Below are 70,296 nucleotides of genomic sequence, written 5' to 3'. Positions count from 1 at the left end.
TCTTCTCTGCCCCCTCCAGCTAAATTAAGCTCCTGAACTCCATAACATTACTTTAGGACATTAGGATGAACACAGAGACATCTCACTGGAGAGATATCAATAGGCTTTATGAAGAAAGTTACCTAAGGTCCCCATTTTCTTTTCTTGTAATTCACTATGTAGTCTCAATCTGGTCTTGAACTCACAACGATCTTCCTACGTCTGCCTTCCAAGTGCTGGGATTAAAGATGTGTACCACTACGCCCGGCTGAAGGGTTTCGTCCTAGCCCAGAGGTGACCTGGAATTCACTATGTAGTCTCAGGGTAGCCTCGACTCATGTTGATCCTCCTAAGTGCTGGGATTAAAGGCTTTCTTTTTTAAATATATTTATTTATTTAAGAGAAAGAAGCCAGATGCACAAAATGGCACATTTCCTCTGGAGTTTCTTTGCAGGGGCTAGAGGCCTTGGCACGCCCATTCTCTTCCTGTCTTTCTCTCTGTCTCTCTCTCTCTCTTTTTCTCTCTCTCTCCCTGTCTCTCTCTCTCTCTCTCTCTCTCTCTCAAATAAACAAATAAAATATTTAAAAAGAGAAAGAGAGGTTGGAGAGATGGCTTAGCAGTTCAGGTGCTTGCCTGCAAAGCCAAAGGGTCCCAGTTTAATTCTTGACCAACATAAGCCAAGCCAGATGCACAAGGTGGCACATGCATCTGAAGTTCGTTTGCAGTGGCTGGAAGCCCTGGTGTGCCCATTCTCTCCCTCTTTCTTTCCCTCAAATAAATAAAATATATTTTAAAAAGAGAGAGAGAGAATGGGTGTACCAGGGCCTCTAGCTACTGCAAATGAACTTCAGATGCATGTGCCACCATGTGCATATGGCTTATGTGGGTCCTGGGGAATCAAACCTGGGTCCTGGGGCTTCACAGGCAAGCACCTTAACTGATAAGCCATCTCTCCAGCCAAGGTCCCCATTTTCTAAGCAACATCTTGTAGCAATAGGCCAGGCAAGGAAGGGAAGGGAAAGCAATCTGGAAGAATTTATGCAAAACAAGAAGAAATGTGCAACATTCCATGACAAGCATGTTGATACGATTAGAGTTAGAATTTGAGGGAAAGATGTGAAGTTAAGTCTAAAAAAGTAATCATTACACCTGACATTTATGAACACTTATCATATGCCAGTCATTGTCATAATTTCACATAATATTTTGTTTTGATTTTTTTTTGACATAGCCCTGGCTGACCTGGAATTCACTATGTCATCTCAGGCTGCCTCGAACTCACAGTGATCCTACACCTCTGCCTTCTGAGTGCTGGGATTAAAGGCATGCATCACCACCACCAGCTACCATAATGGTTTTAATTCTCACAATAACTTTCTGAAGGAGTTGGAATTACTTCCATTTTACAGATAAAGAAAATGAGACAGAGCAAAGTTATCAGTTAACCATCTTGCTTTAAGTGATGTACCTACAAAGCAGCAGAAATATCTCCAGATCTGGTACTCTTCTGTTGTTTTGTTTTGGGCCAGGATCTTACTCTCACCTACACTGATCTGGAACTCACTCTTTAACCAATGCTGGCCTCAAACTCATGATGACCATCCTATCTCAGCTTCCCAATGCTGAAATTAAAGGGTTATTCCATCATTCCTGGCTAATACTCTTTTAAAAACCATTTTTAGAACTGAAGAGATGGCTTAGTGGTTAAGGCACTTGCCTGTGAAGCCTAAGGACCCAGGTTCACCCAGTACCCACATAAGCCACATGCACGAGGTGGCACATGTGTCTGGAGTTTGTTTGCAGTGGCTGGAGGCCTGGGTGTGCCCATTCACCATATCTGCTTCTTCCCCTGTCTACCTCTCCTGTCAAATAAATAAATAAAAATTTTTTGAGGCAAGCCCAACAGACTGGCCTTTTTTTTTTTTTTAAATGAGAGAGGGAGAGAAGATTGGGGTGCCAGGGCCTCCAGCAACTGCAATCAAATTTCAGACACATACGCCACTTTGTGCGCATGTATGACCTTGCATCACCTTGTATGTCTGGCTTACATGGAATCTGGAAAGTTGAACAAAGGTCCCTAGGCTTCACAGACAAGCGCCTTAACTGCTAAGCCATCTCTCCAACCCTAAATAAATATTTTTAATTTTTTTTTAGCCATGTATGGTGGTGCATGCCTTTAATTCCAGCACTTGGGAGGCTAAGGTAAGAAGATCGCTGTAAGTTCCAGGCCAGCCTGAGCCTACACAGTGCATTCCAGGTCAATCTGGGGTTGAGCCAGACCCTACCTCAACAAACCAAGGAGCCAGGTGTGGTGGCGCATGCCTTTAATCCCAGCACTCGGGAGGCAGAGGTAGGAAGATTGCCATGAGTTCAAGACCACCCGAGACTACATAATGAATTCCAGGTCAGAGTGACACTCTACCTCAAAAAAACAAAAACAAAAGAGTAGGGGAGGGGATCAGGAGATGGTTCAGCAGTTAGGCACTTGTCTGCAAAACCCAACAACCCAAGTTTGATTCCCCAGTACCCAGGTGAAGCCAGATGCACAAGGTGGCACATGCATCTCGAGTTCCTTTGTGACAGCTAGAGGCCCTGGTGTGCCCATTCCCCCCCCTTCTCTCTCCTGAAAAATAAAAAGTTTTATTTATTCATTTGCACATGTGTGTGAATATGTGTGTATGGGTGTGTGTTGCAGTCTGGTTCACATTGCTGGTAGAAATTGCCCAACCCAGAGCAGCTTCTGGGAAAAAGAGATTTATTTTGGCTTATAGGCTTGAGGGGAAGCTCCACGATGGCAGGGGAAAACGATGGCATGAGCAGAGGGTGGACATCACCCCCTGGCCAACATAGGTGGACAATAGCAACAGGAGAGTGTGCCAAACACTGGCATGGGGAAACTGGCTATAACACCCATAAGCCCACCCCCAACAATACACTCCCTCTAGGAGGCATTAATTCCCAAATATCCATCAGCTGGGAACCTAGTATTCAGAACACCTAAGTTTATGGAGGATACCTAATCAAACCACCACAGTGTACAAGAGTCTCTTACCACAATAAACAAGTGCTGATCAGGGTTTATGTGGGTGGCTGAGCAATTGAAGCTGGGATGACAGGCTTTGCAAGCAAGCACTTTTAACCACTGAGCCTCCCCAGGCCCTAAGCATTTTTTTTTTTTTTTGTCTGTGGTATGTGTACAATGTGTGACAGTGTTGACAGCCCTCACTTTCCATACATTAAAAAAAAAAAAAAAAATTAGCCAGGCATGGTGGTGCATGCCTTTAATCCCAGCATTTGGGAGGCAAAGGTATGTGGATCTCCATGAGTTTAAGGCCACCCTGAGACTACATAGTGAATTCCAGGTCAGCCTGAGCTAGAGTGAGACCCTACCTCAAAAACAAAAACAAAAAAAATTAGAGAGAGGAGAGATAGAGAATTGGTATGCCAGCTGGGCATGGTGGCACACACCTTTAATCCCAGCACTTGGGAGCGAGAGGTAAGAGGATTGCCATGAGTTTGAGGCCACCCTGATATTACATGGTGAATTCCACGTCAGCCTGAGCTAGAGTGAGACTCTACCTCAAAAACCATAAAGGGCTGGAGAGAGAGCTTAGCAGGTAAGGCACTTGCCTGTGAAGCCTAAGGACCCATATTCTACTCTCTGGATCCCACATTAGCCAGATGCACAAAGGTGAGGCACATGCCCACTAGGTGGCGCAAGCATCTGGAATTCAATTGCACTGACTGAGGCCCTGGGCCAGTGCTCTCTTTTTCTTTCTTTCTTTTTTATTTTTAATATATTTAATCTAAACTGGGTGTGGTGGCACACGCCTTTAATCCCAGCACTAGGAAGGCAGAGGTAGGGGGATCATCATGAGTTCAAGGCCACCCTGACACTCCATAGTGAATTCCAGGTCAGCCTGGTCCAGAGTGAGACCCTACCTCGAAAAAAAAAAAATAATAATCTATTTATTTGAGATAGAGAAAGAAAGAGAGAGAGAGAGAATGGGCGCGCCAGAGCCACCAGCCACTCCAGACGCATGCGCCTCTGTGTATCTGGCTTAAGTAGGTACTGGAGAGTCAACTGGGATTCTTTGGCTTTGCAGGCCAACGCCTTAACCGCTAAGCCATGTCTCCAGCTCTTTTATTATTATTATTTTTTGTTTATTCTTATTTATTTGAGAGCAACAGAGAGAGAATGAGGGAGAGGGGGAGAGAGAGAGAGGGAGAGGGGAGAAAGGACACGCCCCAGGGCCTCCAGCCACTACAAACGAACTCCAGACGCACGCGCCCTCTTGTGCATCTGGCTAACTTGGCTCCTGGAGAATCGAGCCTTGAACCAGGGTCCTTAGGCTTCACAGGCAAGCCCTTAACAGCTAAGGCATCTCTCCAGCCATCCGAGAGAGAGAGAGAGAGAGAGAGAGAGAGAGAGAGAGAGAGAGAAAGATTGGTGTGACAGGATCTCAGCCACTGCAATTGCCACCTAGTGGGTATGTGCAACCTCGTGCTTGCCTCACCTTTGTGCATCTAACCTGGGATCCAAACAGTAGCACATGAGTCCTTAGGCTTCGCAGGCAAGCACCTTACCTACATCTCTCCAGCACCCTCCCCTTTTTTTTCAAGGTAGGGTTTCACTCTACCCCAGGCTGACCTGAAATTCATTATGTAGTCTCAGGGTGGCCTCAAACTCACAGCGATCCTCCTACCTCTGCCTCCTGAGTGCTGGGATTAAAGGTGTGTGCCAACATGCCTGGCTAGGAAGAGTCTTTTTAAAACATTTATTTCTAAAAAAAAAAAATTTTGCCAAGAAATCAATCAGTGGGGTGATTGATCTCAGCCAGATTGCCCTCACATCCTAAAAATGGTGACTAGAGGGCTGAGGAGATGGCTCAGAGGTTAAAGGTACTTGCTTGCAAACCTGCCACCCTGGGTTCAATTCCCGGCAGCCCACATACAGCTGGTGGAGCGGTGGCAAGAGACCCTAACGAACTCACACACACACACACACACACACACACACACACACACGCCTATGTGCACAAATAAATAATGTGGTTTGTTTTTAACTAGTGACTTGACCCGGATGTGGTGGCACACGCCTTTAATCCCAATCCTCAGAAAGCTGAGGTAGGAGAATTACTGTGAGGTCGAGGACCCTGTGAAACTACATAGTGAGCTCCAGGTCAGCCTGTGCTAGAGTGAGACCCTACCACAAAAAAAAAAAAAAAAAAAAAGTGACTTGAGAGGGTTTAAAGTGCTAAATGCTGAGTGATAAATGGGAAAGAGCCAGGAGACAGGTAACGACTAACGGGAAAAAAAAATTCTTCATGCCTGGGAATTAAACCCTCTCAGATGGACCAAGATTTCTCCAAGAAAGGTTCTACGACCTATCTCCCTGCCTGCCATGCTGGTCTCATTCCCCAGGCACCTTGACAAAGTAATCTGCGTGGTGCCACCTAGTGGACGAAGCGAGTACTGACTGTATTCCTCTTAACACCTTCATGAGGGCTCCGTGTTGGACTCTTCTCCTGACCACTCCGGATTATTTCACTCTTCTGTCCATTGCTGGCCATTTTAGGAGGTCCGATGTTACTGCGAAAACTTATTTTCTTCCTCGACCCCCGGTGCTTTACCGTCACTGTGGATCTCTGGGCCACTCTACTGACAAGTAGAGGGGAGGAAGGGACAAGAAAAGGTCACGCTACCTACCCACCATCAGGTGACCTGAAGCTTACTGAGCACAAGATGCATGTTTCTTGGATATTTAGGTTCCTGAGGTCTGCCGAGCTTGAACTGTGAGCTCTGGAGTCAGAAGGATGGAAATCACATCCTTACTAGCTGTGAGACGCAGGGCTGGGAACTTGGCCTATCTTTGCCTCTGCTAAGAAATCTCTCCAGGGGCTGAAGAGCTGTCTTAGCAATTAAGGCACTTGCCTGCAAAGCCAAAGGACCCAGGTTCGATTCCCCAGTACCCTTGTAAAGCCAGATACACAAGGTGGCGCATGCATCTGCAGTTCATTTGTAGTGGCTAGATGCCCCGGTGCACCCATTTTCTCTCTCTCTCTCTTTAAAATAAATAAATAAAATATTTTTAAAAAGAAAAGAAGTCTCTCCAGGAGGACTGTAATCCTAACACTTGGGAAGTAGAGGCAGGAGGATCAAAGTACAAGGTCATCCTTGGCTATATAGTGAGTTCAAGGCTAGCCTGGCTTTCCTAAGGCCTTGTCTCCCTCCCTACAAAAACAAAAACAACAACAACAACAAAAAACTCTGAAGACCTCAATTTTTATAACTTTTTATTGACAATCTTCTATATATACATAATGTATTTTTTGGTTGATTTTTTTCAAGGTAGGGTCTCACATTAGCCCAGGCTGACCTGGAACTCAACTCATGGTGATCCTTCTACCTTTGCCTCTCTAGGATTAAAGGCGTGTGCCACTATGCCCAGTTTGCTACTACTTTTTAAAATAGTTTTTACCCCTGCTGGGTGTGATGGTACACACCGTTAATCCCAGCACTCAGGAGACAGAGACAGAGAGAGGAGAGATGGAGAATTAGTGAGCTTCAGCCACTGCAATCAAATTCCAGATGCTTGCACCACCTAGTGGGCATGTGCAACCTTGTGGTGCCTCACATTTGTGTGTCTGGCTTACATGGGATCTGGAGAGTGGAACATGGGCCCTTAGGTTTTGCAAGCAGGAGCCTTAACTACTAAGCCATCTTCCCAGGCCCCAAAAGAATAGTTTTAACTTATTTACTTGCATGTGTGTGTGTATGAGTGTGCCAGGGTCTCTTGCTGCTACAAAAGAATGCATCACTTTTTGCATCTGGTCTGCCTTTATGTGGGTATTGGAGAATTGAAACCTGGCCAAAAGGCTTTGGGGAGAGGCCAATGCCTCCAACTAGTAAGTCATCTCTACAGCCCTCATTCTACATTTTGTTGGGTTTTGTTTGTTTGTTTGTTTTGTTTTGCAGTAGCTTTGTTTTAGTTTTTGTTTTTGTTTTCCAAGGTAGGGTTTCACTTTAGTCCAGGCTGACCTGGAATTCACTATGTAGTCTCAGGGTGGCCTCGAACTCACAGTGATCCTCCTTCCTCTGCCTCCCAAGGGCTAGGATTAAAGGCGTGTGCCACTATGCCCACCTGAGGTAGGGTATTTATTATTTCTTTGCAAGCAGTGACAGACAGAGAGAAAAGAGACAGAGAAAATGGGCTCACCAGGGCCCTCAGCCACTGCAAGCAAACTTCAAATGCATGTGCTACTTTGTGCATCTTGCTTTATGTGGGTCCTGGGGAATTGAATCCAGATCATTAGGTTTTGCAGGCAAACACCTTAACTGCTGAGTCATCTCTCCAACCCTATGTAGACAATATACCATGATCATAATCCCTCCCATAACCCTCCCTTTTCCCCTCTCCTATAACCCCTTTACTGAATCTCTTCTTTCAAAATTTTTTGTTACTTTTATTTACTTTTATCTATTTATGAGAAAGAAAGAAAGAAGAAAGAACTCCAGTCACATGTGCCACCTTGTGCATCTGATTTATGTGGGTTCTGGGCAACTGAACTTGGGTCCTTAGGCTTTGCAGGCAAGCACCTTATCCTTATCCTCTAAGCCATCTCCCCAGCCCTGAATTCCTTCTTTTTCTTTTATTTCTTCCTTCTTCTTCCTTCCTTCCTTTCTTTCTTTTTGTTGTTGCTGTTTTGTCTTTTGTTTTTTTGAAGTATGGTCTCATTCTAGCCCAGGTTGACCTAGAATTCTTTATGTAATCTCAGGGTGGCCTTGAATTCAAGGCAATCCTCCTACCTCTGCCTCCCAAGTGCTGGGATTAAAGGCATGTACCACCATACCCGGCTCCCTTCTTTTTTTCTTTTTAAAAATTTATTTATTTATTTGAGAGAGAGAATGGATGTGCCAGGGCCTCCAGCAGCTGCAAGCGAACTCCAGATGCATGTGCCTCCTTGTGCATCTGGCTTACATGGGTCCTGGGGAATCAAACCTGGGTCTCATGGCTTTACAAGCAGGAGCCTTAACCACTAAGCCATCTCTCCAGGAACCTGTTCTTTTTCCCAACTAGTCTTCTTTTATTTTGATGTCATCAGTTTTTAAAATTTATTCATTTTAACATATTATTTATTTTTTTGTTTATTTTTATTTATTTATTTGAGAGCGACAGACAGAGAGAGAGGGGAAAAAAAAAAAGGAAGAGAAATAGAGGGAATGGGCAAGCCAGGGCCTCCAGGCACTGCAAACAAACTCCAGATGCATATGCCACCTTGTGCATCTGGCTTACATGGGTCCTGGGGAATCAAGCCTCGAACCGGAGTCCTTGGGCTTCACAGGCAAGCACTTAACTGTTAAGCCATCTCTCCAGCCCTATTTTATTTAGTAATTTAAGAAAGAAGGGGGAAGATAAAGAGAGAGAATGAGCACGCCAGGGCATACTGCCACTGTGAACTCCAGATGCTTGTGGCACCTTGTGCATCTGGCTTTACATGGGTACTGGGAAATCGAGCCTGGGTCCTTTGGGTTCACAGGCAAGCACCTTAACCATAAAGCTCTCTCTCTCCAGCCTTGATGTCATCATTTTTTCCCTCCTATTATGTATTAGCCACTATGAGGTCATGAATATCAAGGCCACTTTGTGTCTGGAAGACAGTATTACAAAGCACTCCTCCCTTCCTCTGGCGCTGACATTCTTTCTGTGACTTCCTCTACACTGGTCCCTAAGCCTTGAGGGGGTGTGATAGAGATGTCTCTCTTAGGCTGAACAGTCCACTGTCACTCCTTCTTAGCACTTTGGTGAGTTTTGAGTCTTCCTCAGTGGTCACCACCACCTGAAAAGAGAAGCTTCTCTAACCAAAAGTGAGAGAAGCATTAATATACGGGCATAAACATAAGCATTGGAGGGGGCTTAATGGGCATAACATATCTGTTTAGCCAAACCCCAGTAGTAGTTTCCTCCCTAGAGTTTATGGTTTTCCCTGCCATAGGCTTTTGACTTAGTTTGCAGCACCAAGCATGATGAGTTCCCTCCCATGAAGCAGGTCTCAACTCCAATCAGAGAGCAGTTGGTTTTCCCCATAACAGACGTGACACTACTGCACACCAGTTGTCCCATTGGGCCTGGCTGGCCAACCACAAACTTGCAGGGTCCACTGCTGGTTAAGCCTGTTGATGACTTTTATCCCCTGATTGGCTGCACAGCTCTTTCCACCATCCTGACAGCTAATGAGCTTCCAGCTCAGCTCCAGCTTGATTTCTTAGTGACCTGCAGCCCAAGCATGTGGTGTCTTTAGCAATAGGGTCTTAACATTTAGTTCTGGTGGGCAACCAAGAGCCTTCCCAATAGCCTGTAACATTTTGGTGGCATCAGAGACCTCCCTGACCAGTGACTCACTGAAAGGTATCCCAGCCCTGGCACTGAAATTTTCTTGTAATTATCAACGACTTATGGGCACAGCATTATCCATCTTCATGGTGTAATTCAGTTGTTGGCCAGGGAGGTCCCTGATGCCTCTAAAACATTGCAAGCTATTGCCAAGGGCTTTGGCTTCCAACCAGGAATAGATGGTAAGACCCTATTGCTGAAGACTGCACATACTTGGGCTGCAAGGTCACTGAGAAATCTTATTGGAGGTGAGCTAAAAACCTCCTCCATGTAGACCAGCTGATAGACAGCAGGAAAAAAAAAATAAAAAAACACTGCATACAGTTCAATGGGACAGAGAGAAATTACCAGTGAAGATACTCAACAGTGGACACTGCAAGCCTTAATTTGGCCAGCAAGGTCAAGTGAGCCAACAGGTGCAGAAGTGGCACATCTGTTATGGGGGAAAACAACCACCCTCTAATTGGACTGGAGCCCTACTCCATGGGAAGGAAAACATCCCTGATACTGAAAACCTACAACAGGGGTAGTCATGAGCCCTAGGGGTGTAATGTCTGCTGCTGTCTGGCTAAATGTATATACTATGCTCACCAAACTGCCAAGTAAACACTTCTCTTAACGTTCATACCCATATATTAATGCTTCTCTCACTTTTGGTAGAGAACCTTCTCTTTTCAGATGGCAGTGACCTTGGGGTGACTCAGAAAGCACCATGGTGCTGGGAAGAAGTAACAGGAGTGCTCAGCACTGCAATATCTCTATCCCACCTTCCAAGGCTCAGGGTCCATTGCAGAAGAGGTGGCAGAAAGAATGTAAGAGCCAAAGGAAGGGTAGGACTCCTTACAACACACTCTCCCAGACATAAAATGGCCTAGATATCCAAAATGGCCTGACACTACCTACACAGACCATGATTAAGAGGAGGAAAAGATGATGACATCAAAATAAAAGAGAGACTGATTGAGAGGGGGAGGGGAAATGATGGAGAATGGAGCTGTGAAGGGGGAAGTGGGGGAGAGGGAATTATCATGGTTTATTGTCTATAATTATGGAAGTTATCAATAATTTTAAAAAAGCATAAAAAAAAACAAAAACCTAACAAACTAAGTTCAGTTCCAGTACCCATGTAAAGCCAGATGCACATAGTGGCGCATGCAGCTGGAGTTCATTTGCAGTGGCCGAAAGCCCCAGTGTGCCCATTCTTTCTTTCTCTCTCTCTCTCTCTCTGTTTGCAAATAAATAAAAAGTTGAATCCTCAAAAATATGTAACAAACTGGGCATGGTGGCACATGCCTTTAATCCCAGCACTCGGGAGGCAGAGGTAGGAGGATTGCCATGAGTTCGAGGCCACTTTAAGATTACAGAGTCAATTCCAGGCCAGCCTGAGCTAGAGTGAAACCCTACCTCAAAAAACATAACACACACACACACACACACACACACAAAATAAAAATTAAAAAATCATATGTGTGTGTGTGTACAAGGGGCTCAAGAGATGGTTCAGTGGTTAAGATGCTGCTTGTGTGCATGTAAAACCCAGATGCACAAAGTGGCACATGTATCTGGAATTTTTTTTTTTTTTTTGAGGTAGGGTCTCACTGTAGCCCAGGCTGGCCTGGAATTCACTAGTCTCAGGGTGGCCTCGAACTCATGGTGATCTTCCTACCTCTGCCTCCCGAATGCTGGGATTAAACAGGTGTGAGCAACCATGCCCGGCTTCATCTGGAATTTGTTTGCAGTTGCTTGGAGGCTCTGGCATGCCCATTCTTTTCTCTTTCTCTCTATCTCTATCTCTCTCTTTCTCTACTTGCAAATAAGTAAAATATTAAAAAGAAAAGAAAAAAGAATTTACCCTGCTTTGGGGCCTGGAGTCATTACTTTAAAGAAATTGTCTCTTGTTTCCTGAGTCCCCATTTCCAGACATAGTGTATCTCCTTGGCTAATTCCTAGAGCACGTATGATCTTACATCTTCTACTCTTAAAAAAAAAAAAAAAAATGAGGGGCCAGGCATGGTGGTGCACACCTTTAATCCCAGCATTCAGGAGGCAGAGGTAAGAGAATTGTCATGAGTTTGAGGCCACCCTGAGACTACATAGTGAATTCCAGGTCAGCCTGGGCTAGAGTGAGACCTGACCTCGAAAAAACAAAAAAACAAACAATAAAAAGAGGAGCTAGGGAAATGGCTTAGCAGTTAAGGCGTTTGCCTGTGAAGCCTAAGGACCCCATTTCAATTTCCCAGGACCCACGTAAGCCAGATGCACAAGGGGGCGCATGCATCTGGAGTTCATTTCCAGTGGCTAGACCCTCTGCTGTGCCCATTCTCTTTTTCTCTATCTGCCTCTTTCTCTCCATCTCTCAAAAAAATAAATAATTAAAATATTTAAGAAATGAAATGTTTAGCCTGGTGCAGTGGCGCACGCCTTTAATCCCAGCATTTGGGTGGCAGAGGTAGGAGGATTGCCGTGAGTTCAAGGCCACCCTGAAACTCCATAGTGAGTTCCAGATCAGCCTGGGCTAGAGTGAGACACTACCTTGAAAAACAAAACGGAAAAAAAAAAAAGAAATGTTTAGCCAGGCGTGGCAGCACACGCCTTTAATCCCAGCACTTGAGAGGTGGAGGTAAGAGGATCGCAGTGAGTTTGAGGCCAGCCTGAGACTACATAGTGAATTATAGGTCAGCCTGGGCTAGAGTGAGACCCTACCTTGAAAAACCAAAACAAAAGTAAAATGTTTTTTATTGATAATTTAAATATTTATTTTATTTATTTACTTGTTTTGAGAGAGACAGACAGACAGACACAGAGAGAAAATGAGCACACCAGGGACTCCAGCCATTGCAAACAAACTCCAGACATACAGGCTACTTTGTTCATCTGTGTGGTAACTGGGGAATCAAACCCAGGTCCTTAGATTTCCCAGGCAAGTGCTTTATCCGCTAAGCCATCTCTTCAGCCCCTCCTGCTCTTTTTTAAAAATTAAAAAATAGGGCTGGAGAGATGGCTTAGCGGTTAAGCGCTTGCCTGTGAAGCCTAAGGACCCCGGTTCGAGGCTCGGTTCCCCAGGTCCCACGTTAGCCAGATGCACAAGGGGGCGCACGCGTCTGGAGTTCGTTTGCAGAGGCTGGAAGCCCTGGTGCGCCCATTCTCTCTCTCTCCCTCTATCTGCCTTTCTCTCTGTGTCTGTCGCTCTCAAATAAATAAAAAATTAAAAAAAATTAAAAAATATATATTTATTTGAGAATGAAAAAGAGGCAGATAGAATGGGCACATTAGGGCTTCTAGCCACTGCAGATTAACTCCAGACGCATGTGTCACTTTGTGCACCTGGCTTACGTGGGTACCGGGGAATTGAACCTGGGTCCTTCGGTTTTGCAGGTAAATGCCTTAACTGCTAAGCCATTTCTCCAGTCCTAAATTTTATTTATTTATTTGCAAGCAGAGAGAGAGAGAATGGGTGCACCAGGGCCTCTTGCCACTGCCAACCAACTCCAGATGCATGTGCCACTTTGTGCATCTGGTTTTATGTGGGTACTAGGGAATTAAATAATTGAATTCACATCATTTTGTTTTGTTTTTGATTTTTCAAGCTAGGGTATTCACCATAGCTCAGGCTGATCTGGAACTCACTATGTAGTCCCAAGGAGCCTTGAACTCATGGTGATCCTCCTACCTCTGCCTCCCCAGTGCTGGGGTTAAAGGCGTGTGTCACCATGCCCAGCTCAGGTCATTAGGTTTTGCAGGAATGCCCATTAACCACTGAGCAGGCAAGTGCCTTCACTGCTGAGCCATCTCTCCAGCCCCCATCTTTTCCTGCTCTATGGCTTCTATTATAACCAACCTAGTTAATGCATTCAGCAAATACATATTGTCTTCTCTCAGGCTGCCGTAGGTACTGGATGTGAATAAGACGGACTCGTGGAGCTGACCTTGGTTCTGATGTGGGAGGCAAATGCTGAGCAGAAATACACACAGAAGTGTAAGTGGCGTCTGGGGTGGAGCGCCTTGAGGAGAACACAGGAGGCTGGGGTGGCACAATGAGAGGTGAGGTAGGCACAGTGGTCAGGTAGGCATGGCTCAGGAGGCAGCAAAGACAAAACGCTTGAAACAAAAACGGCTACATGTTTCAGAGACAGAAAAGTAGTCAGGGTAACTGGAATGGAATGAAGGAGAGGAGAGGGCGCGGGAGGGTGGTCCGGACAAAGGGGCTTGATTACTGTTTTCAGTGCTGGCGATTGAGCTCAGGGACTTCCTGTGCTAAGCAAGTGCTCTACCTCCCCACCTCAGGATTTCTGGATTTTTTAACTTTTTATTTATATATTTTTTTTCAAGATAGAGTTTCACTCCAACCCAGGCTAATTTGGAACTCACTCTAGTTCCAGGCTGGCCTCAAACTCACAGCAGTTCTCCTACCTCTGCCTCCCCAGTGCTGGGATTAAAGGCGTGCACTGCTATTTCTAGCAGGTACAGAGAATGGGCCCACCAGAGCCTCCACTGCCAAAAAACTCCAGACGCATGTACCACCTTGTGTGTCTGGCTTTACATGAGTACTGGAGAATCAAACTCTGATTGTTAGGCTTTGCAGGAAAACACCTTAACCACGAAGCCATCTCTCTAGCCCATATATATATGTGTGTGTGTGTGTGTGTGTGTGTGTATATATACACATATATATATATTATTAACAACTTCCATGAAAGATTTTTAAAATTTTTTTTTAACAACTTCCATGATTATAAACAATATCCCATGGTAATGCCCCCCCCCACACACTTTCCCCTTTGAAACTACATTCTCCATCATATCCCCTCCTCCTCTCAATCAGTCTCTCTTTTATTCTGATGTCATGATCTTTTCCTCCTATTATGAGGATCTTGTGTAGGTAGTGTCAGGCACTGTGAGGTCATGGATATCCAGGCCATTTTGTGTCTGGAGGAGCACGTTGTTAGGAGTCCTACCCTTCCTTTGGCTCTTACATTCTTTCTGCCACCTCTTCCACAATAGACCCTGAGCCTTGGAAGGTGTGATAGAGATGTTTCAGTGCTGAGCACTCCTGTCACTTCGTCCCAGCACCATGATGCTATGGTGAGAGTATGTTCCTATCTTGGCAGGCCTGGTAACTCTTTTTGGTGTAGTCTCTGAGGTCCAGGCTGACCTGGAATTCACTACATAGTCTCAGGGTGGCCTCGAGCTCTCACCGATCTTCCTACCTCTGCCTCCCGAGTACTGGGATTAAAAGCATGAGCCACCACGCCCGGCTCTTTTTCTTTTAATCTTTATTTATTTATTTAACACACACACACACACACACACACACACACACACACACACACACGCAGACAGACAGAGAGAATGAGTGTGCCAGGGCCCTCAGCTGCATGTGCCCCCTTGTGTATCTGGCTTATGTGGGTCTTGGGGAATCAAACCTGGGTCCTTTGTCTTTGCAGGCAAGAACATTAACTGCTAAGCCATCTCTCTAGCCCATACACAGCTTTCTTTCTTTCTTCTTTTTTTTTTTGGTTTTTTGAGGTAGGGTCTCACTCTAGCTCAGGCTGACCTGGAATTCATTATGTAGCCTCAGGGTGGCCTCGAATTGATGGTGATCCTCCTACCAACAGCTTTCTTCTTTTCTTTTAAAATTATTATTATTATTTTTTGATGCTGTTGTTTTTGAGGGTCTTGAATGCATGACTTTGTTGCATCCAGCTTTACATGAGTATTGGAGAATCAAACCTGGGTCCTTTGACTTTGCTGGCAAGTACCTTAACCACTAAACTATCTCTCTAGGACTCCCCCCCTCCCATATTTTAAAAACTATTTGCAAGCAGAAAGAAAGACGAGAGAGAATGGGTATGCCAGGGCCTCTAGCCTCTGCAAACAAACTCCAGATGCATGTGCCCCCTTGTGCATCTGGATTTACATGCGTACTAGGGAATCCAGCCCAGGTTGCTAGGCTTTGCAGTTAAGTGTCCTAACCTCTGAGCCATCTCTCCAGCCCCTTTTCTATTTTTTTTTTTTTGTTTGTTTTATTTATGTCTTGCCGAGTCTCACTCTGTGGCCCAGTCTATCCTAAAACACATTATGTAGGTTAGGCTGGCCTCAAATTTACTGTGATTCTTCTTCCTCAGCATCCTCAGTGGTATGATTTAGGTATGAATCCCTGGGTCCAGCTGTCTTTTCTCTTTTTCTTTTCTTCCTTTTGCAACACCGGGAATTAAACCCAGGTCTTTCTACACACTGTGCAAATGCATTACCACTGAGCATACCTCCAGCCTCTCTGGAACTTACTATGCAGCCTAGGCTGGACTCAAACTCACAGCAATACTTCTTCTTCAGACTCTCAAGTGCTGTCCAGTTTCATCATGAATAAAACATCTATGATTACCTGAGTGTAGTGACCTGTAGCTGTAATCCTGACACTCGGGAGGTGGAAGCAAAAGGGTTGAAAGTTCAAGGTCAGCTTGGGCTACATAGCAAACTCTATCTTGGAAAAAAAGGTAAAACTTCTCATGATTATTGTTATATCTATCTTTAATATTTCTCTTGGGTGTACCATTAGTCATGGAAGTGATGGGTCATGGTACCAGTTTTCCAAAGCAGTGACACAATTTTATATTCCCATCAGCAACATACAATAGTTCCAATTATTGGCTGGTCATAGTGGCGCTCACCTTTAAATCCAGCACTTTGGAGGCTGAGGTAGAAGGATCACTGTGAATTTGAGGCCAGTCTGAGAATACATAGTGAATCTCAGGTCAGCCTCGTCTACAGGGAGAACCTGCCTCAAAACACACACACACACACACACACACACACACACACACACACACACAATGGGGATGCTGGAGAGATGGCTTAGCAGTTAAGGCACTTGCCTGCAAAGTCTAAGGACCCGGGTTTGATCAATTCCTCAAAACCCACGTAAGCCAGATGCACCAGGTGGCACAAGTGTCTGGAGTTTGTTTGCAATGGCTAGAGGCCCTGGCATGCACATTCTCTCTCACTCTCAAATAAATAAAATTTTTTTTTTTTGGTTTTACGAGGTAGGGTCTCACTCTGGTCCAGGCTGACCTGGAATTAACTCTGTCATCTCAGGGTGGCCTCAAACTCACGGTGATCCTCCTACCTCTGCCTCCCGAGTGCTGGGATTAAAGGCGTGCGCCACCACGCCCGGCGCTCAAATAAATAAAATATTAAAAGAAAAAGGCTTCTAAACTGGGACAAGTGGCTCACACCTTTAATCCCAGCACTCGCGGGAGGCAGAGGTAGGAGGACTGCTGTGAGTTCAAAGTTACCCTGAGACTACAGAGTGAATTCCAGAATGAGACACTATCATGAAAATAAATGAATGAATGAATGAATAAATAAAACAAAACAAAAATTCCAGCCCAGCATGATGGATCATATCTTTTAATCTCAGCGCTCTAGAGGGTAAGGTTGGAAGATCATCCTGAGTTTGAGGCCAGCCTAGACTACAGTGTGTTCCACTTTAGTCTGGGCTACAGTGAGACTCTACCTCAAAAAAGCATAAACAGCCAGACGTGGTGGTGCACGCCTTTAATCCCAGCACTCAGGAGGCAGAGGTAGGAGGATCATCTTGACTTTGAGGCCACCCTGAGACTACATTGTGAATTCCAGGTCAGCTTGGACTAGAGTGGAACAACCCTATCTCAAAAAAAAAAAAAAAAAAAAAATTCCAGGCAGACGGAGGAAGGACCATTTTCTGAGATGAAGACTGAGGGAGGATGAATCAAGCTCAAGGACTCCCAGGGAGCTATTTGAATATGCAAATATGCAGTGTCTGCAGAAGCTCAGGCTAAGGTGAGAGCTAATATGGGCTCAGTGTGTTCCTATCTTGGCAGGCCTGGTAACTCTTTTTTTATTTATTTATTTATTTATTTATTTATTTATTTATTTATTTATTTATTTATTTATTTGAGAGTAATGGACAGAGAGAAGAAGAGAGAGAGAGAGTGAGAGAGAATGGGTGCGCCAGGGCCCCCAGCCACTACAAACAAACTCCAGACGCGTGCGCCTCCTTGTGCATCTGGCTAACGTGGGTCCTGGGGAATCGAGCCTCGACCTGGGGTCCTTAGGCTTCATAAGCAAGCGCTTAACCACTAAGCCATCTCTCCAGCCCCTGGTAACTCTTTTTGTTGTAGTTTCTGAGGTAGAATTTCACTCTAGTCCAGGCTGACCTGGAATTCATTATGTAGTCTCAGGATGGCCTTGAACTCTCTGTGATCTTCCTGAGTGCTGGTATTAAAGGCATGCCTACCACTCTTGGCTCTTTTTTTTGTTTTTGTTTGTTTTTGTTTTTCGAGGTAGGGTCTCACCCTGGTCCAGGTTGACCTGGAATTAACTCTGTCATCTCAGGGTGGCCTTGAACTCATGGCAATCCTCCTACCTCTGCCTCCCGAGTGCTGGGATTAAAGGCGTGCGCCACCACGCCTGGCTTTGGCTCTTTTTTTTTTTTAAGATTTAATAATCAATTAAAATATTTTTTATTTGTAAGCAGAGAGAGAGATAGAAGACAGACAGAATGAGAATTCACACACATCAGGGTTTCCTACCACTGGAAACAAACTCCAGATATATGTGCCACCTTGCACACTTAGCTTATGTGAGTATTGGGGAATTGAACCATGGTCCTTAAGTTAAGGCAAGTGCCTTAACTGCTAAACCATCTCTCCAGCCCTTATTTTATCAATTTACTAGAGAGATGGAGAGTGAGAATGAGTGCGCCAGGGTCTCTAGCCACTGCAAACAAACTCCAGATGCATGCATCACCATGTGCATCTGGCTTACATGGGACCTGGAGAATAAAACCTGGGTCCTTAGGCTTCACAGGCAAGTTCCTTAACCACTAAGCCATCTCTCTTGCCTTTTTTTCGAAGTAGGGTCTCACCCTAACCCTGGGCTGATTTGGTATTCACTATGTAGTCTCAGGGTGGCCTCACACTCTTGGCGATCCTCTTACCTAGGCCACCCAAGTGCTGGGGTTAAAGGCATGAGTCACCATGCCCAGCTTTTTTTTTTTTTTTAATTGTATTTATTTATTTAGAGAGAGAAGAGGCAGATAGAGAATGAATGAGTGAGCCAGGGCCTCCAGCCACTGCAGATGAACTCCAGATGCATGTGCCACCTTGTACATCTGGTTTACGTGGATATTGGGGGCTCAAACCAGGGTCCGTAGGCTTCGCAGGCAAATGCCTTAACTGCTGAGCCATCTCTCCAGTCCAGGCCTGGTAACTCTTGGCTGCATGAAGAGCTCATGCTATCTCCAAAAGAGTTAAGGTAGCAGGCCTGTGCATCTTGCCCTGTAAACTGACTTCCTTTACCTGAGGACCTCACAGGGGTATAAGTAAGTGTGACCTAGGGACACCACCTAGAACACACGTCAGAACAAAAACTGTGGGTCTGAGCTCCAGACACACAGGTGCAAGGTCTTGTGAGCCTGGCACCTTTTCCTCTCACCTACATTATCCAGGTCACCCCAGATAAACTTCCGAGAGGCCTTGAGGAGTCTTGCACCTCAGCCCTCCCCCAGCTTCAAGGAAACAGCATAGAGAACAGCAGGAGGCGGAGTCATAGGCTTTAGTGGGTTTCTGCAGTGGCAATTGAGCCTGTACGATGCACATGGTTCACTCAGTTGAAAGTTTCCGGGTGTGAATGGAGACCGGGGACCCCTGGGAAGCAGCGGAACAAGGGTCAAGGCCAGAGGCAAGCAGCAGCTAAGAAGGGGCCAGGGGTGGCAGTGTTCGAGAAGGACAGGGGGGGCTGGAATTGGAGGGGGTCTTGAGGCAGGGCAGGAAGTCTGGGCAGCAGGGGGCAGAGCCAGCTTAGGCCCTTGCAGGGAAGAGGCAGGAAGCAGGAGGGATCGCGGGCACTGTTAGAGGTGTGGGGGACAAGGGCCACGCCAAGTCCATGGACATTTTTTGGGGAGGGGCAGGAACCAGACAGACTGCTGTATAAAAGGGACTGTACAACATAACTATGATACAATGTGTACATATGATACAAGGTTCTTTCCCTCTTCGAGTTTTTAAAAAATAAATGTACAATTCCAGAGTTTTGGGTAAAAAAAAGAAAAAAAAAACACATCTATATACACTCCCCGAGCCGATGGGGAGCAGCAGCTGAGTTTGCCGCTTCAGCCCCTCACTGCTTCCGTCAGAAGGGAAAGAGGTGCCAGGAGGAGAGGGAGGCTGCTCCGGGAGCCTCAGCACCCCTCAGCCCTTGAGCCCAGTATGGGAGGGGGATGGGCGACCGAGAGGTAATAAAAGGCCAAAGTCCAGTTTCATCTTCACAGCCCCTGCGGTCCCCCTGCCTGCTCTAGGTAGAGATCTATGTGGCCCAGGCTCTACAGGAGGACAAAGGGGCGTCGAGACAGGGAGAGGGACGCGGTGTGGTTGATGTCACACAGAGTCAGACGGATGACAACTCCCCCTCAGGAGTGTGGGGAGCAGACACCCCTAGCTCCCCGATACCGCTGTGCTTCACCCAGTACGAGGCAGAGGGGGAGGGTCCCTTAGGCAGCTTAGGCCTGTTCTTCCCTGAGCATCTTTTAGCCTCTCACTGGAGCCAACCCAAGGGTCTTGGGGAGGGTAGGATGGGGGCTGCTTGCAGGAGCTGAGGAGTACCCCTCCTGCCTGCTGCTGCTGTCTGCCCTAGGCTGCAGGTTGGCCCCCACAAGTCTAGGTGTGCAGGGCAGCAGGAAGCTGAACAGGGAGTGTCGGGGAACAGAGCAGACAAGGGTAGCGCCAAACAGAAGAGTCCTCTCCACAACACTCATGCTAGCTGCCCCTCCATTGTCAGATGTGCTCTTGCTCCCTAAAAGGAGACAGACAGACAGACAGACACACACACACACACGTTATACATTCAGTCCTGATGGAGGAAGCTGGACAGGTGGCAGAAAAGAAGGGTGTCCTTCTCTCCCCCTCAGGATGCAATTCTGAGCCGAGCAGGGAAAGGGGAGCACTTTCTTCCTACTTGGGAGCCGGCCTCAGTGGGTGGTGAGGCACTGAGACTGTCTGTCCTCTTTCGCGGAGAGGGCAGGAACCAGCAAAGGGTGGTTTGGGCTTGAGCGCAGCAAGAGGACTTGGGCAGGATAAGCCGGCTGAGGCATCCCTGTAGCCCTACGCAGCGCGTCCCTCTGGGCCGGAACTTGCTCCAGGGAGCAGGTATCCGACGTGGGTTGGTCAGAGTATTGTGCAAAGTGCTTGAGTGCCAGGTGCCAAGGACCCTAGTGGGGGCGGCCGGGCCCCTCCGCTGTCACTGACTGTTCGCCTCCAACTTATAGGAGAGTTCAAAGAGGAGATTCTGGTTGTCGATGACCTGGAATTGGCGCACATAGGCCTTGGTCTGCAGGTGATGGGGCGAAGCCTCCATGTCCAGGCCTGGGGGACAGGGAGAGAAGGGGGGGGGGTCAGGTTCCTAGTCTTCCCTCATGATCTACACACATACCGGAGAAAGCAGGGCAAAAGGGCAGAACCCAAACTGGTGTTGGCAAGAGGCCCAAGGAGAGAATGAAGAACTGACTAGTGTAAGAAAATACACATTTGAGCAGGGTCTCCTCCCCAAACTCTCCCACTCCACAAGAGTTCTAGCCAAAATGTCCTCTGGGCCCCGGGTACTCACAGAGGGGTCGGCTCCGGTATTTGCGAATTGTCCTCACTTTCTCTGCCACTGAATGCTGGGAGATGATAAGGGATTAGGGCACACACAGACAGGCCTCCCCCCTCCAGGCTCCACCTCTCGGTGGGTTTCACTGTCTCCAGTATTCAGTAACCTGGCTGGGGGCAGGGAGCCTCTTGAAGGGCCAAAAGAGGGAGTATAGCAAAGTGCCAAGAGAGGGAGCTAGAGTTGCCCTCCAAAATGACTGTCAGCCTCGCCACCTGTGGGGTTGGTTACCACAGCGATGGCACCAGGGAGACAGTCGAGAGTCTGTCAGGCAAGCTGGGCACCATGGAAGAAAGATGCTATTTTGGGGAGGTGACAGGAGAGAGGGGGAGGACCCAGCCTCTCACTCACTGGACAGGGGCTGGCAGTGCCACTTACCAGCTTCTCAATGTTCACCAAACCATCCACAAGGGTCTTACTCCCCTCATGCAGGAAGGTCAGGTCTAGGGATGGAGAGAGGTAGATGTGAGGACAGGGTAGGAGAGGATCCAAAGAGCCACTGCACAAGGACCCTTCACCTGCCCCCAGATCCCACTCAGGCTGGGGGGGCTCTTTCATAAGTGAGCACTCACTGCTGGGTTGGTAGGGGAACTGCGAGTCAGAGCTGGAACATGGGAAAGTGGCCAGGAAAGCTACGCTGGGGTGGGAGCGACTCACCTTTGAGGATGAGAGGCACGAAAGGAATCACAGGGGGCTTCATTTTGGAAATCACTTCTCGGTAGCTTTTATGGTTCCTGCAGGGGTCCTAGCATTCCACAGAAGAGGGATCAGAGATAGACAGTCCCAGTGTACCCCAAAGATGTCTCTCACTCTCCAAGGGCAGATGAAAGCCAAACCCACTCACCGTCAGGTTCTCGAATTTGCGGAACAAGTTCTTGAATTTCCCTGGCAGCTTCTACAGTTTGAAGGAAGAAGAAACGTCAGTGTGGAAGCTCCTAGAGTTCAACGGGAGCGTCTGACTAATCTTCCTTAGAGGGTGAAGGGCTGCCATGTCTTTCCGGGCCTGGGAAGCTAGTGGGTAGGGAAGTAAGTCAGCCCTAAGGCTAGGCCAGGGAGCCCAGAACAACTCAAGGGATGAATTGTTTTGGGGGAAAGTGAGACCTCGGCTTACTGTAGTTGTCACAAGCAAAAATGCTCCCACGGAGTGTGGGCTGAAACTCAGCAGAGACTCTGCTCTGGTAGCCATGGCCACTCACACTAGGCTGGGGAGTCTGGCTTTTTCCTTTTTGGCTTTTCGAGGTAGGGTCTCACTGTAGCCCAGGCTGACCCGGAATTCACTATGTAGTCTCAGGGTGGCCCTGAACTCACGGTGATCCTCCTATGTCTGATTCTCGAGTGCTGGGATTACAGGTGTGCACCACCACACCCGGCTATTTCTTAATTTTTATTTTATTTGGGGTATGTGTGAGAGAAAAAGAGAACAAAGAGAAGGCCTGGAGAGATGGCTTAGCAGTTTAGGCACTTGCCTGCAAAACCTAAGGACCCGGGTTCAATTCCCCAGTACCCACATAAGACCAGATGCACACAATGGCACATGCATCTGGAGTTTGCTTGCAGTGGCTACAGGCCCTGGCATGTCCATTCTCTTTCGTCTTTCTCTCCCCCCCTATATATATATGTTTATATACGTATGTATGTATATATGTATGTATGTATGATATGTACGTACGTATCAAATAAAAAAAATCGGGGGGGTGCTGAAGAGATGGCTTAGTGGTTAAGGCGGTTGCCTGTGAAGCCAAAGGTTTGATTTTTCCAGGATCCACATAAGCCAGATGCACAAGGGGCACATCTGGGTTCTGGAGTCCGTTTGCAGGGCCCATTCTCTGTCTGTCTGTCTTCTATCTCTCTTTCTCTCTGCTTGCAAATAAATAAATAAGTTTAAAAAATAAATAAAATTGGTTAATTAAAAGAGAAAGAGAGAAGGCTGGAGGGATGGCTTAGCGGTTAAGGCATTTGCCTGAAAAGCCAAAGGACCCAGGTTCGATTCCCCAGGACCCACGTTAGCCAGATGAACAAGGGGGCATGGGCGTTTGAAGTTCGTTTGCAGTGGCTGGAGGCCCTGGTGTGCCCATTCTTTCTCTCTCTCTCCCCCTTTCTCTCTGTGTCAAATAAATAAAAAATATTAAAAAAACAAAAAGAGAAAGAGAGAATGCGTGCATGCGATGTGTCACAGAGCACCTGGAGGTCAGAGGGCAACTTTCAGGTCAGTCCTTGCCTTCCACCTCATTTGTGGCAGAGTTTCTTGTTCACGGCTTCACTGGTAAACTTCCAGGAAATTTCCCTGTCTCACCTCCCTTTCTGCCCCAGGCTCACTGGAATTTCGGGAGCCTGCCACAGCCTCCAGGCTTCCTATGCCAAGTTTGGAGATTTGAAGTCAGGTACTCAAGAGTTGCATGGCAAAGCGCTTAAACCACCGAGCCATCTTCCTGGCCCCCTGGATACCGACTTTTTACTAATCTGCACAAAGACAGCAGCCAAACGCGTCGTTGCCCTGGGAGCTGTAGCGGCCAGAAGAGGGCAGTTGCTTCCAACTGAAATAGATTGCCAGCAGCAGCCCTTGAAGGCCACGCTGTGGCTGTGGGGGACACCAGCATGTCCACCTCCGGAGGCGGGACGGCTAACCTCGGCACTTTGGCAGGAGGAGGACTGAGAAGGATCTCCTCACCTCCCAGGTGAGCCGCAGGCGACTGACGGCAGCGTTATCCAGCCCCATGACCACAGCGTAGAAGGACAAGAGGTCCTGGTTCTGCTTGCATCTGCAAGAGGGGGAGCTGGGGTCAAGGGGGGGGGCCCCGGGGCGTGGGGACTGGCCGCGGCCGCCCCGCCTCCCGCCGACCCTGGCACGCACATGGCCGCGATCTTGATGAATTTCTTGAGCAGCTGCGCGCGCTTGCCCGGAGCCTCACAGAGCAGCACCTCGGTGGCCACCCAGTGGGTGACCTCGCTGCAGCGCTGCAGCAGCAGCTCCAGGTTGGCCGTCTCCCGGCGACCGCGCTCTCCGTGGAACACGTAGTCTACGAACTCCAGCTGCACCCGCCGCCGCAGGGCCGCAGGGGCGCGGGAAGGGAGCGCGGGTGGGGGTTAGGACAAGCGGGACAGGATGAGCTCACAGAGACTAGACAGCCGCATCTCCCACTGCCAGGTGAGCCACTGGGAGGGGCCAGGCACTTGCTAAAGTCTGACTTATCCTCAAGATCCACCACCTGAGAGACACTGTTGTCACTACCTTTTTGTTTCCTTCCTTCCTTCCTTCCTTCCTTCCTTCCTTCCTTCCTTCCTTCCTTCCTTCCTTCCTTCCTTCCTTCCTTCCTTCCTTCCTTCCTTCCTTCCTCCCTCCCTCCCTCCCTCCCTCCCTCCCTCCCTCCCTCTCTCCCTTCTTTCTTTCTTTCTTTTTTTTTTTCGAGGTAGGGTCTCTAGCCTAGGCTGACCTGGAATCCACTATGTAGTCTCAGGGTGGCCTCGAATTCACTGTGATCCTCCTACCTCTGCCTCCCCAGTGCTGGGATTAAAGGCGTGCACCACCACACCGGTCATGATGTTTTATTTTGAGACAGGGTCTCATGGATCCTAAGCTGGTCAGGAACTCACTATGTAGCTGAGGATGCCCTTGAACTTCTGATCCTCCTGAATGCTGGGATTACAGGCATGAGCTACCAAGTCCATGGGGTGCTATGGGTAAAACCCAGGATTTGGTGACTGCTAGGCAAGCACGCTACCAACTGAACTACATCCCCAATCCAATAGTCAGCATTAAAAAAATACTAACCCTAAAAAAATGAAAAAATAAAATAAAATAAAATAAAATAAAATAAAATAAAATAAAATAAAATAAAATAAAATAAAATACTAACCCTATTGGGCATGGTGACGCACGCCTTTAATCCCAGCACTCGGGAGGCAGAGGTAGGAGGATCACCATGAGTTCAAGGCCGCCCTGAGACTACATGGTGAATTCCAGGTCAGCCTGAGCTAGCGTGGGACCCTACCTCAAAAAAAACAAACAAACAAAATACTAACCCTGAGTCAGATTCTGTGTAAGGAGCATTTAGGACTTGAACCATTATGTTCCAGAAGCTTTCTCTGTGTGCCAGATTTTCAGGGTTTTTTTTTTTTTTGTTGTTTTGTTTTTTCAAGGTTGGGCCTCTGTGGGCTGACCTGGAATTCACTATATAGCCTCAGGGTGGCCTCAAACTCACAGGGATCCTCCTACCTCTACCTCCTGAGTGCTGGTATTAAAGGCATGTGTGTGCCATCGTGCCCAGCTATCTGCCTATCCCCTTTTTTTTTTCAGATTAGAGGACAAAGGCTTACAGTGGTTACTGCTGTACACTATCTAGTCCCCTTCTAACCAGAACTTTCTGCTGCCAACACCGACTCCCGGCGGCACGCTCATCCCTGCAGCCGCAGCCTCAGACCTACCTCATGCACGCATCTGAACAGCTCCCAGTGGAAGGCGGTGAGGTGGTTGGCAACATCCTCGGGTTCTACTCGGTGGATCTCTGTGTCTCCAGGAGAGACCTGGATCTCCTCAGGAAGGGGCACCTGGTGGCAGGGAGGGTAAGAGGGTCTGGGCTTCTGGCAAAAGGGCAAGGGGCTGCTCCCAGTGCCCCCTTAGCCCTCATTCCCAACCAAGGCCTTTGGAAGGAGTTCTTACCAAAGCCTCATAGCTGTCCCGGGTACAGGCAAACAGGTGGCTGTTGATGCCCAGTGTGGTAAAAACACAGTCCTCTGTTGGCTGCAGAAGGACCTTCTCTGCAGGAGAATGGGTTGCTCAGCCTCAGCCACCAGTATCCACAAACACCCAGTACCCTCACACAACCAGCACCCTCTCATACCCAGTACCCTCACTATTTCCATCAAGAAACCCCTAATTCCCGCGCCGAAACATTCTAGACTAGTGGGACTCTGTTATCAGTCTACACTGTATTTACCTGAAACTTGTCAAATTATTTATTTTGCATTTACTTGTCCTCCATGCATACAATATTCATCATACAATATTCTTTTGTGTTCACCGCACATTTTTTCATCCCTGTGTCATTCCCCCCCCCCCCCAAGGCAAGGGTCTCACTGAAGCTCAGGCTGACCTGGAATTCACTATGGAGTCTCAGGGTGTCTTGAACTCACAGTGATCCTCCTACCTCTGCCTCCAAAGTGCTGAGATTCAAAGGTGTGTGCCACCATGCCTGGCAGGAGTTTTTATTCTTAAGAGAAAATAAGGCTGAGGATGGTAGAGCATGCCTGAAATCCAGCACTGGGGAGGCTGAGGCAAGAAGGATCAGGAATTCCAAGCCAGCCTGGGGTTTATAGAGAAAGAGACTGACTTACTATGCTAAAGTGCTGGCTCTGCCCTCCCATAGGACTGTGTCTTCAGCACCAAAAAAAAAAAAAAAAAAAGCAACAATGGGGCTAGAGAGATGGCTCAGCAGTTAAGGCACTCGACTGCAAAGCCTAAGGACCCGGGTTTGATTTCCCAGTACCCACATAAAGCTAGATGTACAATGTGATGTATGCATCTGGAGTTTGTTTGCAATGGCTAGAAGCCCTAGTGCACCCATTTTCTCTTTCTGCCTCTCTTTCTCTGTAATAATTTGTTTTGGTTTTTCGAGATAGGGTTTTTTAAAAATGATTTTAGAGAGAGCAAGAGAGACAGAGAGGAGATAGGGAATTGACGCACCAGGGCCACTGCAATCAAATTCCAGATGCTTGCGCCACCTAGTGGGCATGTGCAACTTTGCTTTTGCCTCACCTTTGTGCAACTGGCTTACATGGGATCTGGAAAGTAGAACATGGGTCTTAGGCTTTGCAGGCAAGCCATCTCTCCAGCCTGTGGTAAGGTTTTACTCTAGCCCAGGCTGACTTGGAACTCACTCTGTAATTTCAGGGTGGCCAGAACACAATCTCCAGGTGGATCATAGGTGGCATCCAGGTGAGTTCTGGACCACTGAGTCTCAAATTTAAGTGGGCCTAGGAATCACCTGAGGGTTTTCTTCAAATTTAGGTTCTGATGTGGCAATCTTGGGGTAGGCTTTGGCATGCTGTATTTTTTTGTGTGTATACCCTAGGATCTCTTGCTGCTCCAATTGAATGCCAAATGCATGCATTACTTTGTGTCTAGACTTACGTGGGTGTTAGGGAATCAAACCCAGGCTGGAAGGCTTTGCAAGCAGGTGCCTTTAACCACTGAGCCATCTGCCCACCATGGATGCTGTATTTCTTTAACAACCTCCCAGTTGAGGTACATGGTCATAGGACAACATATTAAGGAGCAAGGGGCCCAGAATTCAGTCTTTACCCTTGCCCAGGGCGCTGAGCCTCACCTCCTGAGGAGGCCACAGCCACCAGGATGAGGGAGTCCTCCCGCCCCGCAGGCTCCTCGGAGTACTGCAGCTTCTCTGTCACAGAGCCCAAAATGTCCTGCACAGATGCTGAGAGGCGGCTGCGTATGGTCACGTAAGAGTGGTCAGGCATGTAGACCCGGCAGAAGACTGCAGGCAGACAGGAGAGTGGCTCTTCAAAAGATGGCAGAGGGGCAGCTTGGGCATAGGTCCCTCCAGGCTGCCTCTGCACCATATCAGAGGCCAGGCTCTGAAGATACCCAGAGGCCCCCACATGTCCCTCCGACCTACTTGGGAAGGCTTGTCCATCTTAGTAGCCACACTCACTCTCATCTGATCCCCGGAAGGCCACTCGGGTCTGCAGACAGGAATCTATCCGGCGGAAGTGGCGGAAGAGGGGCTTAACCTGCTTGCTGGGTGGCTGGCTCTCCTCTGGAATCCTGGTAGGAACACAGCTGGGCATCAGTAGGCCCTGCCAGGAGCATGGATGGAGCACCAGGCAGGGGCATTAGGCATGGGTACTAGAAGAGGGTCAAGGGAGCACCAGCTCATTTCAGGTGTGTTTAAGGGGGTCTGAAGAGAGGCCAAGGATCAACATGGGATAGCTGTCCAAGTGACTCGAGTCAAATGCCACCTCTCTCAGGGGTCCTTCTCAGACCCACACACTCATGAGCAAAGATCATTTTTAACTGCTGTAAACCGCCAGAACAATATTGTTTATGTTCATGTCATCTCTTACCACATGCACACACTCAGAGGTTTTTTGTTTTGTTTTGTTTTGTTTTTGAGATAGGGTCTCACGCTAGTGCAGGCTGACTTGGAACTCACTATATAGTCTCAGGGTGGCCTCAAACTCTCAGTGATCCTCCTATCTCTGCCTCCCGAGTGCTGGGTTTAAAGGTGTGCGCCACCACGCCCGGCCACACTCAGAGTTCTTGAGGACTGAATGGAATTAGTTCTTTCTGAATTTCTCTTTTCTTTCTTTCTTTCTTTTTATGGGGGTGGGGGGTTGAGGTAAGGTCTCACTCTAGCCCAATTTGACCTGAAATTCACTCTGTTAGTCTCAGGCTGGCCTAGAACTCACAGTGATCCTCCTACTTCTGCCTTCCGAGTGCTGGAATTAGAGGTGTGTGCCACTACGCCCAGCTGGAATCTTTGTCTTGGAGGCAGTGGGGAACAAGGATGCTTTAGGGACAGGAGAGTGATGGCATCATCTCTGCGAGTTTGAAAGATCGCTCTGGTGTCAGCATGGAGAAGGGAGAAAGGCGCGTGGCCGGAGCTGAAGCCCTGGATAGGAGGCTGTGGCAGTAACCAGGTGACAGATAGTAAGGCTGACAGGAGGCTTGTGACAGTAGGAATGGACAGGAGAAAAACAGGAAAAAGAGAGAAATGGATGCAGTGGTAGCTGGAAGCTCACGTGGGCTCATGAATTTACTTTTGGGAAACTGTATTTTTTTGTCTATTTGTGGCACTGGGGAGCGCACACAGGCCTTACCCACGCTAGTCAGGCACCGAGCTATGCTCTGATTCCCTTATATTATTTTGGAATTTGACAGAGTCTCACTAAGGTGCCCAAAACTCACTCTGTAACCCAGGTTGGCTTTGTATCCATTCTGTAGTCCAAGCAGGCCTCGAAATTGTGATGCTCCTGCCTCAGCCTCCTGAGTAGCCAGGTTTGCCAGAATGTGCCACCATGCCCAGCTACCAGCTGGTTTTAAAACACAGCCATTGGGCTGGAAAGACGGTTTAGCAGTTAGGCGCTTGCCTGAGAAGCCTAAGGACTCATGTTCAACTCTCCAGTTGCCACGTAAGCCAGGTACACTGACACAAATGTGCAAGGTAGCGCATGCGCATAAGGGGGTGCAGACATCTGGAGTTCAACTGCAGTGGCTGGAGGACCTGAGGTCCCTAACCTCTCTCTCACTCTCTTTCTCTCTTGCATAAAAAAAAAAAAAAAAAAAAAAAAAAAAACAGCCACTGGGCTGGAGAGATGGCCTAGCAGTTAAGGCATTTGCCTGCAAAGCCAAAGGATCCCAGTTCGATTCTCCAGGACCCACGTAAGCCAGATGCACAAGGGGGCGCATGCATTTGGAGTTCCTTTGCAGTGGCTGGAGGCTCTGGCATACCCATTCATTCTCTCCTCAAATAAATAAATAAATAAAGATTTACAAAAAACAGTCATTATATACTATATGTACGTATAGATGATTAAAGACATTCATGAATATGCATATATAGTATGTTTATTATATATAGTTTTAAAATATACTTTACTTTTATTTGAGAGAGCGAGATGGCTCAGTGGTTAAGGCACTCGCCTCCAAAGCCTAACAACCTGGGTTCAATTCCCAAGTACCCACATAAAGCCAGATGTACCAAGTGGCACATGCATCTGGAGTTTATTTGCACTGGCTTGAGGCCCTGGTGTATCTATTCTCTCTGTCTGTCTATCTCTTTCTGCTTACAAGTAAATAAATAATCCCAGCATTTGGGAGGCAAAGGTAGGAGGATTGCCATGAGTTCGAGGCCAACCTGAGACTACATAGTGAATTCCAAGTCAGCCTGAACTAGAGCGTGACCCTGCCTCAAAAAAAAAAAAAATAAATAAATAAATAAAAATATTAAAAAATATTTAAGGACTGGGGAAATGGCTTAGTGGTTAAGGCATTTGCCTGTGAAGCCCAAGGACCCTGGTTTGATTCCCCAGGACCCACATAAGCCAGATGCACAAGGGGCGCATGCATCTGGAGTTTGTTTGTTTGCAGTGGCTGGAGGCCTTGGCATGCCCATTCTCTCTATCTGCTGCTGCTTCTCTCTCAAATAAATAAATAAAAATATTTTAAAATTAAAAAAAAGAGAGAGAGAATAGGCATGCCAGGGCTCCAGCCACTGCAAACGAACTCCAGATGTATGTACCACCTTGTGCATCTGGCTTACATGGGTCCTGAATAGTTGAATCTGGGTCCTTTTTGGCTTTGCAGACAAGCGCCTTAACTGCTAAATCATCTCTCCAGCCCTATATGCATTTTATAAACATAGTCAAATAAATTATCAAATAGGAGGAAAAGATCATGACATCAAAGTAAAAGAGACTGATATTGAGAGGGGAGGGGATATGATGGAGAGTGAAGTTTCAAAGGGGAAAGTGGGGGGAGGGAGAGAATTACCACGGGATATTGTTTATAATCATGGAAGTTGTCAATAAAAAAAATGATATTAAAAAAAGGTAGTTTCAAGCTGGGCATGAAGGCGCACACCTTTAATCCCAACACTCAAGAAGCTGAGGATCACTGTGAGTTCAAGGCCAGTCTAAGACTACATAGTGACATAGTGAATTCCAGGTCAGCCTGGGCTAAAGCAAGACCCTATGTGAAAACAAAACAAAACAGAGGTAGTTTCCAGCTACGCATGGTGCATACAACTACAACTCCATTATGTTGGAGGCAGAGGTGGCAGGAGGATCACTGATTCTAGACCTGGCAAGGCTACACAGCAAAATCCTGTCCAAAGGGGAAAAAAAAAAAAAAAAGCCAGCATGGTGGCGCAGGCCTTTAATCCCAACACTCGGGTGGCAGACGTAGGAGGATCGCTGTGAGTTTGAGGCCACCCTGACACCCCATAGTGAATTCCAGGTCAGCCTGGGCTAGAGTGAGACCCTACCTCGAAAAAAAAAAAAAGGTAATTACCACAGCTTACTATTATTTATGTTCTTCATATAATTCATATGATTCACATGTTTATATCAGTGGGGGGGGGGATGCTACATAACAGCCCATTACTGCACATCTCTTCCCAACTCCACATCGTGACATCATCATGATAGCTTGAAATCAACCATGGTAAGAGAATTTACATCATGGGAATCAGGAAAAAAAATAAAATAAACCTAGGCTCTTTTTTTCTGCCCCCCCCCCCACTTAAAGTACATTGTTAAGTATTTGCCAGAACACTGCCAGATTAACAAACAAGTAGAAGGGGAAATGGACTGTAAAGATGGTGGGGGGGGGAGGGGGAAGGGGAGGGAGGGGGCGGGGAACAACAGGCCATGGTGGCACATGCCTTTAGTCCCAGCAGTAGCAGGAGGCAGAGGCAGGAAGGCTGCCACCACCTTGAGGCCAGTCTGGGACTACATAATGAATTCCAGGTCACCCTGGGCTAGAGGGAGAGACCCTACCTGGAAAAGAAAAGACAGCGGGAGAGCTGAGCAGGTGACTCAGTAGTTGAAGGCAGTTGCCTGCAAAGTCTGACAGCCAGGGATGCAAAAAGTAGTGGAAGCACCTGGTGTTCATTTGTAGCAGCAAGAGATTCCAGTGCGTGTGCCTGTGTGCACACATGCATGTGTGCATACATACATGCATACACAAATATATTATTAAAAAGTCAGGTGTGGGGCTGGAGATATGGCTTAGTGGTTAAACGCTTGCCTGGGAAGCCTTAAGGACCCCGGTTCGAGGCTCGATTCCCCAGGACCCACGTTAGCCAGATGCATAAAGGGGCACCCATTCTCTCTCTCTCTCTCCCTCTTTCTCTCTCTGCCACTCTCAAATAAAAAAATAAAAATGAAAAAAAAAAAAAAGTCAGGTGCGATCCAGGCGTGGTAGCGCATGCCTTTAATCCCAGCACTGGGGAGGCAGAGGTAAGAGGATTGCCTGAGTTTGAGGCCAGCCTGAGACTACACAGTGAATTCCAGATCAGCCTGGGCTAGACTAAGACCCTATCTTGGAAAAGAAAAAAGAGAGAGAGAGAGAGAGAGAGAGAGAGAGAGAGAGAGAGAGAGATTAGAGACAGTATTCTGTGTTACCCTCCAGCAAGGGGCTGAAATAAATAAAACCGTTTTGAGACTACAAGAGCCGGGGCATATAATGGAGGAACTCAGGGCACCTCTTTCCTGTTCCCTTCCCCGGCGCATCCCCCTCACTTTAGCTCTGCCGTCTCCACCAGCTGGTGCAGCCTGAGTGTGTCCTCTCGGAGGTCTTGGTAAAGGGACTCATCCTTCATAATTAGCAGGTACAGTTCCTGGGGAGAGGAGAGAGATGGTGAGGGCAGCAATCTCACCCTGAAGATCACTCTGTGCGCGGGGCTGGGGCGGAGTCTCCACACCTTGAGCATTCACACCCATATAAGCAAAGGCCCACTGGTGGGATCCATTGCTTCCAAGGGACACAGCTTGAGGAGTGTGTCTCCTTCAAAGTGGCCCCTGTCCAAAGCTAATAGCCAATGCACCCACATTGTCTTCCCCAGGCCCACCTTGATAATGTGGCCAGCTCCCTCTTCCTCTTGCAGTAGCCCCTGGTAGGTATCCAAGAAATGGAGGAGCATAGCTAGACAGGCCTGCTTGCGGCCCGACCCCTCAGGGCCTTCCAGGCCCTTTGCCTGAACAAAGCTGACCCCAAGTTAAGAAAACTTTTTAGCCAGACAGCAAGGAAACTAGAAAGGGAGGCAATGGGAGGATAAATGGTCCCCAACTATTATGGGTTTGTGGACAGAAAGAATGGCGTTTTGGGGGTCCTGGAGCCAATACCCCCCCCCCCCGCCCCATGTCAGCCAGGCTATTGCTCAGAGTAAGGTAGTAATGGCTTTGTTGACCACATTTTACTCTTTTTATCTTTCTTTCGAGTTAGGTTCTCACTCTAGCCTAGGCTGACCTGGAATTCACTATGTAGTCTCAAGGTGGCCTCGAACTCACAGTGATCCTCCTACCTCTGCCTCCCAAGTGCTGGGATTAGTGTGCACCACCACGCCCGGCCACATTTTATTCTTGGTCTTGTCAGATTTTCACTTGAGAGCACTCTGCCAGGATTCATCCAATCTCTGGCCAGCTCAGGGTCAGGGGAACTCACAGTGGAGCCCACAGACCTGACTTGACCTTACTGTGCATCTTGATTTTATTTATTTAAGAGAGGGGAACAGATCAGAATGGGCGCACCAGAGCCTCTAGACACTGCAAATGAATTTTAGATGCATATGTCACCTTGTACTCCTAGCTTCTGTGGGTGTGTTGGGGAATCAAACCTGGGTCCTTAGGCTTTGCAGGCAAGTGCCTTAACTGCTAAGCCAATCTCTCCAGCCCTGATTTTTTTTTTTTTTTTATTGTTGTTGTTTTTTGAGGTAGGGTTTGGCTCTAGCCCAGGCTGACCTGGAATTCACTATGTAGTCTCAGGGTGGCCTTGAACTCAAGACAATCCTCCTACCTCTGCCTCCCAAATGCTGGGATTAAAAGCGTGCACCACCATGCCCAGTTCTGATTTCTTTTTAACTGTTTTCTTTCTTTTTTGATGTTGTTGTTTTGTTTGTTTTCTTCTCTTTGAGACAGAATCTCACGTAGCCCAAGCTGGCCTCAAACTTACTACGTAGTTGACCTTGAACTCCTGATCCTCCTGCCTCATCTCCCAAGTGCTGAGATTATAGTTGTGGGCCATCATACCCAGGTGAGGTCTAATGTTTCTAAGAGAACCTGTGACATTCTACTCAACGGCCTGACATTTACAATAAGGCCCCAAAGTGTTTCAGTGAAGCCAGGCATGGTGGCATGTCCTGGTAATCCTAGCACTCGAGGTAGAGGCAGGAGGACCTCCAAGTTCCAGACTAGCCTGGTCCACATAGTAACTTCCAGGCCAGCCAGGACCACACACCTGTCTCCAATGAGAGGCTGTATGCTGCCACGTGACCCAATGAATAGGCTCATCAGTAGCTTATCTCTAGCAGACCCTACTGATGTATAGCCATGAACTTGATGTTGACATCAGACCATGTATGGGGGAAGTAGATGTTTAGAGCAGTGATCCTCAGTGGGGAGAGACACACCCCTAATAGAATCACACCTGACACTTGCGTGCCTTCTGTAGTCTCCAAAACATTCCCCCCTCTGCTACCAAACCGATCTTTAGAACAACCCATAGGTAGGCAGGCCAGCTGCTATTTACTTCCATTTGACAGAAGAGGAAACTGAGGCTCCTGGAAGTGAAGTATTCTCCTCAAAGTCACACAGCTGGTGAGATAAAAGCTGGGCATGACTTTTTAGGGGAGACTTTGGCCCAAGATATGGGGAGAAGAAAATGGCTCCTTCCTAGTCTATCCTTTTATACGTTCCACGAAAGGATATTACTGATGTAACTCCTGTAGAAATTTCTCCGTCGGCAGGAAGAGGGAATGGGTGAGGACAATGTCATCCAGCAGAATATCTGTAGATGTCAATGAGTGTCATAGATGTCAGAAGGGCACGTCCACCACCCCAGCTGGGAACCCTACACCCTCCTTTCTTGCCTCCTTTAGCCAGGCTGGAGCCCTGGCCACCTGCCCCGTCATGCTCCGCACACGCGCACACACATGTGTGAAGGTTTTGGGCAGCCGTTGCGGGGGTGGGGCTGGCAGCTGCCAAGGCAGCTGGAGGGAAGAGGTGGGGGTGCCTTTCACGGCAATGAACACTTCCCTTCACAGTGTTTGAGAAGTTAGTCAGCTAACACACACCATGCCTAAGATCTACTAGGAAAAAAAAAAAAAGAAGGAGTAGCCCACAAAAGGGTCTCTAAACAGAGCACTCATAGAACACAGAGGTTAAGGTCAGGGGCATGTGGATGTATGGGCATGCGCCCCGCCTCCCCTCACAACTTCCCTACCTAGACCGGTGGCACCAGCCCCATTAAAAAGGAGAACAGAGTGACTGCCATCTCTTTGATCTCAAAATCTTTAAATAGAAATCCTAGGTCCTCTGGGTGCCCAGAGGTGGAAGGGTTAATGATGGAAGGGGGAGGGGAGGGGTTCTTCTCACCACCCTTTTCCCTCCACACCCCTGTCTGGGCCTGGCTCAGCCAGTCAGCCAGGTACAAGGTCGCCCTGACTTGCAGCCAGCCCTAGGGTGGGGCAGGGCCGCCTGGCACAGAGAGACAGGCAGGGCACAGGGAGGGAGCCAGGTGTCCTCACCAGGACAGGTTAGGGCCAGGTCCCCAGGCATTGCTCCAGGACAAAACTAAGGCTCCTGACAGCCCTTGGCTCAACCATGCCCTGTTGCCGTCCTAGCTCTGAAGGTGGAGGAGGAGAACCAGTGCACGAGCATGTATTTCGAATGCTTCGTTTCACACATATGAGAAACTGAGGCCCAGAGCTGGACGGCTCCTGTCCAGAGTTGAAAAAGGAACCCAAACTCCCAGCTCTTTGTTCTTGTCTCAATAAGCCAGAGGCAAGCAGAGGAGCAGGGTAGAACCTCATGGTCAGACAGGGCTGCCTAGACCTCTTGGAAGCTCTGGCTAGCCTGTGGAGAACCTTCCACAAGTCTGCCTCCCACACACCCTGGGAGGAAACCAAAATGGCTTGAGAACATGGGTTATGTTGGAAATATCAGAACGGCAGGTTAAGCTGGGACAGTTTCCCAAACCAGTTACTCTGGGGATCCAGCCTGTCAGGCCAGATAATATGGGTGACAATTTAGGAGCCTTACCCCAGGGGCAAGTGAACACAGTCTGCGGCACGAGGCCCCTATTCCTCTGTGCCCAGCTAACGTACTGGGCTCTGTAAGTGAGCCAGAGAGCTCCTCGCCTTCACCCCCAGCTCCAGAAATGGGAGCTAGGAATGGGGAGGCTTGACATCTTTCTTTGCCGCTTTATCTCCTAAGAGGGTGAAACCAGAGCAAAGGAAGAGGAACACCGGGCAGAATGGGGGAGATGGCTGATATGGGGGCTACAGTTTGGCATCTGTTTCTTGCAAAGCAGGCGCTGGTCCAACGCACAGCCTCCCCAGGGAATGTGTCATAGAGACACAGGGTGTGTGGTGTAGGCGGCAAGTTATGGTTAGGAGAGCTGTGTGTGTGTGTCTGATATTTTTCTAATTAAATCCAAAAGGTGTCAGCTCCCTAGGGCAACTACAGCCTGAACCAAAGGAGAGCACCCAGACCTTGAGAAAAATCTAACGTGGGTGGCACTCCACTCCTTAACTGGAGTTCCTTGTGGCGAATGAAGAGCAAAGTGTAACCCCCTCACTCCCCACCACACACACACATCTTTAGGGTCCTGATTTAAGACTCCCAAACCTCAGGTGCTTCTGGGTTCTGTGTAGTGCCTGAAACTGAACCTAAAGACCGGTAGGTCTCCTACCTCAGCACTAATCAGCAATCTGGAGTGTTAGTTCCTCAAAAGCCCCTTAACTGGGTGCTGGTGGGAAGGGATAAAACAGCATCATCGTTTAGGGAATAAGCCTCTCAGGGTGTGGTTATTATTATTATTTTTTTAAGAGGCCCTATGTGGAGGCATGTCACCGGAAGGATGGGAGCTAGAGAAGCCCAGACCCTTCTGGATACTGAGGGACCCTGATGCTTGCTTGAAGCCCCTTCCCTCACAGAGAGACCTTCAAATCCACCCCCAAGGAGGACACCTCCCTGCAAAAGGCAGCTTGGGCTCTGGGCTTAGCCACACTGCCCCCCCCCCCCCCCCCCCCCGCACACACCAAGTGGGCAGCGCACGGCACAACCAGGGACTCCTGTCAGGCTTTTCGGGCCTTGCCCGTGTCTTTAGGGGTGGCATAACCTCTGCTCGGAGGCTTCCATCTTAGTGTGTCAGGCCCTAATTTGTGGGGTGTGTGTGGGGGGGGGCACAGGAGGAGGTAGACAACATCAAGGAACCCAAGGGAGACTGGCTCAAATGTCCAAGGGATAGGAAAGGTGGCTGGAGGAGAGGAGGCCAGCTTCTTGCCCATGAATGGAGCTGCTGGGGAGAGAAAGGAGGGCACTGCCTCCATCTCTTCCCTGCACCACTTCGATGTCTCCTCAGCACCCCCGCCCCGCCCCATCATCCGACACCTTTGCACCAGCACAAGCGCCTCCAGGACTCCCCAAGGGCAAGAAGAGAAAGCAGGGACACCCCCGGCTCCAAGTGGATGGATGAGCAGGCCCACTCCTTACCTGAGGCGCTGCTGTCCCTGGTGGCCCCTCCGGCTAGGCGCTCCAGAACCCGGTTCAGAAGATGCTCCGGCCGCTCGGGGGCGCCCAGGGGAGCCCAGGGTGGTGAAGTCAAGGGCTCGCCTGGGGACAGCTCGTCCGAGGAGTACGAGGAAGGCGAGCGCAGGGGTCCTCCGCACCCGAGCGACCCTGGCCCGGGCACCTCGTCTAGCTGCAGCCAACAGGGTCCCCGGTTGCCCGGATCCTCCGGCACCCCTACCGGCTCTGCCCCGTCCTCCTCGGGGGGCGGCTCCAGCCCCGGCTCGGCGGGGGTCTCCCGGAGGAAAGCCGGGAGCAGCAGACGAGACACGCTCTGACGCCGCTGCAGCGGCCGCGCTCCCCCGGCTGGACCGCTGCCCCCGCCGGGTCCCCCAGCCCCTCCTGGCCCTCCGCAGCACCCCGGACCCCCACCGGGACCTCCCGCCACCGTCCGCCCCGCCAGCTGCGACGTCTGCTTCTTCAAGAATTTCTCCAGCGGCTTCATGCCCCCCCCCCGCCCCGCCTCTCTCCTAGGGGGTCGCCGGGGGACCCAGGTGTCCCAGGCGCGGGCGGGCGGGGGGAGGCGGGGACACGATGCTCAGCGCCGGGGGAGCAGAGCGGAGGGCCGTGCCGGGCGCCGGACCCCAAGCCAGAGGTGGCCGAGGCTTGCTGGCCAGAGTCCAGTGGCCAGTGGCCGGGGGTGGTGCTGGTGGTGCTATAGGAAAGGAGCGCCCGTTCTCAGCGGTCCCCCATGCCGGCCGGCTGCATCCGAAGGGTGGGCAGGCTGCGGGGGGGCTGGTGCCCCCAATCCCCGGCTCTCTGCGCTCCTGGGCCGGGCTGAGGCGGCAGAAGGCAGCGGGCGGAGCGCAAGGCTGCGAGGACGCGGCGGCGGCTGCGCTCCTGGCCCGGGGGAAGGTGGCAGAACCGAGACCGCGCCCCCCCCTCCTGTAGTCCCCGCCTCTCTCCTTCTCTAGGCCCACCTCCCCGGCCGCGCGAGGCTTGAACTTGGGCGCTGCCGCTGACCGCGAGGGGGGCGGGAATGGGTCTCGGGTTCTGAGCAGACGCAGAAATTAAGGGCACAGGCCAGGGAATGATTTACTAGTGGAGAGGGATTTGGGGTTCGGGATTACTACGGGTCTCTTCAGCATCAATTCCAAAGAGCCAGGGAGGACCTTACACCTTGACTCGTTCACCTGTGCTAGGTGAGGCCCACAGAGACCGCTGAACCCCTGGCGTCTTTGTCACAAGAATATGTGGGGTTTTAGCGTCCTCCAGGTGAAAAGGGCTGGGAAGGCCTCTGGAGTGAACTGGCTTTGGCCCTGGGGGCGGTACCCGTCTGCCTTCTCTGATAGGGTATAGTAGGTGGTGCACGGTTGGCCTGTAAGGCAGGTACTGGCAGGCAGGAAAAGAGCCAGGCAGAGAGCAGCAGGTCGTGGCAGGTCTACATGGGGTGCAAAGAGATAGAGGGCAGAAGGAGACCAGAAGCACAGGGCACCCGAACCAGGTGGCAGAAGGAAGCAAGGCCATAGAGATGGATGACAGGTGCTAGCAACGTTACCAAGCCTAGAGTTACCAAAGCCAATGCAGTGGGAGAAGTTACCGGGTGAACACCTTAACTGATGATGCCCATGCCAGAGCATTCTGTTCCTGAGGGTACACTGCCCAGGAGGACGGGGATGTAGACATACTGTGAACACATCCAGGTTAGGCTTCTCATGTGAGGGAGTGGTACCAGGTTCCAGATGGGTTGAGGCTCCTTGGACGGTGTTCCGCCCCTGTTTACTGTGCACTAGCCAGGCATGGACAGGAATGCTAATAGCTGGGAGTGGTGAAACTGACAGGGTGTGTACTCCGCTTGTGTTTCTGTCTGTGCATATCTGCTTCCATGTGCACTACAGCATGCACTCACAGAAATCAAGCTTTGCACACCCATCTGTGGATTTGGAGAGGGAACAATAAAAAAGCATCGTGTGGGCTTCTCAGAAGCAAGGCCCGAGTATCAGCTTCTTAGGCTCCCTTTATCAGACACCCAGTATCTCTGGGTTGAAAGCACACACTGGCTGGAGTGGCTTGAAGCTTCCCAGGTAGCCTTTTAGGAACAGAATAGGAAGAGGGGAGGGCTTCTCTTCTGCACATGCCACAGTTACCAGATTAAGCCGGTTGCCTTGGTAACCTCCTCTCTGGGCAGGATTTGGGATGGTTAGAGAAGGGTGAAGAATTGGGGAGTGTGGAGGCTGGAAATAAAAGGGACTGAGAGACTTCTAGAAACTAAAAGGTTAGGGAACAGGACTCCAGCATACGTCCAACTACTCGAGGATATGAGGCAGTGACTGAACCAGGAGGAAAGCATAAAGTAGCATTCTTCCTAAGGCAGTGATTTCCACAGACAGCACACTAGACTCACAGGGGCGTGTTACAGAAATGCCGATGCCCAGGCCATGCCCTAGCTCAGCCTCATGAGATCTCTGAGGCTTGTGGTAGCTTGAGAAAAGTTCCCAGGTGATTCAAATAGCCAGGTTTGAAAAATCAATGCACTTGGTCAACCTTAGTGGGCTACAGGTGGCCCATGACTTTGGGATGCAAATTTTGGCTGTTGTCCTGACTCAGAAGGCCCTATTGGCAGGACATCTGCAATCTTGCAAGAAAAATAAAAAGGTAGTGTCACAGAATTATAATTGTGAGGAAATTGGGGCCCAAAAAAGCTTTACCTGAGACCCTGATCTTCTAGAAAGATGTTGGGCAAGGCTAAGACAGGTTTTTTTTGTTGTTGTTTGTTTTTTTGAGGAAGTGTCTCACTCTAGCCCAGGCTGCCCTGGAAATCACTCTGTAGTCTCAGGGTGGCCTTGAACTCATAGTGATCCTCCTACCTCTGCCTCCTGAGTGCTGGGATTAAAGGCATATGTCACCACCTAAAACAGGTTTGATTGCCCCTCATGTTGCCATTCTTTTAGCCCACTAAGAGATAGGCTAGAGGGCAGAGAAAAGCTGGGGGCTTTGCTGAGCTTGAGTTTCTTCTTGCTGAGCTGGTTACCAGGGCAACAGAGAGCAATGGGATCTAACTGCAGGACTGGGGAAGCAAGAGGCAAGAGGTGAGGGGAAGCATCCTCCAGTCTCCCTCCTGCCTTTAATGCTCCCCCACCCAAGGCTGACTGGCACTTTGCAAGACCCCAGGGAACCAAAGCTATAGTTACCAATCTCCTTGTGGGACAGAAGGATCACAAAATGACATGGTTTAGAGTAAATGTGGATGGGATCAGCAGTCATGGTCAACAATAAGCACCAAGGGTGTGAGGTAATTTCTGTCATTTTAAGATGTGCTCATGCCACCAAGTGTTGTGGAACCCATCTCTGCAGTCAGGTTTGCACTGCTGGCAGAAATCACCCGACCAAGACAGCTTGTGGAAATAAAAGGTTTATTTTGGCTTATAGACTATAGGGGAAGCTCCATCATGGCAGGGTGAAAACAATGGCATGAGCAGAGGGTGGACATCACCCCTGGGCAACATCAGGTGGACAATAGCAACAGGAGTGTGCCAAACACTGGCAAGGGGACATGGCTGTAACACCCATAGGCCCGCCCCCCAACAATACGCCTCCCAAACCTCCATCAGCTGGGGTCCTAGCATTCAGAACACCTACGTTTATGGGAGACACCTGAATCAAACCAAGCCATCAATAAATGTTTCCCGACTACACAACAAATTCAATTGCTCTCCCATACCAGGGATAGGCTTTAGTAAACTTTACCCAGATCTGGAAGGTTAATTCAGAACTGGGAATTATCCAGTGTGCCTCAGGGTCTCAGATAAAGGGCATCCTCAAACTGTAATTGGTTCTTTCAGTTTTCCTCCTTATCCTTACTAAGATTGATAGGAGCCTTGTGTTAGATTGTGGGCCACACTACTTTATTGCCTATATATATATATATATATATATAATTTTTTTTTTTTTTTTTTGAGGTAGGGTTTCACTCTTGCTCAGGCTGACCTGGAATCACTATGTAGTCTCAGGGTGGCCTTGAACTCACAGTAATCCTCCTACCTCTGCCTCCCGACTGCTGGGATTAAAGGCATGTGCCACCACACCCGGCTATTGCCAATATTTTTACTTAATAGCTACCTGTACCTTGTCCCGGACCTACAGCTGTACTGACATTTGGCAGCACATTACCTAGATAAACTTACTAGCTAAACACACAGGGTGAATCATAGACACTAGGTGTTCATGCAGATAAGCAATACCTCACCTGTCAATATAAAGAATTGCCTTTCAACCAGGGTCCATTGGGAAAGAGGTGGCAGAAAGAATGTAAGAGCCAAAGGAAGGGTAGGAGTTCTTATAATGTGCTCCTCCAGACACAAAATGCCCTGGATATCCATGACCTCACAGTGCCTGACACTTATACAAGACCATCATAATAGGAGGAAAAGATGATGACATCAAAATAAAAGAGACCGAGATGGGAAGGGCCTATGATGGAGAATGGAGTTTCAAAGCAGAAAGTGTGTGGGGGGGGATATTACCATGGGATATTTTTTATAATCATGGAAGTTGTTAATGAAAGTTTGAAAAATAAAAGAGACTGATTGAGAGGGGGAGGGGATATAATGGAGAGTGGAGTTTCAAAGGGGAAAGTGGGGGGAGAGAGGGAATTACCATGGGATATTGTTTACAATTATGGAAGTTGAAAATAAAATAAAAAATAGTAAAATTAAAAAAAGAATCGTCTCTCAAGCTGGAGAGATGGCTGAGCAGTTAAGGCACTTGTCTGGAAAGCTTAACGACCCAGGTTCGATTCCCCAGTACCCACATGAAGCCAGATGCAGAAAGTGGCATATGCATGTGGAGTCCATTTTCAGTGGCTGGAAACCCTGGAGTGCCCACCATCTCTGTTGTCTCTATTTGCAAATACACAAACACAGACTTATATATAAATTTTAAAGGATAGCCCCTCACCTTCAAGTCTATGTGGCAATGTGGTTTAGAAAGAGAACTGTCAGAAACTGGATGTGGAGAGGCATGCCCATAAACCTAGCACCCAGGGGAAAAGAGGAGGCTCAGAGGTTCAAGGTCTTCTTGGCTAAACAGTTTGAGACAAGTCTATTATACATGAAACCCTGTCTCAAAAAGTAAATTAGGGCTGGAGAGATGGCTTAGTGGTTAAGATGTTTGCCTGTAAAGCCAAAGGATGCCAGTTCGATTCTCTAGGACCTACACAAGCCACATGCACAAGGGGGCATATGCATCTGGAATTCATTTGCAGTACCTGGAGCCCTGGCATGCCCATTCTCTCTCTCTGCCTCTTTCTCTCTCACATAAATAAATAAATAAAATTAAAAAAAAAAAAAATAGAGCCAGGCCTGGTGGCACACACCTTTAATCCCAGTACTCAGGAGACAGGTAGGAGGCCAACCTGAGACTACACAGTGAAATCCAGGTCAGCCTGAGCTAGAGTAAAACCATACCTCAAAAAAACCAACCAACCAAACAAGAAAAGTAAATTAATTAGTTAGATGTGGTGGCAAATGTCTTTAATCCCAGCACTCAGGAGGCAAGAGGTAGGAGGATCGCTCTGAGTTTGAGGCCACCCTGAGCCTACATAGTAAATTCCAGGTTAGCCTGGGCTGGAGTGAGACCCTACTTCAGCAAAAAGAAAAACAAAGTAAATTAGGTTAAAAGGGTGAGAAAACCATTGGCTAGTTCATTGAATTCATCTTTAGGACTTCATAGGGTTTCCTAGTATCTTTGGGTTTCTAATGTGATAGTCTCAAGCTAGTTCAAATGATGACTCTGGAGGAACTAGGGAGTCCTTGCCCTTCACTTCCTACCCGAAAATCAAGACTTATGAACAAAGAACTGACGAGGGAGTTAAGTTTATAGTTTAAATTTTATTATCTCCAAGTCACAATGCTGATCACAAATGTGCACCCTTCAAAACAATAACAAACACACAGACAGTGAAGTCCTTGCAACTAAACACAGTAGACCAACAGAGACAACTGTCACAGTGTCTTAAGGTCTGGGAATCTGGGCACACCGCCCACAGGCTTGAGAAGACATCTTCAGGTTTAAGGCAAAGGGACGCCTATAAAAGGCATAACCACCAACTACCCTTAGAAGAATCTATTTCCTCCTCACCCCTCACACCTTGACTCAAGAGTGGTTAGGCCAGCTGTAGGAGGGAAGGAATAACGACAGTGGTATCACTAGGGAGACAGCCACCACCTTCTTCCTCAGTTTCTGTGAAAACCCTGGCAGTGTTGTACTAACAGGAAACTTCCACAGAGGCAACAGGGATGTGGTTTGGTGCCATGGAGAGAAAGGACAGGAGGGAAAACCCTTGCCCAGAAACTGACTTGCTTCTTTAGGACTTAAGCCCAGGTACAGTTATTGTCTGAATTCAAGAACAGGAGCAGGATTTGGGGAAAATAAGGTGGTAACATCTAAAACACTTGTAGCAGGAGAGTCATGAAGAACAGCAAAGGACCAGGTAGACTGTTTGCTAGACAGTATTTGCCTCCAGAGATGCATTGGTCCACAGCAACTGGGAAGGGGGTGTGGTAGAAGGGACAGGAAGAGCAGGGCTCACTAATTCCACTTACCTTAAAGGTTGAGCCCCAAGGACTCTGCAATACATTCCTGTAATGGTGCAGAGGTTCCTGCTCCACCCTCCCACCTCACAAAGTGTCTGGTTTGTCAACTCTCCCTACAGTAGATTCTGTCTCAGTAAGGACAGAAGCCCACCTCAATGCAGGAAGCTTAGACTTATAAAACCTACATAAAAAAATAAAATCACCCACTTTGAGTTTTTCTCCACACAATGGATGCAACGTGCAGACAGCTTTGCTTCCACAGGGCTATAGAGTTAAGAGAATCCAAGAGAATAACAAAGGCCAGTCAAAAGTGAAAGACCAGCTATTTTACACTTAGTTGATACATTCTCAATTATCTCAGATGCAGGGAAGAATCAAAAGGGAAACCAGAGGGGCTAGTAAACCAGAATGAACTTGTTTCATTTAAAGGGGGGGGAGAAGGGCAGGGGAGAGGAAAGAAGGGAGAACACAGTAAGAATATTAATTCAAGAAAAGAAGGACAAGCTTTAAAAATGAACATTAAAAAAAAAAAAAATCCAGAAGGAACTTCCGTGGGAGCAGAAGATACTGGAACTTCCCGGGAGAAAGTAAAGAGAAGATACAGGTTTATGAATCTAGACTCGGAAGCCTAGGTTGTCTAGTCTCTGCTCCCTGAGCTCAGCCAGCTCAAGTGAAGGGTGGAGGTAAGAGGAGGCCCCCTGTGTTTCATTTCTCTCCAGCAAGCCTGTCTTTAGAGCAAGAAGGCTCTTCCACCTCCAGCTGCTTGGTAGCAGGGCTATCCTTACATCTTGAAGCCCCGCTCAGGATGGTAGGTAGCCAGCTGTACTTCTCTTTTTCTCCCCGAGTTCTCATCTCTCCTGTATTAACAAGGATTAGGGAAAGAAAAGAACCAAAATGTTAGTGGACTTCTAGTCATTTATAAGCTTTCTCAAAAGTCTCTTCATTCCCTCATCCATCCACCCACCCACCCACTGCAAGACTAAATTCAAGGCCTTGCCCATGCTACACACCAGCTTCTAAATAATGTGCTTAAATAACCACAAAACAAAAAAACAGCAACAGGGCTGGAAAGATGGCTTAGCAGTTAAGAAGCTTGCCTGCAAAGCCAAAGGACCTTGGTTCAATTCCCCAAGACCCAAGTAAGCCAGATGCACAAGGCAGTGATGTGTCTGGAGTTCATTTGCAGTGGCTGGAAGCCCTGGTGTGCCCATTCTCTCTCTCTCCTTCTTTCATGCTCTCAAGTAAATAAATAAGTAAATAAGAACAGCAATAAAAATAACCCATAGTCAAATGTCGTGGCTAACACCTATAATGGAGGAAGAGTAAGTATGATGGCCAATTTGAGATGCTAATTTAAACAAAACATCAAAACCAGCCCATGGCCTATCTCCTGTAGTCTTTAGAACCAGCTCTTTCTGCTGTAAGACCTTAAATTTTGGTTTCCTTGATCAGTTTTAAGTTCAGATTTCCTCTTTTCTTGATCAAGTTTAGACTCCTCTGATTGTTACCTTTGGAGATTCCCAAATAAAACTTTTAAATTAGTAACCGTTTTTCTTCAATCCTGTTCAATGAATTCATAAAACAAGGAAACATGCCAATTCTGGTGACACTTTAAATTTTCCTTTTCCCCAAGAAATCCCATGATTATAAAGTAAAGCATTAATTAGGTGACCTTGTTAAGCATATAAATATGAGCATGAATTTTAGAGCAGAAGTCATAGTGGGGCACTTACTTTTATATTATGTTAATACTTGAAATATTCGAAAAAAATCTATTAACTGGAACCTCTGCTTACAACCTGAAATAATAAAGTTGGAACTTTTTACTATGTCATATATAAAAAAGGACTTCCACAGAAATACATTCTAAAGGGTTGGGAGTGGGGCACATGCCTTTAATTCCAGCATTCAGTAGGCAGAGGTAGGAGGATCACTGGAAGTTCAAGGCAACCCTGAGACTACATAGTGAATCCCAGGTTAGCCTGGGCTAAAGTGATACCCTACCTGGAAAAACCAAAGACATCCTAAAAAGCAGAGAAATCTGGGAAGAGGAAAAGTCCACTGATGTAACACAGACCTTAAAGGGGAAAGAGCTGTTTACCTCAGGCGGCGGCGGCTTGATGGAGACTGGCTGCGGAGTCCTCCGGGGTGGAGAGGGCTTTGGCTGCACCTGCTGCTGAGCAGGATTATAGTAGGTCACTCCTCCATATACCTGTGATGGGGCCTAGGAAGGCACAAACCAGAAGAAAAAGTTAAGAATTTATCCAAATTATGATACATTAGATAATACCTAGCTAAAAAAATTAAAGAATTTATAATTTTTTTGAAATCACGTGGTGATCCTACCTCCAGAGTGCTGGGATTAAGAGCCGGCAGCACCACACCCAGCTTAGATCCTATACTTTAAAATACTGCCTAGCCTTCTTCAGGTCCATTGGCTAACCTATGAACAAGGCTAAGCACAACATTGGCACTCCAGATGCTAGACAGTGTCCACAGGTGCCCCAAGGATAAGCTGTCCAAGAGCAGAATACAGCTCCTTTGTACAGTTGAGTAAAAAGGACATATGGCCTGGCCACCTACAATGTACCTAAAGACATTAAAGAAACTGAAGAGAAAGTCAGGCATGGTGCTGTATGCCTATAATCCCAGCACTTGAGAAGCATAAGAATCCTGAGTTCCAGTCCAGCCAGGGACACAGTGATGAGACCCTGTTTAGAAAAACAAAAACAAAAAAGAGCTGGGTGTGGTGGCACACTCTTTTTTGTTGTTGTTTTTCAAGGTAGGGTCTCACTCTAGCACAGGCTGATCTGGAATTCACTATGTAGTCTCAGGGTGGCCTCAAACTCATGGCGGGCCTCTAGCCATTGCAAACCAACTCCAGACGCATGTGCCATCTTATACATCAGGCTTACATGGGTCCTGGGAAGTCGAATCTGGGTACTCAGGCTTTGCAGGCAAATGCCTCAACCACTAAGCCATCCCTCCAGCCCTGGTGACATGATCCTTTAATCCCAACACCTGAGAGGCACAGAGGTAGGAGGACTGCTATGAGTCCGAGGCCACCCTGAGATTACACACTGAATTCTAGGTCAGCCTGGGCTAGAGAGAGCAAGATCTCACCTTGAAAAACAAAACAAAAAAAGAGGGCTAGGAAGATGGCTCACCAGATAACACTCTTGCCCATAAAAACCTACTGACCCAAGTTTGATTCTCCAGTACCCATGTAACCAGAGGAATAAAGTAGCACATGCATCTGGAGTTTGTTTACAGTGGCTAGAGGCCTGGTGTGTCCATTCATATTCTCTCTCTCTCTCACAAACAAATATTTTTAAAAAATGGTGGGGCTGGAGAGACAGTTTAGCACTTAAGGCACTTGCCTAGAAAGCCAAAGGACCCAGGTTTGATTCTCCAAGACCCATATAAGCCAGATATACAAGGTGTCACATGCATCTGGAGTTCATTTACAGTGGCTAAAGGTCCTGGTGTGCCCATTCTCTCTCTCTCAAATAAACAAAATAAATTAGAAAAAAAAATGTGCCTTAAAAAAAAATTTAAGACAGGCATGGTGGCGCATGCCTTTAATCCCAGCACTTGAGAGGCAGAGGTAGGAGAACTCTTGAGTTCGAGGCATGTCTGGGACTAGAGTTCCAGCTCAGTCTGGACTAGAGGGAGAATCTGCCTCAAAAACAAAACAGAGCAACAAAACCAATCAACCAACCAAACAAAAAACAGATGGGAATTATATAAGCTGCATTTCCAGCTCTTGACCACCAAGAGGTATCCTGGTGCAATATGTGAATTATTGGCCTTTAAATGTTCTTTTAAAATTCCTTTAGCATACTCTCATACCATGTTCCATGTTCCTGTCTGATTTAAAGAAGGTGCACCTATAAAACTTTGTTCACTGGACATCTCACCTGTGTATTAGGATATAGATGAGGCGGTGGGGGCGGAGGCAGTGTTCCTGGAGCATAAGGGTAACTGGGGCTGCCAAAGTTCATGACGCCTGGAGCAGAAAAATAAGCAGGCGCAAGCAACTGCTGGGGTGGTGGCTGTCCTGGAGACATGGATACTGGTGGGGGGTAAAGGCCTGGATTGGGCAGAGGTGCTGGTGTCTGGTGGGGATGTAAACCTGGACAAAGAAAGGAAAAAGAAAACTTAAAAAAAAAAACAACCCACCATTTCCATGGGAATGCCTGGCTTGGACTGTTCAGCACCAACATGTGAAGGCTGCAAGTCCTCAAGAAGAACCAGAGGAATTTGCTGCCTGTACAACCAGGGTGGCAGCTTCAGAGGCTAGCAGCACAACATGCAAAACAGGGTTTGTGCAGTCTCCAACACACTTCCTCATACTGTACGCATAAAACAGGAATCCAAGACTTACCTGGATGCGGTAGGTGCATTTCTGGCTGCACAATCATGCCCTGTGGAGGCAGTGGGGCAGGGCTGTCACCATGGGTATAGATTGGTCCCTGGAACTGCACTGTAAAATATCACATTGAGACTCTTACAAACTTCTGCCTTTCATATCACATGGGCAAATCTTTATGCTCTGAAAATCCTCTAAGATGTTCTTAATTTCCCATGTTAACAGCAAAGAGACAATGTTTGGTAAACACTGCGAGAGCGGAAAGTAAGACTAACATCTTATTTTGTTTCACCTTGGCAAGAAAGGAACCCCACAGCACAATAACCACCAACTCACATGGATCGTAGTAATGCCCCTCCATGAGGCTGATATGCACAGGAGGAGCAGGGGGCTCCGGCACAGGTCTCTGCCGCTGGGATGAATACCGTTTGGCCCGACCACCCTGGACACCCTGCGATAAGAACAGAGACCTGAACAAGATTCCCAGAGGAATGTCACTCACACCAAACCTTACCCTGCTTTAGATACTATAAAATTTGGCACACACATGGAAGATACTTGATATTTGCAAAATGAATTCAATTTTTTTCTTTTTTTTTTCCCCACCTATCCTCCTACCTCTGCCTCTCAAGTGCTGGGATTAAAGGCATGCACCACCACGCCCGGCCTTGAATTGAATTAAAAATATATATACCTGTCTACTTTTTTGAGAAAGAGGGAGATAGACAGAGAGAGATTGAGTACACCAAGGTCTCCAGCCACTGCAAATGAACTCCAGGGGCATGGTGCACTACCTTGTGCATCCATCTTTACATGGGTACTGGAAAAATGAACCTGGGCCCTTTGGCTTTGCTGACAAGCACCTTAACTGCTAAGCCATCTCTCTAGCCCCCCACCCAATTAAAAAAAAAAAATTTGAATCTAAACCATCTATTCTACATTTCTGAGGCCCAAACTAATAGAAACATAAAGTCAATGAAGATATGGGATATTTACACAATGGAGTATTATTCAGCTGTAAAGAAAAATCAGGCTGGCCAGAAGCCTACTTCTTTGTCAGCTAAATATGTGTATGTATATTAAGAAAGGGGGGCTGGAGAGATGGCTTAGCGGTTAAGTGCTTGCCTGTGAAGCCTAAGGACCCTGGTTCGAGGCTCGGTTCCCCAGGTCCCACGTTAGCCAGATGCACAAGGGGGCGCACGCGTCTGGAGTTCCTTTGCAGAGGCTGGAAGCCTTGGCGTGCCCATTCTCTCTCTTTCCCTCTATCTGTCTTTCTCTCTGTGTGTGTCGCTCTCAAATAAATAAATAAATAAATAAATAAAATTAAAAAAAAAAAAAAAAAGAAAGGGCTGAGCCAGGCGTGGTGGCACACGCCTTTAATCCCAGCACTCGGGAGGCAGAGGTAGGAGGAACACCGTGAGTTCAAGGCCACCCTGAGACTACATAGTAAATTCCAGGAGAGCCTGAGCTAGAGTGAAACCCTACCTTAGCAGTTAAACTGTTTGCCTATGAAGCCAAAGGACCCAGGTCTGATTCCCTAAGACCCATGTAAACCAGATGTACAAGGGCACATGCATCTGGAGTTCGTTTGCAGTGGCTAGAGGCCCTGGCATACCCATTCTGTATCTCTCTCTCTCTCTGCTTGTAAATACATTTTAAAAAATTTAAAAGAACAAGTTTGGGAGCTGGAGAAATGGCTTAGCTGTTAAGGTACTTGCCTATGAAGCCTAAGGACCCAAGTACGATTTCCCAGAACCCACATAAGTCAGGTGCACATGGTGGTGCGTGTGTCTGGAGTTCGTTTGCAATGGCTAGAGGCTCTAGTGCACCCATTCTCTCTTTCTCTCTCAATATTAAAATAATAGTGTCATAAATTAGATTGCTACAGGCTGGGCATGGTAGCACATGCTTTTAATCTCAGCACTTGGGAGGCAGAAATAGGAGGATTGCTATGAGTTTGAGGCCACCCTGAAATTACATAGTGAATAGGGCTAGAGCTAGACCCTAAAAAAAGAAGAAACATTCAGTTCCATGGTTAGGGAAGATCATAAGCCCTGGGGGGGGGGGGAATGCATATAGTTTGCCCACTAAACTCTAAACACTTATGTTCATATATTAATGCTGCCCTCACTTTTGGTCAGAGAAGCTTCTCTTTTCATATGGCAGTGACCACTGAGACTAAAAACTCATCAAAAATGTGGAGAAGTGACAGTGGAATGTTCAGCTCTATGTGAGACATCTCTATCACACCCTCCATGGCTCAGAAACCACTGTGGAAGAAGTGGCAGAAAGAATGTAAAAGCCAAAGCCAGGCGTGGTGGCACACGCCTTTAATCCCAGCACTGGGGAAGCAAAGGTAGGAGGATCATTGTGAGTTCGAGGCCACCCTGAGACTTTGTAGTGAATTCCAGGTCAGCCTGGGATAGAGCAAGACCCTACCTCAAAAAACAAGAACAAAACAAAGAAAAAAAAAAAAAAAGAATGTAAAAGCCAAAGGAAGGGAAGGAGTGTTTTGCAATACTGTCTTCCAGACACAAAGTGGCCATGCTATTTATGACCTCATAGTGACTGATGCCAACTACTTAACACCTGCATAATAGGGGGAAAAAACAAAGACATCCAAGTAGAAGACAGTAGTTGGAAAGAAGGGAAAGCAAAAAGGGTTAGTGGAAGGGGATTATTATATATTGTCTATAGGTATGGAAGTTATTAATAAAAACTTAAAATGAATAAGGTAGAAAATAACTCCCCCTCCCAAAGAAACATAAAACCAGGCACGAGCCTGAGCGTCTGGATACCGGAGCAATGCCGAGCAGGTTCATGGGCCCATGTTACCGGGAGCTGGCCAAGAATTGGATGCCCACGGCCAGCATGTGGGGTGCTGTGGGTACCGTGGGGCTGGTGCGGGCCACTGATTGGCGACTGATCCTGGACTGGGTGCCCTACATCAATGGCAAGTTCAAGAAGGATGATTGATTGGCCACACCTTTAAGAGCCTCTCTGGTGCCCCACCTCGGACCCTGCCATTCCTGTCGGGAGCATCCCCGGGAGTGGCTCTACTGCTGGACACTGTAGCATTAAACTTCCTCTGACACCAGCCTTGCCTGGGTCTTGTGCTCACCAGCCAGTTCCCTCCACCACTGTAACCCAAGAGCTGTTTATATTGTGAATATCTCTTGAAATGTAGAAGTAAATCTGGGATCCTTTAATAAAAAAAAAAACAAAAAAAAAAAACAGGCATGATGGTGTGCCTTTAATCCCAACACTTAGGAGGCAGAAGTAGGAGAACCACTTTGAGTTTGAGGCTAGCCTGGGACTACAGAGTGAGTTCCAAGTCAGCCTGGGCTAGACTAAGACCCTACCTTGAAAAAAACAAAACAAAACAAAACAAAACAAAAAAAGAATTTATTCTGGGCTGGGGAGAGGGCTCAGCATTTTAATTTTAATTTTTTTTTTTTTTTTGGTTTTTCAAGGTAGGGTCTCACTCTGGCTCAGGCTGACCTGAAATTCACTCTGTAGTCTCAGTGTGGCCTCGAACTCTCGGTGATCCTCCTACCTCTGCCTCCCGAGTGCTGGGATTAAAGGTGTGTGCCACCACGCCCAGCTGGGCTCAGCATTTTAAAGGTACTTGCTTGCAAAGTCTGCTGGCCCAGGTTTGGTTCCTCAATACCCATATAAAGCCAGATACACAAAGTAACACATGCCTGAGCTATGAGTTCAGGTCAGCCTGACTTAAAGGGTTAGACTGTCTCAAACAACAACAAAAGAAAAGTGAAGAAGCTATACTATGTAGCATCCTTCCCCATTAATTCCTCTTCCCTTTTTATACCATTTCTTCCATTCGATTAAATTGAGGTGGAGGTCCTGCTCCCATATGTATGTGGTTGGGCATACCTGTAATATAGCAAAAAAAGTAATTTATTCAGAACAGACATATCCAAGTAGTACTCAAATGTGACATCAAGAAATTGACAAGCTGAACACGGGGAATAGCTTTCTTTTAAATTAGCAAAATTCCTTTTAAACTACCTATGTATTGTCATTACTAACATTTAAAATTCACCCCCTTTGCCCATCATTTTACTATGTCAATAAAGTTCTTAAATATGAAGAAATGACTTTGGTGAATGAACTAACGCTCAAATTTTTCCTAGCAAATAAAATATTTTCCTGAGTAAAATCTCTGGGAAGTTATAATCTGAACATTGTTAACCATAAAGTCCCAGTTCCAATGCTTCTGAACAACACTAGACAAGGGTATGATGTTTTAGAAATTTACTTGCTTACATACTGGTCCATAGAGGTCTGGCTGGAGAATACAGAACAGATTTCTCTGGCTAGATTCTCAGAACAAAAAGAATTGTTCTATAAACTATCTTCCTGTGACAATAAACTATCAAAAGGAAAGGAACTCTTCTACCTACAGACCAGCTCTAGGTCCAGGGTTGGCTATACTGGCTTTTCAAAAATCATTTCTTTCCTTTTTTGGGGTGGGGGGGAGGATAGGGTCTCACTATCTTGCTCCAGGCTGATCTGGAATTCACTAGATAGTTTCAGGATGAAACGTGAACTCATGGTGTCCTCCTACCTCTGCCTTCCAAGTGCTGGAATTAAAGGTGTATACCACCACAACCTCTGCCTTCAAACTTTTAAGTATTGGCTCAAACAATATGAACATGGCTACCTTCTTCCACTTTTGTACTGAGAGTGACAAAGAGAAAAATCAACCCTACAATACCTACCGCGAAGCTCCCGTGGTTGTAGAAATGAAGGCTGTCCTGGGCTCCAATTCTGCTCTGCTATATTTAGCTGTGCCATATCTTGCTCAAGTCCATTTGTCGAAGAATCTACTGGAGCCTCCCAGTTCCCAGTCTTAGCAGCTGGAGGAGCGGTAGTTTCTGACACTGCAGGTTCTGAAGTCGGCCCTTCAGGTGGAGGGGGCACCTCTTCTGTGGCTTTGACTGCATCCCCAACTTTAGTTCGGGTCCTTCTTGCTCGGGAATAGGATTTCTTCTCAATGGGCCTGTCAGGGGCTGGTGGTGTAGTATCCGGAGCCATACCCGGTGCCTCTGAGGCTGCCTCTTCCTTTTCAGGAGTGCCAAGCACTGGACCATCTGCTTCGGGAGAAGGATCCCTTAAAGGCGTCTGCTCTAGGCGCCGTGACCGGTAATTGGCCTCATGCTTACCAGTCTCACCAGACCGGCCACCATACTGCCCACCAGCTTCCACAGGCCTAAAGCCAGTACGTCCTTCCTTGAAGCCTCCAGACCGAGAGTAATTCCTGGGTGCAGACATTCGACCAGTACCTGCTGCATTCCTGTTAATAAATGTCCTTGGTGGTACCGTGCCTACAGGACCCTGGTGGCGATGAGCCTTGTTTGATCGCTCACCAGTCCAGTTTGGATCTCTTTGTGGAGGACTCCCAAATCTAAAATAGTAGAATGGAGACAGTGTTATGAAAAAATGGGGGCTGGAGCCAGGTGTGGTGGCACACGCCTTTAATCCCAGCACTTGGGAGGTAGAGGTAGAAGGATTGTCATGAGTTCGAGGCCAGCCTGAGACTCCATAGTGAATTCCAGGTCAGCCTGGGCTACAGTGAGAACCTACCTCAAAAAAAAAAAAAAGGAGGCTGGAGAGATGACTCAGTGGTTAAGGCACATGCCTGTAAAGCCTAAGGAGAAGAATTTGATTTGATTCCCCAGTACCCATGAAAAGCAAGATGCATAAGGTGGCACATGCATTTAGAGTTCTTTTGTAGTAGCTAGAGGCCCTGATGTGCCCATTCTCTCTTTTTCTATCTGCCTCTTTCTCCTATTTTCTCTCAGACCCAAGTTCAATTCCCCAGTACCCACATAAAGCCAAATGCACAAAGTGATGCATGAATGTGTAATTCGTTTGCAGTGGCAGGAGGCCCTGGTGCACCCACTGTATCTATCACTTTCCCTCTGCCACTTTCAAATAAATAAAAATATTTGAAGGGGAAAAAACCCACAAACATTCTTGTTGGTTGGAGAAGATAATTCAGTGGTTAAAGGAACTTGTTTGCCAGGGCTGCAAACCTGGGGTTCAATTCCCTAGTACCCATGTAAAGCCAGATGCACAAAGTGGCACGTGCCTAGAGTTAATCTGTAGTGGCAAGAAGCTCCAGTGTGTTTAATCATTCTCTCTCATAAACAAAAATTTAAAATAAAAGTAAGGGCTGGAGAGATGGCTTAGCCGTTAAGGCACTTGCCTGCAAAGCCAAAACCCAGGTTCAATACCCAGGACCCACATAAACCAGATGTACAAGATGGTGCATGACTTTTGAGTTAGGCGCACCCAGTCTCCCTCTGCCTCTTTCAAATACATAAATAAATACAAAAAGAAAAGAGATAAATAAATAACAAAAGAGATCTCCACACATGGAAATGAAGAGTCAGAGAGCTGTCCCATACTCCTCTCCTAACTGTTTATGAGCTAGAAGGTCATTTAGAAAAGCAGTGTTCTGCCAGGCGTGGTGGTGCATGCCTTCAATCCCAGCACTTGGGAGGCAGAGGTAGGAAGATCATCATGAGCTTAAAAAAAAAAAAAAAAAAGGAGGAGGAAAAAAAAAACAAGTTCTTTCTAAAAATTCAATGGGGGGAGGGAATTACCATGGGATTTTTTTTATAATCATGGAAAATGCTAATAAAAATTAAAAAATAAAAAATAAAAATATCAATAACCTAGGCCCACGTTCCCTTACCGAGGTTTCCGGATTCTTCGGGGTTTGATGTCATCAGGATTGTGAGCTGAGCGGATGTCATAGCCATAAAGAGCAATAAGTTCCTGTCGGGACTTTGGGGCCTGTTCATCTTCACGAAATTTGTCATGCTCCCAGCGACCTTCATCCTTCCATAGCTTTCGCTGTCGCCCCTTGGGTCTGGATAAAACCAAGGGAAAGTGTCTAGAGCCAATTATTTGAAACATCTCTCTCCTACAAGGCAGCATAGGTAAGAACATCACCCCTCGGGGCTGCAGATGATAGAAGACAGTAGTGCAATCATCTTGGCTCTTGAGACAAACTGCGCTGGGTCAGGATTCCTGCTGTTCCAACAACAGTTATGTTTTTCTGTATTTGAGACAGGTTCTTACTCTGAATAGCCCAAGCTATCCCAAAGTTACTTTGTGGACTAGTCCAGCCTTGAAATCATGATGGTCTCTATGTTGTGATCAGAGGCATGAGCCACATGCTCAGATTTTACTTATGGTAGTCCACCAGAATACAGCAAAACACTTAACAAGACACTATATAGTAAGCACTAAATACATGCTAAATAGCAGCAAGTGGCTGTTACCTGACTTCCTCCTCCTGAGTTTGACCTCGAAGATCATGCTCAAAGAAGAGCCCTTTGCGAGGTATGTATGCTGGATTTTTCCTGTCTTCATCATCATCCAAATGCTTCGGGCCCTTTTTCCCTACTTTGTTCTCCACAGGTTCTGTGCTCTCCTGGAAGACAAAGGACTCCTTACTCCTAATAAGGAGTTGAGAGCCCTCATCCAGTCCCCAATGGAGGACTGTGTACTGACCTGTCCATCCCCACTCTGCCTCTCTCCAGTCACAGTGCCTTTGCTTTCAGGCTTTTCTTCTCCTTTTTCTTCTTTTGCTGAAGAATTAGCAGCATCATTAGCTTCTGATTTTAGCTCTACTTTGGAGTTTTCTTCCTCACTGTATTCCCCTTCTTCACCCTAAAAAAATTCCCTTGTCAGTTATGGAGACAAGATCTGAATGGCGAATTTCTGTTTTCCATTCATTAGGAAGACTTTTTTTTTTTTGATGTATGGTCTCAGGGTGGCCGAGCTCACAGTGATCCTATCTCTGCCTCCACTCCTGGCTCAAATAAAGTATTTTTTTTAAAAAATGGCTTACCTGGGCATGTTGGCTCATGCCTTTAATCCTAGCACTTGGGAGGCAGAGGCTCACCATGAGTTCAAGGCCACCCTGAGACTACATAATGAGTTCCAGGTCAGCCTGGGGTAAAGTGAAACCATACCTCAAAAAACAAAAACAAAACAAAAAGTGTGCTCTTTTAAGGCTGGGGAGATGGCTTAGCAGTTGAGACACTTGCCTGCAAAGCCAAAGGACCTCAGTTCAGTTCCCCAGGACCCACGTTAACCAGATGCACAAGCTGGCACATTCACCTGGAGTTTGTCTGCAGTGGCTGGAGGTCCTGGCATGTTCATTCTCTCTCTCTGCCTCTTACCCTCTCTCTCAATAAAAGAAAAAAAAAATAGCGGTGTCGCTAGCACTAAGTGGGGGAAGAGTAGTGGCCTTAGAACATGATCATAATTTCCTCTCCTTATCTTCACAACTTTTAGACCTAAGGAGAAGCCTAGCTTGGTGAGGAAGACTTCATATCTATAAAGGGCTCAGAAGAAATGGGCTCAAGGGAAGGTGTTCTAGTACCCATCTGGTAATCGGGTCTGCCGTGAAGCAGCTATCCTCACTTCATACCCAGGCTGGTCCCAGGAATAATGTCAGACACACAATATGAGAGTCTTGTTTGGGTTAGAAGCTCTCAAAGTTCTGTTTTTTCAAATAGAGCTAATTCTGCCTAATTGACTCAGACAAGCCAATTAACCCCTTTTACTATGTTTTGCATTTCCATGAGGACTTCAAACCACTCAGCCCCTGGGAATTTTGACCTCCAAATATTTTGAGTTTGTTATCAGAAAAGTGACAAGAGAACTACACTGTTCTATGATAATCAGACGTTAAAGTTCACAGCTTAATAAACGAGTACCCTTGATTCTTCCTATCCTTCTCAATTACATAAAATTTCCTTTTGATGTGGAGATGAGAAGGTGGTAATTAATCGCTCAGCTCTTTTAGTTCATTATCCCTACTACACACACACATTACATTATTTTGTGTGTGTGTGTGTGTGTGTGGGGTGATTGTCAGGGTTTTACTCTGTAGGTCAGGTAGGCTTGTAATCCACTATGTGGCTGAGGCTAGCTTTGAATTCCTGATTATCTCTACATCCCAAGTGTTGGATACAGATGTGGACCACCAACCATCTTAAAACAGTATTAGCACCAGGCATGGTGGGACTCACCTATAATTCCAGCACTCAGGAGACAGAGGTAGGAGGATTTCTATGTGTCTGAGGCCAGCCTGGGATTACAGAGTGAGTTCCAGATCAGTCTGGGCTATAGTGAGACCCTCCATGGAAAACATAAAAACAAAAAAAATTTATTTTTATGACAGCGAGTGAGCGTAAGAGAGAATTGGCGCACCAGGGCCTCTATCCACTGCAACTGAACTTGACCCCAATGTCACCTTGTACATTTAGCTTACATGGGCTCTAAAGAGAGATTGAACTTTAAGTCTTTAAGCTTCACAGGTAAGTACCTTAACCACTAAGCAATTTCTCAAAAAAAATTTTTTTAATCAAAATACTATTAAGCATGATTATTTGTTTTATGTTCCATTCTCCAGACTAGTAAAATGTCAAAAGATGCAATTCTTTTAATACAAATGAGAAAACTCATTTTGTTTTTGGGCAGCACAACAGAATATAATCATGCTGCAGAGACTACAAATCTAACTAGGAGCCTGGTCTAAAGGCAACCAAGTACCGTTTTAGACAAGGGATGCAACCAAAACCCTTTTGAGCAAAGACAAACTTCACTATTACCACCCAGCACTTTCTAATAATTACTAGCCCTGCCCTGGTCAACTGCATCTCTTAAATTTTCATGTAGAGCTTTTGCTTTTCCTCTTCCCCAGCCAATTTCATTGAAAGGTAGAATTGCCTTTTCTTTGTTTGGTTTGGTTTTTCGAGGTAGGATCTCACTGTAGCCCAGGCTGACCTGGAATTCACTGTGTAGTCTAAGGGTGGCCTCACACTACTGTGATCCTCCTATCTCTGCTTCCCGAGTGCTGGGATTAAAGTTGTGCGATGTCAGTCTCTGGGTTTTTTTTTTTTTTGGGGGGGGGGGACAGGTCCTCATGTACCCAGGCTGGCCTTGACACCTTATGTTACTGAGGACTACCTGGAATTCCTAATCCTTCTGTTTCCACCTCCTGAGTGGTAAGACTATAGAAATGTGCTTACCACACCTAGCTCTAAGATACGCAGCCTAAGCAGCTAGTTTGATTCCCCAGTACCCACGCAAGCCAGATGCACAAGGTGGCACACGCAACAGGAGTTCGTTTGCAGTCTCTGGAGGCCCTGGTGCGCCCATTCTCTATATCTTCCTCTTCCTCTCTCCCTCTCAAATAAAATATGAAAAATGAAAAAAAAAATTAAAGATGTAATCTTGGGGAAAAAAGTATCCTAGTACTTAATGAAAATTATTACCTAGAAAAGAATGAAGTTACTTTTTTTTTTTTGGTTGTTTGAGGTAGGATCTCACTCTAGCCCAAGCTGACCTGGAATTCACTGTGTAGTCTCAGGTTGGCCTCGAACTCATGGCAATCCTACCTCGGCCTCCTGAGTGCTAGGATTACATGCATGCACCACTGCACCCAGCTGAAATTAATTTTTTTTTTTTTTTTTTTTTTGGAAGTAGAGTCTTACTGTAGTTCAGGCTGACCTGGAATTCACTATGTAGTCTCAGGGTGGCCTGGAACTCACAGCAATCCTCCTACCTCCACCTCCTGAGTGTTGGGATGAAGTTACACTTTTATCTGATTCTACACATAAAAACTAAGCCTGGGCTGAAGAGATGGCTTAGTGCTTAAGGTGCTTGCCTGCAAAGCCTATGAACCCATGTTCAATCTCTCCAGATTCCACTTCACCCAGAGGCACCAAGGTGACGCAAATGTAAGGGTGCACATCTGTACTAGGTGGCACAAGCATCTGCAGTTTGATTGTAGTGGCTGGAGACCCTGATGTACCCTTTTTCACTGCCTCTTTCTCTCTCAAATAATAAAATAGTCAGTCTTTGGGCTGGAGAGATGGCACCTGCCAAAGGAACCTATGGACCCAGGTTCGATTTTCCAGTACCCATGTAAGCCAAATGCACATGGTAGCACATGTGTCTTGAATTTGAATATTTGCAATGGGTAGAAGCCTTGTTATAACAATTCTCATTCTATTTGTCTCCTCTCAAAAAGATAAATAAGGCCAGGCATGGTGGTTAATGCCTTTAATCCCAGCACTCGGGAGGTAGAGGTAGGAAGACAGACATGAGTTCAAGGCCACCCTGAGACTACATAGTGAATTCCAGGTCAGCCTGAGCTACAGTAAAATCCTACCGGGGGGGGGGGGGGGGAGATAAATAAAACCAAGAAAGCTGGGTGTGGTGGCAAGAGTGAAACCATACCTCCGAAAACCAAACCAAACAAACAACAACAAAAAAAAAAAAAGAAAAAAGAAGTCCTAAAACAAGATAGAAATTGAGGAGCATGAGAAGTGTAAAGAGCCCGCTTCATGGTCTTGGCTGAATTCTACCCCATTCTGGTAAACAGCCAGGAGTTTGAAACTTAACTAACCACACCAACACAAAAATACTTATTTCTGGGGCTGGAGAGATGGCTTAGCGGTTAAGCGCTTGACTGTGAAGCCTAAGGACCCCGGTTCAAGGCTCGGTTCCCCAGGTCCAACGTTAGCCAGATGCACAAGGGGTCGCACGCGTCTGGAGTTCGTTTGCAGAGGCTGGAAGCCCTGGCGCGCCCATTCTCTCTCTCTCTCTCTCTCTCTCTCCCCCTCTATCTGTCTTTCTCTCTGTGTCTGTCTCTCTCAAATAAATAAATAAATAAAAACTAAAAGAAAAATAAAAAAAAATACTTATTTCTGAAAAAATATGAGATATTTTTGTTAAAAAATAGGGGCTGGGGGAGGGAGGGAGGGAATTATGATGGCATATTGTTTACAATCATGGAAGTTGTTAAAAAAAAAAAGTAAAAGCCAGGCATGGTGGTGCACGCCTTTAATCCCAGCACTGGAGAGAAAGGGGTAGTGAGTTCAAAGCCACTCTGAGGCTACACAGTGAATCACAGGCCAGCCTGGGCTAGAATGAGACCCTACCTCAAAAGAACAAAAATAAATTAAATTAAAAAAAAAATGGGGTCTGGAGAGGTGGCTTAGCAGTTAAGGTGTTTGCCCATTCAGCCTAAGAACCCATGTTCAAGTCTCCAGATCCCACATAAGCCAGACACAAAAAGGTGACGCAGGGCTGGAGAGATGGCTTACTGGTTAAGGCATTTGCCTGCAAAGCCAAAAGACCCAGGTTCGACTCTCCAGGACCCATGTAAGCCAGGTGCACAGGGGCACATGTGTCTGGAATTAGTTTGCAGTGGCTGGAGGCTCTGGTATGCCCATTCTATCTGTGTCTTTCTCTGCTTGCAAATAAATAAAAAATTTTTATAAAGGTGATGCAGAGCACAAGGGTACACATGCCCAGTAGGTGGCATGCCAATTTTCTACCTCTCAATAATGCACAAGGTGGTGCATACATGTGGAGTTCATTTGCAGAGGCTGGAGGCCCTTGAACACCTGTATTCACTCCTCTCTCTATTCCTCTTTCTCTCAAATAAATAAAATATATATTAAAAATGGGTAATGTGGGGCTTAGCAGTTAAGGTGCTTGTGAAGCTTAAGGAGTCAGGTTTGATTCCTCAGTATCCATATAAGCCAGATGCACAGGGTGGTGCATGTGCCTGGAATTCACTGGCAGTGGCTAGAGGACCTGGCACACTTGTTCCCTATATCTGCCTCCCTTTCCTCCTCTCTCTCACAAATAAAAAATAAAAATAAACATAGAGCCGGGCATGGTGTAACACCTGCTGGTGTCTGGCTATGTGTATATACTATGCTCACAAAACTGACCAGTAAGTACTTCTCTTAATGTTCATACCCATGTATTAATGCTACTCTCATTTTTGGTTAGAGAAGCTTCTCTGTTCATATGGCAGTGACCATGGTGCTAAGAGGAAGTGGCAGAGGAGCAGCTCAGTACTGAAGTATCTCTATCACACCTTCCAAGGCTCAAGGTCCATTGTGGAAGAGGTGGAGGAAAGAATGTAAGAGCCAAAGGAAGGGTAGGACTCCTTAATAAGTGCTCCTTTAGATACTAAATGGCCCCGGTATCCATGACCTCACAGTGCCTGACACTACCTACACAAGACCATCACAATATGAGGAAAAGATGATGACATTAAAATAAAGAGACTGAATGAGAGGGAGAGGGAATATGATGGAGAATGGAGCTGCGAAAGGGAAAGTGGAGGGAGGGAATTACCATGGGTTATTTACAATTACGGAAGTTGTTAATAAAAAAATAAAATGACAGGAAAAATAGTTTTCACAGGGAAAACATACGGTATCTGGCTAGATTCTTGCCTCACATTGGCAAGGCCCAGGTTGGATGCCCTGGAAATATTTTTGTAAAGAAATGCAAACCTTGGCTGGAAGCTAGGAGAGAGTCCCCAGACAGTCAGCGTGCCTAGTGCCAGAAGGTGCTACATGGGCGACTGGGGGAAAATGACCAATAGCTGTCCAAGCAACTCATGGTCTAACCTACTTAGCAGTAAATAACCTGTTGTGATGCCCACACAAGTGCAGTGGTGGCACACAGCCATGGTGGGGAACCAACTGCTCTTGATTTGGCTAACTGATCCCCTCAGTGGTACGGACCCATAGCTGGAGCTGGGAAACAAGTCAGAACCATATCCAAACATAAGCCCACTCTCCAATATCAAGCTATCATCAATCATGGGCTACAAGAGGGCCTACACCTATTAAATTCTCTACAAAAAAAGTAAGGGTTATCTCATTTGTCCTGGTGCTAACTTACTCTCCGTTGGAGAATCTGCTTCTCTTTTTCAGATAGATGACCATCATACCTCAAAGGCCCCCAGCTGAAACTAAGAAAAAATGGCGAAACAAGCAAGGATGCTGTTTTCCTGGTGAACCGGGTACCAACACAATGGGGAAGGAGATCAACACAGAGAAAAAAACCAACTACCAAATCAGAGAGAAACAGACCCAGAGGCCAGAACACCTCATCACTGAAGCAGACCAAAAATGAACCCAACATGGCTCAGGGAAATTTTGCGGAAGAGGGGGAGGAAGGAATGTCAGAGCCACATGTTGGGTCATGATATGCAGAGACATTTATCGTACCAATAACTGGGCTAACTCCACAATGCACGACCCATATACCTCAACAAGGAGGGGCCAATGGGGAGGGGGCAGGTGACGGATGAGCCTAATAATGGTACCAAACTGCTTGTATTTGCTGAGTACAAAACTAATAAAAAAAATATATATAACTACAAAAAAAAAAAAAAGAAAAAAAGAAATGCAAACCTAACCCAACATTATATTTTCTGTTATTTCCTCTGGGGGCCCCTTTCTTAGTAATTAATACCATTTAATCAACATGGCCATTCCACTGACTCCTTAGACTCCAAATTCAATCAATGAAGCATTCTCTCAGTTCCACAAATAATATTCAAATCTGTGTACAACTTACCAATATGACTGGCACTGGGTGTCCATTCTTTGGAGGACTACCATCAAACTCCTTAGGGTATAGCAACCAACCTTTTTTTTTGGGGGGGGGGTTCAAGGTAGGGTAACTCTCTAGATTAGGCTGTCCTAGAACTATGCAGTCTCAGGATGGCCTCTAACTCTCTGTGATCTTCCTACCTCTGCCTCCCAAGTGCTTGGATTAAAGGTGTGTGCCACCATATCAGGCTTAAACTTTTCTTTTGTAATTTCTGAGACATGGTTGTCTATGAAGCCCAGGCTGCCTTTTAACTCTTGATCTTTCCACCCTTCTGCCTTTGGAGATCTGGGACCATAACAAGCATCTCTTACTCAAGTTTCTTAACATATAGTCTTGACTCATCCACACTGATCTTCCACATTTAAACCTATTTCTTTGCTTGTCCTAGAATAACAAACTCCTTTATGTAAGCAGAATGGTGAGCCACTGTAAACTTCTAGCAACAAATTTCACTGAATTCTCCATACTTCTTGGCTTGTCTTTAAATGCTTCCATTCTCTGTTGAAGACAGTAAGGATTCCTCTTTCCAGGGGCTGCAAAGGTGGCTCAACAATTAAGGCACTTGCCTGGAAAGGCAAACAACCCAGGTTCATTTTGCCAGTACCCACAAAACACCAGATGCACCAAGTAGCACGTGTGTCTGGAATTTGCAGTGGCTAGAGGTCCTGGTGCATCCAGTCAGTCATTCTCTCTCTCTCTCTCTCCTTACAAATAATAATTTAAAAAAATTTTAATAGGCCTGGAGGGATGGCTTAGCAGTTAAGGCATTTGCCTGCAAAGCGCAAGGACCCAGGTTCAATTTCCCAGAACCCATGAAAGCCAGATGCACAACGTAGCGCATGCATCTGGAGTTCATCTGCAGTGGCTGGAGACCCTAGCATGCTCATTCTGTCTGTCTCTCTTTCTCTGACTCTCTCAAATAAATAAATATATAAAACTAAAAAAAATTTTTTTTAATTAATTAGGTCGGGCAGGATGGCACACGTCTTTACTCCCAGCACTTGAGAGGCAGAGGTAGGAGGACTGCTGTAAGTTCAAGGCCGCCCTCAGACTACATGGTAAGTTCCAGGTCAGTCTGGACTAGAGTGAGACCACCTCAAAACACTACCAAAAATAATAATAAGAATAATAATAATTAATGGGGGCTGGGAAGATAACTTAGCAATTAAGGCACTTGCTGGCAAAGCCAAAGGACCCAGGTTCAATTCCTCAGTACCAACAGAAAGTCAGATGAACAAGGTGTCACATGCATTTGGAGTCTATCTGCAGTAGCTGGAGGTCCTGGTGCACCTATTCTTATTCTTTCTCTCCCCTCCCCATTCTCAAAATAAAAAAATTAAAAATCAAGTAATGGGGGTGCAGAGATGGCTTAGCAGTTAAGGTGCCTGCCTGCAAAGCCTAAGGATCCAGGTTCAGCTTCTAAGAACCCATGTAACCCAGATGCACAAGGTCTCATATGCCCACAAGATGGTGTACACATCCAGAGTTCAAATGCATTCTAGATGCCCTGGGACACCAATTCTCTCTCTCAAATAAATAATGAATTACAGGTCAGTCTGGGCTAAAGTGAAACTCTATCTCAAAAAGCCAAAAAAATAAACAAAGAAAAAAATAAGTGCTGGGCATGTGCAGGCCTTTAATCCCAGCACTTGGGAGGTAGAGGATTACTGTGAATACATAGATCCAGGTCAGCCTGAGCTAGAGTGAGATGCTACCTTGAAGATAAAAAGAACTAATGGGCCAACCGTGGTGACACACACATTTAATCCTAGCATTTGGCAGGCAGAGGTAGGAGGATCTCTACGAGTCTGAGTCTATTAGAGCTGATCCAGGTCAGCCTGGGCTAGAGCAAGATCCTACCTTGAAAAAAAAAAAAAAATCAATTAATAGTGAGACCCTGTGGCTTGAAAAGTTTCCATCTCTAACTGAACAAGACCTTTCCTGGTATTTGTTTTATTTATTTATTTTTTTTCCCCGAGGTAGGGTCTCACTCTGGCCCAGGCTGACCCAGAATTAACTGTGTAGTCTCAGGTTGGTTTCAAACTCACAGCAATCCTCCTACCTCTGCCTCCCGAGTGCTGGGATTAAAGGTGAGCGCCACCACACCCAGCTCAATTTATTGTTATTTTTATGCAGATGGAGGGAGGGAGAGAGAATGGGCATGCCAGGGCCTCCAGCCACTGCAAATGAACTCCAGATGCATGTGCCTCCCCTTGTGCATTTGGCTAACTTGGGTCCTGAGGAATTAAGCCTCAAACTGGGGTCCTTAGGTTTCACAGGCAAGCCTTAACTGCTAAGCCATCTCTCCAGCACCCGCTGGTATTTTTTTTTTTATCTTTGTGTACATACACTTGTATGAGTGCAGGTAAGTGTGGACTCTGAGTACAATCTGCAGCTCACCTGCTTATACCATGCTACTTGGCCTTCAAACTTCTGGGAGGTTCTCCTGTAGAGCTCTGCCTCCTCCCATCCCCCTGGAGATGCTGGGACTACATATGCATGCTTTGTTGGGGTTCTGGTGATCCACACACTCAGATCCTCATTCTTTTCTGTTCTTTTTGTTGTTGTCTTTTTTTTTTTTTAAGATTTACTTTTATTTATTTATTAAAGACAGAGAGGTAAGGAGGGAGGGAGAATGGGCGTTCCAGGGCCTCTAGCCACTGCAAACAAACTCCAGACACATGTGCCACCTTGTACATCTGGCTTATGTAGGGCCTGGAGAACTGAACTTGGGTTCTTAGGCTTTACAGGCATGTGCCTTAACAGTTAAACCAACTCTCCAGCCCTTTAGTTTATTTCTTTGAGAGAAAGAGACAGAAACATAGAGAGAATGGGCACGCCAGGGCCTGCAGCCACATGTGCCACCTTGTGCATCTGGCTTATGAGGGTACTGGGGATTGGAAACTGGGTCCTTTAGCTTTGTAAGCTAGCACCATTTCTCCAGCCCCAAATCCTCATTCCTTTTTTTTCCCCCGGTTTTTCAAGGTAGGGTCTCACTGTAGCCCAGGCCGACCTGGAATTCACTATGTAGACTCAGGGTGGCCTTGAACTCAAGATGATCCTTCTATCTCTACCTCCCAAGTGCTGGGATTAAAGGCGTGGGCCACCACACCCTACTCTCCATCCTCACTCTTGAGCAAGCGCTTTAGCCTCAGAGCTATCGCCCAGCCTCCCTCAATAGTTTTTTTTAACAAGATAAATGAGAGCCCAGAGGCAGAGATAAGAGGATCACTGTGAGCTCAAGGCCACCTTAAGACTACATAGTGAATTCCAGGTTGGCCTGGACTAGAGTGAAACTCTAAGAGGAATAATCAAAACCAAAAAAAAAGGAATAAAAACGAGCCAGGCATGTAGGTGCACACCATTATTCCTAGTACTCAGGAGGCAGAGGCAGGAGGCTCTCTGTGAGTTCAAGGTCAGCCTGAGACTACATAGTAAATTCCAGATCAGCCTGGGCTAGAGTGAGACCCTACGGCACAAAAAAAAAAAAAAAAAGATCAAGTAGAGTATACAAGCAGAGAAACAGGCAGATCAATAAAATATTTGTACCATGCACACCTGTATGTTTTTAAAATACATTTTCTGACTTACACCAAAAGGGAAAAGAATCTATTACACTCACTTCTGAGTCTTCTGCGCTTTCATAGTCCGAAAGAACAGCTGAAAAGAAAATAGACATATATAAAAAAAACAAAAGAAAGTATAACTATATTCCTGAATGTTTACTGTGGATCAGGTTAAAACTCAATTCTGTTATGAATCTCTAAAGTAGATAAAATTGGGTGGGAGAGATGGGTCAAGGCTTTAAGGCACTTGCCTGCAAAACCAGACAACCTGAGCTTGATTTCCCAGTACCTGTGTAAAGCCAGATGCACAAAGTGGAGCATGCATCTAGAGTTCCTCTGCAATGGCACAAAGCCTTGGCGTGCCCATTCTCTCCCTGCCTTGCAAAAAAAGCACAAGTAGAGCCAGGCAATCCCAGCATTCTGGAGGCAGAGGCAGGAGGATCACCATGAGTTCGAGGCCACCCTGAGACTACATACAATTTTAAATAAGCCTGAGCTAGAGTGAGACCATATTCCCCCCACCCCCGCAAAAAAAAAAAAAAATAGTAGATTAAAACTGGCACATATGTCTGGAGTTCATTTACAGTGGCAGGGTGCCCTGACATGCTCATAGTATGTATGTATTTCTCTTGCAAGTAAACAAACAAATAATTTAAATACCCATTTATAGATGGGGAAATTTGTAACCACAGTGATAAAACCAACGCTCTTAGTAGGCGGTACTCTAGCTATTGCCCATCCCACTGTCACTTCAGCGTACTCATTAAATATGTATCTTCAAAACAAACAAAATCCTAGGTGCTGAACAATCATGTGGTTTGTTTTTATTATTTTTTAAAGCCGTTCTGGGCCACACTGCCCCTCAAACCCCTACCAATCTGAGAGAAGTCTACTGTTGGAAAAAGCTGGCCTCGGATTATGTTAACGAAAAATAAAAATAAACATGTTGTCACGATGAGGTAAGACAGTACTCACCATCACCTTCCATGCCATCTTCACTCTCCTGAGTGAAAGAAGACGACATAGATTATCCCTGTGATTTCCAGAAGTAGGGGAATCCAAAAAGAAACGGGGAGAACGGAAGACTCAACACAAAATGGGCGAATAGGGGAGACGAAGCAAAATCAATCTTTAGTAAGTGCCATCCGAGGGAGGCCGGGTCTCTCCATTTCCCACCCCACTTTCTGAATACACATCACCCGCGGCAGCTCCTGTCTCAGAGAATCCCGCCCCCCCCCACAGCCCCCCACCCGTCCATCCCTGGGGGGCTCGGGAAGGATGCAGCCGCGCCGAGAGGATAAAAGCCTCCTCTCCAGTACCACCCAGCATCCACCCATCACCTGCACCCCGCCCCCAGGCCGGGTGTCCGCCCGCCCGCGCTCACTCACACACTCCGACTCGTCGGCGCTCTTGGCGCCCCCGCTCTCCGCCCGGCGCAGATGAAGGCCTCCGGCTCGGCCGCCGCGCTGGGAAGGCAGAGAGCCGCTGCCGCCGCCGCCAGCGCTCCCGCCACAGCTCCCTCCGCCGCCCCGGCCCGGGGAACCGCCGCTGTCGGAACCCGAAGCAGCAGATTCCTCGTCCTCCGTATCCTGAGAAGCGTGCTGCCGCCGCCGGTCCGCCATCTTACGGAGAACCGCCACAGCTGGTCAGAGCTCCCCCCTCCCCCCCGGCCCTGAACCCGCCACGCCCGGCGCACAGGCTGCCGGGAGGCCTCAGACGCCGTCCCGGCATGCTTCACTGCCGCGCACTTAACCGCCCGGCTTCCCGCGGGGCGGGGCCTTCGCCCTGCGGCACGTTTTCCGGAGAGCGAGGTGACGTACGTCCGCGGACGTAAAAGGGGCCGTCGTGCGGGGCATGATTTCCTGTAGGCAGGAGCCCGGCGAGGGGAGCGCATGCCGGCGACCTCTCCTCGGTGTACTTAGCCCGGCCATCTTAGGCTTTCCTAAACAGAAGGCGTCCAGTCGGCCTGTCGCAGCTACACTGAAGCATTTGGGGGCTTTTCCCGGTTTCCGGTTTTTATTTCTCCCAAAGTTTGAGGCAGAACGCTTCATTGTATTCCTTTGCTTGGTAAAATCACGAATCAAGGTCATAAAGCCTGAAGTTCTGCATTAGAATGGCCACCCGTTCCTCCCAGTTTAAGTTAAGGGGGAGACAAGTGGTAATGAAGGCTGAGGACGCTCTTCTCCGCGTGTATTCATGCACTCTTTTTCCTTTCTAAATATGTCTTCCCATCCCAGCCACCACCTTAACCAAAATAAAGGCTGGTAGGTTACTAGGGTTTTTTTTTTAATTATTTTTATTAATTAGCATGGAGAGAGAGACAGCAATAATAGGCACACTAGGGCCTCTTGCTGATGCAAATGAACTTTAGATGCATATGTCACTTTGTACATCTGTCTTTACTTGGGAAGTCGGGAATTGAACCCAGGACTACAGGCTTTGGAAGCAAGCGCCTTTAACGACCAAGCCCTCCACATTTTAAGACTGGATCATCATTGGCTACATAGTTCAAGACTAGCTACAGATACATGAGACCCTGTCTCAAAGAAAACTATGGGCCAGGAGTGGTGGCTCAGTCCTTTAATCCCAGCACTTGGGTGACACAGGTGGACGGATCACTGTGAGTTTGAGGCCACTATGAATGTGACTACATAGTGAATTCCAGATCAGCCTGGGCTAGAGCGAGACCCTATCTCGAAAAACCAAAACAGTAAAATAAAAATATGGGCAGGCGTGAATACTCAGGCGTTAAAGTCACATGCTTGCAAAGTGGTGGCACAGGATCGATTCCCAAGCATCCACATACAGCCAGATTCAAAGTGGCACATAGATCTGTGCTTATGCACGCACACACAAAATTTTTTTTTAAAAGGGCTGGAGAAAATAAAACCTAAAAGAAGTATCAGTAGAAACTGTCTTGATTCAAAATCCTGACATGAATTCTTTTTTTAAAATTTTCTTTCTTTATTTGAGAGACAGAATGGGCGCGCCAGGGCCTCTAGCCAGTGCAGAGGAACTTCAGGCGCGTGCGCCCGTTTGTGCATCTGGATAATGTGGGTCCTGAGGAATCGAGCCTCGAACCCGGGTCTTCAGGCTTCACAGGCAAGTGCTTAACCACTAAGCCATCTCTCCAGCCCCCTGATGTGAATTCTTAAGGATTATCAGACAGAATTGCTTTCATTTTGGCAAAACATTTGCCAGCAATGAAAACAATAAGTTGTTACCTTGGAACATAGTGCACGTTAATAATAACACTAATTTTGTTCTCTTTTTAAAAGTTTTATTTTTATTTATTTATTTGACAGAGGAAAAGTGGGGAGAGAATAGGCACGCCAGGGCCTCCAGCTATTGCAAAGGAACTCCAGGTGGGTCCTGGGCAATCGAACCTGGGTCCTTTTGACTTTGCAGGCAAATGCCTTAACCGATAAGCCATCCCTCCAGCCCTTTTTTCTCTTATTTTATGAGAGAGAATTGGCGCACCAGGGCCTCAGCCACTGTAAATGAACTCCAGACGCGTGTGCCACCCTGTGCATCTAGCTTACATGGGTTCTGGGGAGTTGAACCTGGATCCTTCGGCTTCACAAGCAAGCACATTAACCTCTAAGCCTTTTCTTCAGCTTTGAATTATTTTTTCTTTATATTTTGGTTTTTCAATGTAGGGTCTCACTCTAGCCCAGGCTGACCTATAATTCACTATGGAGTCTCAGGATTGCCTCCAGGTGATCTTCCTATCTCTGCTTTGCAAGTACTGGCATTAAAGGTATCCACCACTTTGCTCAACACCAACCCTGAATTTTATTTTATTTATTTATATTTTTTCAAGGTAGGGTTTCACTCTATTCCAGCCTGACCTGGAATTCATTTGCAGTGGCTGGTGGTACTGGCAAACCCATTCTTTATCTGCCCCTTTTTCTTTCTCTGATAAATATTGTTAAAAATTTAATGGCTAGAGAGATGGCTTCGTGGTTGTGCTTGCTTCTGAA

General features: G+C 47.0%; 3 protein-coding genes across 3 annotated transcripts; 1 reads left to right on the top strand and 2 right to left on the bottom strand.

The window, feature by feature from the left end:
• Positions 1-19,462: 19,462 nt before the first annotated feature.
• On the bottom strand, positions 19,463-37,806 carry Rapgefl1 (Rap guanine nucleotide exchange factor like 1). Its single transcript, XM_004655444.2, has 15 exons — positions 37,287-37,806; positions 34,500-34,578; positions 32,645-32,780; positions 32,316-32,413; positions 27,725-27,837; positions 27,380-27,547; positions 25,714-25,811; positions 25,479-25,601; positions 23,908-24,086; positions 23,725-23,815; positions 21,901-21,951; positions 21,714-21,801; positions 21,435-21,499; positions 21,015-21,069; positions 19,463-20,773 (listed from the first exon to the last, which is right to left on the bottom strand). The coding sequence occupies exons 1-15, from the start codon at positions 37,804-37,806 to the stop codon at positions 20,649-20,651; spliced, it is 1,989 nt and encodes a 662-aa protein (XP_004655501.1). The 3' UTR covers positions 19,463-20,648.
• A 5,363-nt stretch (positions 37,807-43,169) lies between these two features.
• On the bottom strand, positions 43,170-67,960 carry Casc3 (CASC3 exon junction complex subunit). Its single transcript, XM_045158960.1, has 14 exons — positions 67,702-67,960; positions 67,289-67,316; positions 66,370-66,407; positions 55,815-55,973; positions 55,583-55,734; positions 54,991-55,167; positions 53,009-53,694; positions 52,096-52,160; positions 48,603-48,717; positions 48,282-48,380; positions 47,815-48,029; positions 45,996-46,118; positions 45,628-45,693; positions 43,170-44,751 (listed from the first exon to the last, which is right to left on the bottom strand). The coding sequence occupies exons 1-13, from the start codon at positions 67,933-67,935 to the stop codon at positions 45,670-45,672; spliced, it is 2,115 nt and encodes a 704-aa protein (XP_045014895.1). The 5' UTR covers positions 67,936-67,960; the 3' UTR covers positions 43,170-44,751; positions 45,628-45,669.
• On the top strand, positions 51,072-51,286 carry LOC101609075 (cytochrome b-c1 complex subunit 10-like). Its single transcript, XM_045158961.1, has one exon. The coding sequence runs from the start codon at positions 51,072-51,074 to the stop codon at positions 51,240-51,242; it is 171 nt and encodes a 56-aa protein (XP_045014896.1). The 3' UTR covers positions 51,243-51,286.
• Positions 67,961-70,296: the final 2,336 nt, after the last annotated feature.

The sequence above is a fragment of the Jaculus jaculus genome, chromosome 9 (genome assembly GCF_020740685.1).
Source record: "Jaculus jaculus isolate mJacJac1 chromosome 9, mJacJac1.mat.Y.cur, whole genome shotgun sequence".
In the NCBI taxonomy this organism is placed as follows: Eukaryota; Metazoa; Chordata; class Mammalia; order Rodentia; family Dipodidae; genus Jaculus; species Jaculus jaculus.
This window is presented reverse-complemented; position numbering and strand designations above follow the sequence as displayed.

What these genes read in the sequence shown, in the direction of transcription:
- Rapgefl1 (XM_004655444.2), bottom strand. Translation starts at nt 37,806, where the DNA reads ATGAAGCCGCTGGAGAAATTCTTGAAGAAGCAGACGTCGCAGCTGGCG. An exon ending in GGGACAGCTATGAGGCTTTG is followed by an intron (nt 25,602 to 25,713) that starts GTAAGAACTCCT and finishes CCCTGCCACCAG; the next exon opens with GTGCCCCTTCCTGAGGAGAT. An exon ending in CGTGCCTCTCATCCTCAAAG is followed by an intron (nt 21,500 to 21,713) that starts GTGAGTCGCTCC and finishes CTCCATCCCTAG; the next exon opens with ACCTGACCTTCCTGCATGAG.
- Casc3 (XM_045158960.1), bottom strand. Translation starts at nt 67,935, where the DNA reads ATGGCGGACCGGCGGCGGCAGCACGCTTCTCAGGATACGGAGGACGAG. An exon ending in ATCTATATCCTAATACACAG is followed by an intron (nt 46,119 to 47,814) that starts GTGAGATGTCCA and finishes GTGCCTTCCTAG; the next exon opens with GCCCCATCACAGGTATATGG. An exon ending in TCAAGCCGCCGCCGCCTGAG is followed by an intron (nt 45,694 to 45,995) that starts GTAAACAGCTCT and finishes TTATTATTTCAG; the next exon opens with GTTGTAAGCAGAGGTTCCAG.
- LOC101609075 (XM_045158961.1), top strand. Translation starts at nt 51,072, where the DNA reads ATGCCGAGCAGGTTCATGGGCCCATGTTACCGGGAGCTGGCCAAGAAT.